Source organism: Mustela putorius, unplaced genomic scaffold, assembly GCF_011764305.1.
Source record: "Mustela putorius furo isolate JIRA1106 unplaced genomic scaffold, ASM1176430v1.1 tig00003937_pilon_pilon_pilon, whole genome shotgun sequence".
In the NCBI taxonomy this organism is placed as follows: Eukaryota; Metazoa; Chordata; class Mammalia; order Carnivora; family Mustelidae; genus Mustela; species Mustela putorius.
Genome location: NW_025422082.1, coordinates 2571971 through 2643753, shown reverse-complemented (window position 1 = coordinate 2643753; position 71783 = coordinate 2571971). Strand labels below are relative to the sequence as shown.

Sequence of the window (71783 nt, the reverse complement as noted above, 5' to 3'; positions counted from 1 at the left end):
TCTGTCCTTTCAAAATTCTGAATACAATTCTGGCACACTCTGACAACTGAAACTATTGTCTCTGTAACTTGCTGCAGCTTAACCATGCCATCTGTCTCAGCTTAAAAAAAAAAAAAATACTCACTTCACCTGAAGAACAAAGTTACTGTAAATTTTAGATGTCACCACATATGAAATAACAAAATGTGCAACTGAAAAAAATGTAGTGTGTGCAACATATCAATATTATATTTGGACAGTCCTAATATTTTCATTCACAAACTTATTACAGGAAACGACTACTGGTATTTTGCCATCTCTGACATCCTAAATTGATACATGTTTTCTGAGCTAACTTCTCAAAAGAAATAGGCAGTCCAAACGAATCTGATATCCTAAAAAAGACAAGTGACATGTGCTAAACAGGTCACTAATATGAGGAGGAACTCTCTAACAATAAGGGGGATGATACTGAACAATTTTTATTTAAATCTGTTGAGACTGGGTTGGGTTATCATCAATCACTCCTATCTTGATACTGTTGTGTCTCAACTAACTGTTGTGTCTCCATCACCTTTAAGGATTCTCATTGTTCAAACAGCACTGGGATCTTCTTTCATAGGCAACATACGAGTGACAGTTAACTGTATACTATATACTCATAATTAACATAAGATCTTAATGTAAGTTACAGTGCCATAAGTACCACAAATACTCTTCAAAAGTAGCTTCCCAAAAATAAAGGGTCTGAGAAAACATTAGCAGTAGGTGGAGACCAAAACAAAATAGTTGGTAAGACATCTATATGGCTCCTGGCTTCTCCAAGTATGATCAAATGCTGGAGGGCTGCATCAATATTTTAACTACAGACAGAATGGCAGACAAAAGACAAAACAGAGAATTTTAAAGTCAGGAAAGGAGAGTTTTAACTAGAGCTTTCATGGGCAGCTCTGCTTTACTCTATGTGACTCTGGAAGTTCCCCAACTTGACAACCTCTATTCTGTCACATAGAAGACAGGACTCATTCATTCAATGACAAATACTCGAGTGCCTACTATATGCCAAGCACCACTCTAAATGCTTGAGATACAGCAGTGAACAAAACAAAGACCTCTGCCCTCTTGGAAGTGACACTATAGTGAGGCAAGACAAATCATAATAAACACAGTACATTAACTTTAGGGTATGTTGGAAAGTGATAAATACTATGGAAACAAGGGAAGATAAAGAGAGTGTATGTAGGTGGGATGGAGGTAGGAGAGCTGCAGGTTATATTATTCTAGGGTAGTGAGTTACATAGTTCACCTTCATAGAGTCGTGAAAAAACGAGCCAAATGTTTAGAAAGTGAAGGAGTTAACCAAAGAGGGCACATCTACTTATGAGTCCTAACAAGGATTCCCTAGGAATTAAGACGACGCACATGAGGTCCTCAAAAGGCAAAGACTATCACATTCCTGGGTATCTACCAACTCTGTGTTAATCTCTGTGCTATACACTTATGTATGTCTCATTTCCTACCTAAATTTAAGACAGGGTATTAAAATCCTATTGGTAGTTATTCTGATTTTTTTTAAAAAGAAAAAGGCAAATAAAAGTTTACACGAGTTAATTTAAAGGTTACAAAAAAAAGGAATGTGCATATAAATATATATAAAATTCATCCAACCAATGCTGTTTTTTGAAATTAACAATGGCCTACTGCAAGATACTTCCAAAGAAAGTCCATGTAACATTGCAGGCTGGTAAAGATAAACTGAAATTGACAATCCAGCAGCTGGAATGAAAACAACAGTAATAATCCCGGAAACAGACATGATGTGACCTAAACCTTTTCACATAACCTCACCAACAAATCTCACTTATTTGATGGGGAGAATAATTTACTCTTCCTTTTAGGGGACAAAAATTAACTCCTGTAGTTTAGGAACATGAAATATTCCTTCAACGAATGGTACAGATGTTAATTAATCTTCATACAAGTGTTTCTTTGAAAATGTCAGTAAGAGCCTGTGAGATAAATGAGATTAAAGAAACTATTTCTAAGGAAATGAAATGACTTTAGATCCATTCATCCCAAACAGAAACAAATATTTTAGGATAGGGCTGTGAGTTAAGTAAAGGCAAACCCATCTAATGTGTAAGCTTTTTTTTTTTTCTTCCCCTTTTTTAATCCCAAACCAAACCAAACCAAACCAAACCCAGATCCCAGTAAGAATGACTGTAAAATTACCTTCTGCAACTTAAACCTGTACCTACTTTGGTAATTAGGTTTAAAGTAAAGTGTTCCTAACTCTACATTTTCAGAAAGTTAAAAAGACTTCCCAAACTGTAATGAAGGAACATTCTGTCTGCATTTACCCACCAAAAATAATCAACAGTGCTCAGTAAAGTTAAGGACTGAACAATGAATGAAGTGAGACTCAGACTGAGATGGACAGCTTTTTAAGAACCTTGCCCTGGGCATGAAGAAGCTTTACCTGACTCCTGGCAGAGTTAAGAGCAGTGGCTGAGAAAACTTAGTTGTCACATGGGGAAAGGAAGTCCTGAGGCACTTAGCCTCAGCTTAAAAAAAACCTTTTTTTACACCACACTGCTTTCTTCCTCCTCCCGCCAATCACATTGCTTTTAACAAATTAATTCTCAAGTGCTAAACCTGTCTGTAACTACTCTGGCACAAGGAGTGCACAAATACACTTCCATCTGAGCAGTGATGATGGCAGAAGTACTGCATACAGCAAGAATCTCAGTTGCTTGTCAGTTTCATGTTATTCAGTATGCAGGCTTTGGAGAAAGGCGGCTCTGCTAGCAATTGCCTCTGGACGGGCAATGCACTAAGGATGGCGTCTGTGTCAGCCTTTTATAGTTCCTGGAGCAAGAACTGAATCCCAAAGAACAAAAGTTGGTTAAGGCAGGGAGATTTGTGTTACACAGGGAAGAAAAGTCACTGAACTATAAATGTAGAAATTAAACTTCACAGTGTGAGAAAAAGAAACTCATTTTGTCTAGAATGTTAATATCTACAAACACTGTGCCAATGTATGAGATTTTCTGAAAAGTATAATTCAACAGTTCTTGGGACGCCTGCGTGGCTCAGTTGGTTGGACTACTGCCTTCGGCTCAGGTCATGATCCTGGAGTCCCAGGATCGAGTCTCACATCGGGCTCCCAGCTCCATGGGGAGTCTGCTTCTCCCTCTGACCTTCTCCTTGTTCATGCTTCTCTCACTGTCTCTCTCTCAAATAAATAAATAAAATCTTAAAAAAAAAAAAATTCAACAGTTCAATAGAAACCGGAGTTTTCTCGAGTTTTGAACACGGAGAAGTCCAAAACCTACAGAGAGCTACAAGCAGAGATGAGCAAAACTTCAGAAGATTATTTGGAGTTGTGGGAACTTTCAGGACCCTGTTCCTATCTCAGGACTCTTCATTTGCTAGTGTTGCCAGAAGTCCCCAGGCCCCGGGGCAGTGTTTCTTCTGGATGACTCAAACTGTGTATGAGACCACACATTCAGTATCAAAACTCTCTAGGGTACTGGCTCTTTAAGAATCCTTGGAGCAGTTAAGATGGTTTCCTTGAAATAATCCCACCATATCCTTCCAGTCTGAGAATATGTCATTACCAAAGCTGAAGACATCTTCTGAAGTATAAAACATTAAACAAATTCAAGAAGATTTTGGCATGGATGTTTTAATAGGATGTTGAATTCTGGCTTACTCACTTTTTTTCTGGAAGAAATGAATAAAAAAGAACAAAAACAAACCCAGTAAAAGTTCATTTCTTCACCTTGTATTAGCTTGAGCTATATAAAAATGCCAAATATCCAATCCAATTACTCTTGATCTATAAAAGTGGCCATTATATGTGGTTCAACCTAATATATAAAAATAACACTTTAAAATGCCTTCAAAAAAGGAAAAAAAGCCCTCAAAGTACTTTTAAATTTATGTTATTTATGTTCTGCTTCTAATTCAGGACTGGATTTCGATTTTAAAGAGCATTTTTTTTCTTAAGATTTTATTTTTAAGTAATCTCTACACCCAATGTGGGGCTTGAGCTCACAACCCTGAGATCAAAAGTTATATGCTCCACAGACTGAGTCACCCACGTGCCCCTTGGTTTCAATTTTAGATCAATATATTAGGGTGATTGCTATTTCAGATTTGGTAAGCAATCAGACTTGAAATCTATCCATTTTAAATCTACTTTCCACTCACAATACAAACCCTCTGGTCTCTTCAGTGTTCCAATCTATCATCCTCATCCTTCTGGGCTTACAGGGCCTGCTTACCACCCAGTTTTCTGATTCCTGTTTCTTTCTTTTCTTTTCTTTTCCTTGCTTTCTTTTTCTTTCAACATTTTGTTTTTAAGTAATTCCTACATCCAATGTAGGGCTCAAACTCATGACCCCAAGATCAAGAGCCCCATGCTCTACAGACTGAGCCAGCCAGGTGCCCTACTCTTGTTCATTTCTGCAGCTATTTCACGTGTGCTTAGGACATGTTTGTGTACGTCCATCAAATCCAAACTGCTAACCTGTGTTCCAATCTTCCGTAGCTTTATTCTTTTTGGCTCTGTGCTCTATCAATGACTCAGTGACTTTTTTTTTTTTACTATAATAACAGATTTCTAATTTTGCTCATTACTTTTATTAGTTTTTATTTTATATATTCCTTTTTAAAAAGATTTTATTTATTTGATAGAATGAGAGATCACAAGTAGGCAGAGAGGCAGGCAGGGAGAGAGCGGGAAGCAGGCTCCCCACTGATAGAGTGCCCAATGCAGGACTCGATCCCAGGACCCCGAGCCAAAGGCCGAGGCTTAACCCACTGAGCCACCTAGGGGCCCCTATTTTATATATTCTGAAGCTATTTCATGAGATGCATACAAGTACAGGCTAAGTCTTTTGTTATTAGTGACTTTTTGATCTCTAAAGGCTTTTTTAAAAAAAAGGTTACTATTACCAATCTCTCCTGCTACTTTGTAGATTATTTTTTTAACTGCTGATGGTGTCTTTGAGGAAGAGAAGTTCTTAATTTTAATAGTCCAATTTATCATTATTTTCCTTTATGATTAGTGTTTTGCTTGCCCTGTTTAACATACCATTTCCTATCCTAAGATCACAAGTCTATTCTTCTATATTATTATTTTTTTAAAGTTTTGTTTCTTTTACTTTCACCTTTAGATATTAAAGTCTCTGGAAGTGACCATGTTGCAGGGGTGGTGGTCAAACCTTACTTCTTTTATATTACTATTTTTATTACTATTTTTAGTCCACTCAGACAAATTGGATTTTAACTCTGAAATTACTTAGTACTTGTGATTTCTAATGTACCCTGGACTCTTTCTTCCTTCTTCCTTTCTGCTACATTTGTCACAGTTTTCTCTCTGCTTTTTCTTTCCATTTTCTGGATTTAAAATTTTTTTTGTTTGCTAGTGTTTGAATTCTATTTTTCTCGATACTAATTATCACACACTCTCAAAAAAGTCCAAAGTTAGGCAATATTTTATCCCTTCTCCTGAATGGCCTTAGAACATTAACTATGATCAGTTCTCTCCTGTGTTACATTTGTTGTGGTCTGTTATTTTGGTTTTATCTTTTGAGTCCTAAAAATTAGATATTACTATTATTTCATACATTTGTTTAGATTTGCTTATATTTACCAATTTCACCTTTATTTCTCATACAGCCAAACCCTTCAAGGATATTTTCCTTCTTAAGAATCCTTTATATAAGTTTTTAAAGATTTACTGATGGTACACTCAGTTTCTGTTTATCTAAAAATGACTGATAACGCCCTCATTCTTGAAAGATTCTTTTCTTGGTATATAATTCTAAGTTGACATTTATTTCTCTGTACTATCTTTTGGCTTCCAGATTACTGTTGAGAAGTTTTTCTTCCATGCTCTCCTTCCAGGCATGTTAAGATATTGTCTTCCATGTCCCTTAACCATTTATATTTTTCCCGTGCTTGTCTCCCTGCAATGTACTCTGAATAATAACTTCAGATCTTCCAGATCTCTCTTCCTTGCTATGTCAAGTATACTAACCTATTCACTGGGTTAAAAATTTCAATGGTTATATTTTAAACTTATATTCTACTTGATTTCTTAGTCAGATGTGTCTTGTTTTTGATGGTCAACACTCTGCTTGATTTTTCTTTTAAAAATTCATTACTCTGTTAAGCATTTCAAACATAGTTTAATTTGTTTTAATTCTCTAATGATTTGCAGTATCTGGGGTGGGGTAATTTAAAACTGCTGCTTCTTGTTTCTGCTAAAGCTCATATATGGGGGCCTTTTCTGTGTGGGATATTATAAACTCCTAATTGCTCCAAGTCTGTGGAAATCCTGAATACCTATATTTTCTTATTTCTGCTAGTGGCCACGAGAGCTAACAACTCTAGTTGTTTTCTAGGGTCCTCAGCGTTAGCCTCTTCACTTTGCAGGAGCAGGAACAAGTGCTTAGTTTTGGCATTTGACCCCAGAGAGATGTTCACTTTAACACTCACTCCCCATACTCCAGTTTGGATGGGTTCCTTGAAATTATTTAAGAGGGTTGGGGGACTTGGGGATTTCCTTATTTCTTGCAAGCTTGTCAAAGCTTGTCCAAATTCTAACAGATCTACTTAAATTATAGTGACAGGGTACTTCAGAAAAATCAGTTTGCCATACAAGAGGAAAGGGAACTCTTACCTTCCTACAAATTTTGCTCCAAAGGGACTTTCCTTACATTTTTGGTGTAAGGTTGACTATGTATTTAAAAGGCATTATTTTAATATTTTACTAAGCATTTTTGAGTGTCGTATAAAGAACTTAAGTACTCTGCCATTCTGCTAGAAATTTCTGAAGTCCTGTTTTTTTCTCTAAACATGTTGTTACACTAGATCTCTCCTATTTTATACCCATGTACTTGCAGGACATTGCATTTATTTGTGTAACATTTTATACCGTCATATTTGGAGAATTTTTCTAGTCAGTATATTGAGCTCTTTCTAGTTCCCACTGTCGAACAATCCACCCCTTTACCCTGTATATTGAGCAGCGTGCTATACTTATATTCCAGCAGTTTTTTATATGATCATTTCCTTTATTGCCCTTTGGGATTAAAAAAATAGGAAATGTCTTAATTACTTTTGATTTCTGAGCCCATCTTGGAGTATATAACTCACAGGGGTATTCAATAAACGCAATATTGAATGACTGTCCTTAAATAAGTTACTGCTAAAAATACTAAACCAGATAAGCCCATGGTCAGACCCCTGAGCCATAAGTGGGACTTGGTTCCCAGCTGTCAATGATCCATTAATAGCATTCTTTGTTATGGTCAATCAACTAGTTATTCAATTCAGTGATTCAACAAGTATCTAAGACTGAGAACAATATCTAAGAAATTTTATATTTCAGACAACTATCTAATGTCTATGACAATATTCTGAGAGATTTTATCAAATGCTTTGCTGAAATCCAGATATATTTTATCTACAGCATTTCTCTTTTCTACTAGCCTTAGTGACTCATCTTAAATCCTTCATGAAGCCTTTTTGAATATTCACATTAAACTGATCTCTTTAGCACAACGGTGCACACACATTTTTACACTTTAACTATAACACACATTTACACTTTACCAACACACATTTTTATACTTTAACTATATGCTACCTTACTGGTTTTTTTTTTTTTTTTTTTTTGCTTTACTGACTAGTGAGTTTATAAATTATCTTCCCGTGACATTTTTTTACCATTTAAAAACTAAGCTATCTTAAAAGAATTATATGCACATGATTAACAAATTCAGAGTAAAAAAAGATTTTTAAAAGAGTATCTTCCCTCCACCCTAATCCTTTGGTTCATCTTCCAGAGTCAACCACTGTAAAAGTTGCTTTTATCCTTACAGAAACTGTCCTTACATAACAAACATAACTGTGTGCGCCCACAGACACAAACATCTGTATTTCTACACAAAGAGAATCAATTTTCTTACACAAACAGGAACTTCTGTATTTAGCTCTAGACCTTGCATTCTTTTTTTTGTATAAATTATTTTAAATTTATTTATTTTCAGCATAACAGTATCATTATTTTTTCACCACACCCAGTGCTCCATGCAATCCGTGCCCTCTATAATACCCACCACCTGGTACCCCGACCTCCCACCCCCCTAGACCTTGCATTTTTAAATTAATAATACAAACCGGTGATTTGTTCCCATATCCACACACAGAAGCATATCTCACATCTGAATGGCCACCCAGAATACCTTTACTCTAGTGTGGTGATAAAGCACACGGACAGTGGTGCTGAGTGTTCCCTGCATTCCTTAAAAACCCATGGGTTTTAAAAAACCATGGGACCCATGACATTTAACACAGTGTTGAACAAACAGCAAACAATCAATAAATTACTGCTTTCCCACAGCGGAATGTCTTTTAAATGTATGATAACTGGGGAGAGAATGAGAAATCTCCTCTCTAGTCCCACTCTTGCTAGGGAAAATGGAAGGGAAGAAACAGGAAACAGAAATCTTATTTTGAATCTTCAAACAAAGTAGAGTAACAAACACCCATGAAAGAGATGTATTCAGTTACAGCAATCCAAAGAATAAAGGAGCCTATACATCTCTCAGGTGATATGACACAGTATTTTGAAACACACTGTTAATCACCATAGCATCCCAACACTACCGTCCTAAACACTTTTATGTGATGACGCCCAAAGCAATTTCGATAAACTATCAAGTTCTTAACTGTGACAAGCCTGAGAAAGCCGTATTGTATGCCAATTCCTTAAAAACACAAGAAGTTATTTCCTGTCTTTCTCAAAATATAACCAAGCTCAAGAAAACAGCTAGTGAGAAACCATGATGTTCTCTAGCTCAGGGGTACTTCAAGTACAGCCCTTGGACCCCTGGGAGTTAATGAGATTCTTTCAGGCTTATACGATCTAAGCTGCTACTTTCAAATTAATAATAAGATGTTATTTACCTTTTTCACTGTATTGACATTTGCACCAATGGTGTGCCAATGGAACAAAGGCACTGCTGGGTAAAATTATTGGTCTTGGCACAAACCAAGGCAGAGGCATTAGAGTGTACTAGCAATCATTGTATTCTTCATTGCACATTCTTAATAAATAAATAAACAAACAAATAAATAAGGCCAATTTTCACTTAAGAATGTCCTTGATGAAGCAGAAAAATTATTTTTTTACTTAATTCAACCTTGAGAACATATCTTTTTAATATTCTATGTGACAGATAGGAAGTGTGCATTAAAAACTTCTGCTGCATACCAATGGATTTTCATGTGAGAAGGACAGCTGAGAGAGATATGGTTTCGATTCCATACTGCAGCGAACCTTCACAAAACTACTCTTTGTCAAAGAAGTCTCGAAGGAATATATCCGTAATTATCTGAAAGGCTATTAAAATACTGCCCCCTTTGCAACTATGTATCTGTATGAGGCTGGATTTTGTCCATACACTTCAACCAAAACAATGTATGGTAATGGACTGAATGCAGAAGTAAATCCAGCTCTACTCTATTAAGCCAGATATTAAAGAGTTTTAAAAAATACAAAATAATGCTACTTTACTAAGTTTTTGTTTTGTCTTGGAACACTTCTTCATAAAAATGTTTATAATGGGGTTAATTTTAAATGAATGAAACACATTCTAAAAATTTTGTCTTAATTTCTAAAATAGTAAAATACTGTAGCTATAAATCACATTAATAAAAGTTCTTTGGGGTCCTCAATATTAAAGGATATAAAGGGGTACTGAGACCAAAAACTTTAATAAACTGCTGTAGTTAATGAAAAACACCACTTTGGTGAGCTCTGTTCCACTTTACACACAGCAGGACTTACAAACAACCTCATTTTCTTACTTAGCAAGAAATACTTCAGAATACTATTTGAGGGGCGCCTGTCTAGGTTAGTTAGTAGAGCATGTGACTCAGTATCAGGGCTGTGAGATCAAGCCCCAAGATGGGGGAACAATTTACTTAATAATAAAAAAAATAATAAAGATTACAATTTCCTACCTATGTATCTTCTCCAGTATTACAATGCAGGATCCTATAAATTATTATAAGGTGAACACCAGTCAAGTCCAGAAACAGAACTTTACCAACCACCCCAGAAGCCCTTTCTCTGTTGTCCCATCCCAATCGCAACACTTTTCCCCTCTTGCTTTAAGTAACCATTATCCTCACTTTTATATTAATCACTCCTTTGACATTTTCCTTTTTATGGTGTGCTTCCCTTGCCGATGCAGTTTTGTTTCTCCAATCTGAAAAAATTTTGGTGTCTTTTAGGTCTCCTTTAAGCCCTATAATTTATCTACTGAAGGACCTGGGCTGTTTATAAAGTTCCCCAGGTTTGGATTCTGTTGCCTGCACAGTCTTGGTGTACTTCAGCATGTTCCTGTGTTTGGTATAACCTAAAAACTGACAGATGAATCCAGAAATTGGATTACACTCAGGTTCTGTCCCCATTCGGCAGCAAGACTAGAGACATGCAATGCTCAATTTGTTTTTTTTTTTTGCTGTCTTGGGAGCCACTGATGCTCACTGCCTGTAATTTCTTTTTCATTTATTAATTAGAATACATTTATAAAGCAATTCTCTCTCTCAGCTACTATTTGGTTATCTATTGGTTCAGTTCACACAGAAAAGGCAGGGGAAATACTTGATTCTTTTCCTTTACAAGTTTTCAAAATAATGAATTGGTTTCTTATCATCCTCTGATGGTGACCAATCATTTTCATTATTACTTTTAAATATCATTAAGAATTAATGTTTTTAGGGGTGCCTGGGTGGCTCAGTGGGTTAAAGCCTCTGCCTTCAGCTCAGGTCATGATCCCAGGGTCCTGGGATCGAGCCCCGCATCAGGCTCTCTGCTCAGCTGGGAGCCTGCTTCCTCCTCTCTCTCTGCCTGCCTCTCTGTCTGCTTGTGATCTCTGTCTGTCAAATAAATAAATAAAATATTTAAATTAAAAAAGAATTAATGGATTTAAACATACTTAATTAATCTTCCTGACAAATTTTTCAAACAGCACATTTGGGCCACCAAAGGCTAGATTTAACTACATTATTAGATTTAGCTGTGTAAAGGTCAGCTTCGCACCTGAAAAGGTACCTCTCCATAAGCAAAGACATTTTAGTTACGGAAAAAGGCGGATAACTCATTAGTTCTTAAGTGAAAAAAAATCAGGGTAGATTAAAAAATGTGATTTTTTTTTTAAACACTTATGTGGAAATAATAAGTTCAGATAAAATTAAAAAGCCTGGGAAGTGTTTGCTAATTATATTTTTAAAAATTCTTTAATGACTTCCCCTTGATTTTCAGAATACAAAGAAATCTCAGTAGCTTAGCTCAAAGCACATCATCATTTGGTCTCTGGTCTCATCTCCCCACTAACCCTCTCATTGTTTTGGGTAGCATAAATTTAAAAAAAAAAAAAAAGTGGTCTGTTTTGGTGATGCTGTTTTTCTGATACAAAAATTATCCATACATCTAAACACGGGTCATACTACAATTATTTTGTAAGAATCTGACTCCATTAACTTTGGCATTAAAAACAAAAACATAAACCACTGCCACTCAATTGTTGGAAGTAGTTAAACTCTAGTAATCTCTGCACCCAACATAGGGCTCAAACTCACAACCCTGAGATTGAGTTGCATGTGAATGACTGAGCCAGTCAGGTGCTCCTGGAAGTAAGTACTCTAAAGTAATTTTAAAAATCCAAAAGTAAGTTATTGCTTGAAAATCCTGGGCACATTCTGTTTTTTTTTTTTTTTTTTTTTTTTTTTTAGTTATAAAGATATATAAGAACAAAATAAGAAAAAAAGAGCTAGAAATGAAGTTATTTTACTCTACTATCAATACTAAGTTTTCAAAAGAGAGAAGTGTCATGTTCCCAGTGGGGAAAAGAAATATGTAAAGAAAAAACTTTGTTTTTGTTAAAAGGAATAAGATTAGCCAAAAAGATATTTTTGGCTAAGTGGGTTAAGCCTCTGCCTTCAGCTCACGTCATGATCTCAGGTTCCTGGGATCGAGCCCCGCATGGGCTCTCTGTTCAGCAGGGAGCCTGCTTCCTCCTCTCTCTCTGCCTGCTTCTCTGCCTACTTGTGATCTCTGTCAAATATGTAAATAAAATCTTAAAAAAAAAAAAGATATTTTCCACACCGAGGGCAATTATTGTAAAAATTTTATAGAAGAGATTTAAAATGCCCATGCTCCTTATTCTCATTAAGTACACACAAGACCTGAACAACGTTTCTCAATCTGGGATCCTCAGAAACAGTCTTAGTGTTCATGCATTCTCCACAAGAATTTTATAATGGTATATTTCCATTTTTATGACTATTAAAAAAAATAACCATATTTTGGATCATCTGGCTGATCACCTTAATATCAAGTACTGTTACATGATTTTGGTGCTCACATAACTGCTTAGGGTTTACTAAAGTAGTTATACTTTAATAATTAAAGGCTAATAAAAAACTATAAATATAAATATAAACTACAAATATGTAATTTATAAATATAAATATATAATTTATAAATATAAATACAAACTAAATAAAAAAGTACTACTAAAGTAGTTATACTTTAATAACGGAGGGCGAATAAAAAAGGTGCAGAGCATGGAGCACTGGGCGTGGTGCATAAACAATGAATCTTGGAACACTGAAAAAAAAGAGGTGCAGAGGTAGGCTTAATATGTAAATGAGGTGGTTCTACAAAGTAAAGGTCAAGTTATAGTATAAATGAGAGCTTTCTAGGCCTTTGAATACAGAAAAGTGGTGGGAGAATTGGGTCCTCATATGGCACCCAGTAGTCCTGGCATGCTGAACTCCAAACAACTTACAGAAACTTCCTAATGGGTATGGGGCTCTTTTTGGGGTAAGGACAATGTTCTGGAGTTAGACAGTACTAATGATTGCACAACATTCTGAATACAGTGGATTATATATTTTAAAATGGTGAATTTTATCTCAACAAAAAAGAACTCAGAGCACAGCAGTAAGTATTACAGACATCACCTGGCACAATAAATGCATGTGGCCAACTGGAATATAATAGATCTTGTGGCTTATTTTAAATTTGTAATTGTTTACAGTGGCAGAAGAGGGACAGCCCTGTGGAATTTATGCTTAGTTTTATCTTTGTTAATATCTCTTGCATGGAAGCCAAAATAACTTAAATCAATGTTGGGGCTCTGTGATATACCATCTGCCCTTTTTATTTTTTTTTAAATTAATTTATCTGAGAGAGAAAGAGCACGAGGAGGGGGAAGGGCAGAGGGAGGAGGAGAAGCAGGCTCCCTGCTGAGTGGGGAACCCAATGCACGGCTCGATCCCAGGACCCCAGGATCATGACCTGAGCCGAAGGTGGGAGCTTAACTGAGCCACCCAGGCGCCCCACAATCTGCCCTTTTAAGAGGGACTATACAGGATGCCTGGGTGGCTCAGTGGGTTAAGCCTCTGCCTTCAGCTCAGGTCATGATCTCAGGGTCCTGGAATGAGTCCCGCACCAGGCTCTCTGCTCAGCAGGGGGCCTGCTTCTCCTCCATCTCTCTCTGCCTGCCTATCTGCCCACTTGTAATCTCTCTGTCAAATAAATAAATAAAATCTTTAAAAAAAAACAAAAAAAAATTTAAACAAGAGGGACTATACAGTAAGAAAGTTTGACAGAAACTGTTATGCAGGATTCATAAACATCATTCACATTCTACTTCTCTGAAGCTTCAGGAAATTAAAAAAAAAAACCAGTTTAACAAAAATGGGACTTAATACAAATTTTATCTCTTCTTTATAAACTACTCTAAGACCTCTGAAGATTTTCATTTACCCATGCAACACTTCTACTGGCAAAAACTGAATACCAATTTGAACAAAGCAGCTGCTCAACAAATATACAATGCTTTAAAAAAGAGGAACAAAGATACCAAGAATCAGGCACTGAGAAACAGAAATGCAGGTTTCCCCATTGGTCCAGGGTACTTCAGTTTCTGTTGACCCTCTACAATTAAACAAAGTTACTAGTCAATAACTTCTAGTGATTTTAATGAGCCCTTCAGTAATTTATAAACTCAAAAAAGGAATACCTTCCCTGCTTTGATAACTGGTAGACTGTTATAGATAGGGACACTGCAGTGATTAGAACAGTGATAGGAATAGGAAGGAAACAGCTAAGAGCTACTTCAGAATCCTAAACAACTACACAAGCACAGCTTGAAAAGCAAACTAAGCTCAGTTCCTATCTGTCAGCCAGCAAAACATGAGATACTAGTCTCTCCTATTATGTGAATACTAAGATTTAATCTTCTTGGTAGTAGAGAGATCAAAAGTGCTTCTGCCTAAAACATAACACACCAAGGGGCGCCTGGGTGGCTCAGTGGGTTAAGCCTCTGCCTTCGGCTCAGGTCATGGTCTCAGGGTCCTGGGATCGAGCCCCGCATTGGGCTCTCTGCTCGTCAGGGAGCCTGCATCTCCCTCTCTCTCTGCTTGCCTCTCTACTTGTGATCTCTGTCTGTCAAACAAATAAATAAAATCTTAAAAAAAAAAAAAAATAACACACCAAGATGTTTTAAAAGGCAAATAAAAAGTTTAATGACTGAACTCAAGTGTGTTTTGGAGATACATTTAATAAGCCCAAATAAGACTGACCAACTGATTCATTCAATCAAAATGAATCTGTGTGTGCTTTAGGGTGGTTAATTTATAATCTGCCAATAATTATGTAAATTATACAGTGTTGTAAACATCTCCTAGCCATGCTGAAAATTCCAGAAGATATGCAAATACAAAATTTTCTGAGCTGATACTGAGCTAGGTATTTTAAATATAATACAACTTTGGAAATCATAGATTTGATTAGTCAAAGTCTGAGTCTGTCTCGAGTGACAGGTTTCACAAATGGATGACAAGTTTTTTGTTTGGCTGAGCCTGGTATGTAGTAGCAAGGCACATCCATAGGTGGCGAGTAGCCTAGCTACGCAGCATCTACCTCTCAACTCTCACTTCATCCTCAGAACCACCCAATATGAAGCAGGTATTATTTCCTCTTTCTTTCTTTCTTTCTTTTTTTTTTTTTTAAGATTTTATTTATGTATTTGACAGAGAGAAATCACAAGTAGGCAGAGGCAGGCAGAGAGAGAGGAGGAAGCAGGCTCCCTGCTGAGCAGAGAGCCCGATGCCCCGATGCCGGGCTCGATGCCGGGCTCGATCCCAGGACCCTGGGATCATGACCTGAGCTGAAGGCAGGGCTTAACCCACTGAGCCACCCAGGCGCCCCTTATTTCCCCTTTCAAGTGAAAACAAAAACAAAAACACAACAGAAAATTCTGCCTACAGAGCATTGCATGTCTGACACCCAGCTACTAACAGAATTGCATGAATAAAAGAGCTTACACTTTGGGAGAGGCAAGTTAAACAAAGCAAAGAGCAGTTTTCACCTGAGGAATTTCTAAGGGTCCTTCAGTATGCTAATGTACACCATAAATTTCTGAGAGATACAATATGTAGTTTCCCAGCTTCTAAGACCACATAACCCTTTTGTGTGTAGAACAGGTGACAGACCAGTGAGTCAAGAAATACAGTACTTTGCAAATGCTGCAAAGTATATACATACCAGGGTACCGCAAAATTTGAAGTCTCATGAAAGTCTGGGGATTGATCTTTTGAGACTAATACAGAATATGTATGATTTAGTCATTACAACATCATTGGTTAGGAAAGACATCACACATAATCATCCTCAATAGAGAGGAAATCTAGTGACCCAGATGTGTGAAGGACTGCAGATTCAAACTGCTTCTGTGAAACAAGAGGGCAAAAATTGTTCTGCTGATTATATCTTCTAGATTAAAGAGAGGTCATGGTGTAAGAAATAATTACCAGTAACCCCTAAGTAACTGCTAATCAGAATCACCTGGGGGTGTTCTTTAAAAAAATCACACTGCCATAACCAAGATTCTGATTCAGCATGATGAGGTAGAGCCCAAAGTGATCCTCCTAGCGGTAGGGGTGGAGGAGAGAGGGAAGAGACCAGAGAGCCCGGTTTGCAAGAGAATAAAACAAAAGGGCCCATGCCTCCAAGTCCATCTCAGAAGGGAGTCAGGAAACAATAAATCATGGGCCATGACTACGAGAATTTGGTGTTGTTTAGTATATACTGCAGAACTGTAGGAAATAGCTCATTCGTGGGTTTGAATTTCTACTCCGTAACTTACTACCTAAGTGAAACAGGCAAGTTAGATAACCTATTTGTGCCTCAGTTTGCTCATCTATAAAATGAAAATAACAACAATAACCCGACTGTGTTGTCATGCAGCTTCTAGAGATACTGTATAAACACACTTTAAAAAGCACCTGCTATGTGAAGAGGGCTCAGCATACACTCTCTGTTGCTACTCCTCATCAGTCCCCTACTGGTGATCAGCAATGAAATCTATGAGGAAAGAAGAGGCCTAGGATGTTGTTTCAGGAGAAGACACTGCATAAAAACGTTTAGGGAAAGAAGGCCACAAGGGACAGAATAATAGTGGCAACTAAAAATAAAGAAAGCAGATTAAAGCCCTGGGATCTGCAGAAATTGAGCAAAGAAAGACTCCTCACAGGGACTCTGAATGGGCATGAGAGGGCCACAGAGTTAATTAGGAGGCAGTCCCAATACCTCACACAAAATTTCACAGACAAGAAAACTATAGCTCTGACAGTGAATTTGCCCAAGGTTATACTGCTATTAAAATTTAGATGTGGCTTCAAATCCAATACTCCCTCCACTAGACTAGACTGTATAACAAAATAAATTCCTCTTAAAATCCTATCTATGAGAAAGAAGCAAAAAGCCAAGCTATTTAGTAAAAATGAATATACATACCAACAAATATATCTATTTGTATTCAGTGGAAAAGAAGGAGTGTTGCCAAGAGACTTACACCTGGAGCTTAATACTCAAGTTGTAATCCCTTTCATTGACTGCGACTTTGGGCAACAAGCTTAATTTCCAACTAGTCTGTTTACCTGGAAGAAGCTTGCACCTTGATATAAAAATCAAAAGAAATCATGCATTTGAAGATACACTGCAAATTAGGTTTAGACTTCTGGCAAAACGGCAAACTAGTTAGCTTCCAACCTTCCTGATACAAACATGTAGAGCTGCTATTTAAATAAGACAAAAATCCTTTTATATGCATGGCTTTGTAACTAAAAAGCAGAAGAAACCAACTAGAGCCAAAAACTAAGAGAACTAAAAACCAGAGAAGCAAGCATGGCCTGTGACTGTCCTGGTGCAGATGGGGCATGTTGGCTTTTGGTCTTGGAAATGTAGGGGCTTAGGTTTTGATATCAGTGCAAGGACTAAAGACGCTCTGGGCCTGCACTGGCTGGGGAATGGGAACCAAGTCCCCAAGGATTCTGGATTCGTACTGGAGAATAAAATAGCTCAGAAAGAGGATGGACTAAAAATAATAATACTAAAATGTAAGTAAAATCTGCTCACCAAACTAGGAGATAATAAGAAAGCTTGTCTACTTCAATCTGAACTCAGTAAAGGAAAAAAACCGAAAAACAAAAAAACAAGAATGTGTAACCAAGGACTGGTGTGACACTCCAGTTTAGGAAACTGCAGGTCCTGATACTAACACCTCATTGCCTTTGGGCCAATGATGCTTTTGGGCTAAGTGGAATTAAATGCAAAATCTCTCTGAAGAGGTCACCTCCAACCCCGACCACAGAAGTTCCCACACACAAATCTCTACTCCAGTTTAGCTCATCATGTAAAACTGAAAACACATGAAGAAGGCCAGAATCAGCAGACCAACAGCAGAATTAAACCTCTAAGAAATTCACATGAGATAATATGACAGAGATGAGTACAGATGTTGAAGTAATCAAAACTTTAAAAGAACAAGACACTATGAAAAAAGGAACAGGCAGATTTGAATCAAGATGAAATGAAATTGTGAAAATAGAAAATATAAGTCAATTAAATCAAAAGCTTCAGCAAACGGGTTAAACACCTGAGTAATCACAGCTGAAGAATGAGTTAGTGAACTAAAAGAGAAATCTGCAGAAACTCTACATAATAAAGAGAACTAAAGACATGAAATAGGAGAGTAGTTAAGACATACAGGAGACAGAGCCGATCCTAGCATATGTCTGAAAAGGCCTCCAGAAGGGAAGATAGAGAAGGCAAAAGGTAATATTCAGAAAATTTTTTAGACCTGATAAAAACTATAAATCCCCAATTTCAGAAAATGCAACATATATCTAACAGTATCAGTTTAAAAAAATCAAGTCACCAATTTTGTAGTAAAACATGTAAAACAAAGAGGAAATCTTAGAGTGACCACATAATTTATTCTTTAAGCTGGGACACTTTTGTCCCAGGCAAATGTTAAACCACATGGGATTCCAGGACAAAAGGAGTAAAAAATTGAGACTGTTCCAGTCTGTATGTCCCAGCCAAAACATGGATTAGTTTTATTAAAGAAATAAGACTGACGGCAGAATTCCTGAGAGCAAAAGACATAAGACAATGAAATAACCTTTTCGATGGGTAAGAATGACAGTATTTCTCTCTTTTTTATTTCTATATCCAGCTACATGATCTTTCACAAGTGAGGACTAAATAAAAACCTTTCCAGACAAAAGTGGACTGAGTTTCTTGTTCAAATTGTTGAAACAAGGATGCATATACTAGAGAAGAAAATTCATTCTGGAAGGATAGCACAGGGATGGAAAAAAAAAAAGTTCTACCAACATTATCAATTAATTAGAAAATTCTGATAAAATGAAAAGCTAGAAAATACAACTCACTACAAATGACTCAAGAAAAGAAAACGTGAGTAGATCTACTGTCCTACCTCTAAAAACCATGCTAGATGGTTTTATGGTGAATAGTACCAATCATTTAAGTACTAATACCAATCTTTACTTAAATTGTTCCAGAAAAGTAAGGAAAGAAGAAAGGGAGGGGAGGAGAGAAAAGAAAAGTAGGAAAGCTCCTCACCTGAGGCTGAGGCTACTATAAGCTTGACACCAAAACCAGACAAAGGGAAAGCACAGTATGACAAAGGAAAATTACAGGCCAGTTTTCACTTATGAACAGTTACAAAAATCCAAAACAAAATATTAGCAACCCAAATCCAATCTGATAAATTTGGCAAAACTGATCCTAAAATTCATATGGAAGGAAAAAGGGCCAAGAATAATGGAGACCATTTTCAAGAAGTTCGGGAGCACTGCCTTACCAGAGACCAAAACTTAGACAGCTCCATCATTTAGGACAGTATGGGGGGTGCTTGGCCAGCTCAGTCGGAATAGTGAGTGACTCTTGGTCTCAGGGTTGTGAGTTTGAGCCACAATGGATGTAGAGGTTACTTAAATAAATAAAACTTAAAAAGAATTAGGACAGTATGATATGGGCACAGGAATAGAGAAACACACCAATGAGCAGAGCACTAGAAGGGAATTTGTACCACAAATGTGGCAATATAGATCAGTGCAGAAGGGCTGAGTGACCCATATAATAAATAAGGTTGAGAAAATCCATGTGGGAGAAAAAGTCAAATTATACCTTTATCCAAAAATGAACTTCAGTAGGTAAAACTGAAAGTATAGTAAAAATGTAAGTTTTTACTTTTTCCACATAAATACCAATATATCCAAAAAAGAATGATTTAACCAAGGGACATTATGTTTTCTTCAAGAAAACAGTTCAATTTTCTACGAATACGAGAATAAATGTTCCAGCCAGCTGAAACTAAATAATAACGTACATGCACACACATACATATATACATGATATACCAAAACACAACTTTAAATGTATATGCATACAACCAGTACACTCCTTAGGGATAACAAATTATCTTGGGGAAAGGGCTTTTTGTTTTTTTGGTAAGATTTTACTGGTTTTTTGTTTTTTGCTTTTTTTGGTAAGATTTTACTTATTCGAGGGGTGCCTGGGTAGCTCAGTGGGTTGAGCCTCTGCCTTCGGCCCAGATCATGATTTCAGGGTCCTGGGATAGAGCCCTGCATCTGGCTCTCTACCCAGCAGGGAGGTTGCTTCCCCCGCTCTCTCTCTCTGCCTACTTGTGATCTGTCTGTCAAATAAATAAATAAAATCTTTAAAAAAAAAAATAAAGATTTTACTTATTTGAGAGAGAGAGAGGGAAAGAGGGCATGCACATGACCTGGGGGAGGGGCAGAAGGAGAGGGAGAAGGAGAAGCAAGTTCCCCGCTGAATGGGGAGTGCCATGCGGGGCTCAATCATGGGACCCCAAGATCGTGATCTGAGCCAAACCAACTGAGCCACCCAGATGCCCAAGGGAAAGGGTATTTTATTCAAAAGACAGTCTCCATCAAAAGATAGTCATATCATTTTTCATGACTAATTCCAACAGCTAAACTGAAAACAATAAAGAAAAAAAAAAAATCACACAGATAATCACAATCTACTCTGTGCTATTACAACCTCTGCTTCTGCAACTGAAAACCAGAATCAAGATACTACAACCAAGATACTACACCAAGTTTCACTCCTTGCTTTTTCCATTTAGTTTATGGAATGAATATTTTAATAAATCACTCAAATCTCTGAGAAATCTGGTCTGAATGCCTGCATAGCAACCCCTCACATTCTAGCACTTGGTAATTTCTGTAGCCTTGTCTCCCTCTTTGGCATATAGTAAGCTTCAGGTAGGATGGTCTCTTCCAATCCTGAGAGGGGAAGTTTCCTCCGTAAGGGCCTTAAATATACCATTTCTTTTTGTCTGAAACACGGTCCTCTTTTTTCCCTTCATATCCTCACCCAACACTAAGAAATCAGGAGCTCCTGGGTGGCTTAGTGAGTTAAGCGTCTGCCTTCAGCTTGGGTCATGATCCCAGGGTCCTCAGATGGAGCCCTGAATTGGGCTCCCTGCTCAGCAGGTAGTCTGCTTCTCCTTCTCCCTCTTCCTGTCCCCTGGCTTGTGCTCTCATTCCCTCTCACTCAAATAAATAAATAAAATCCTTAAAAAAGATGAGAAATCAGTACTCCCAAAAGATTTCAGTATACCTTTTTTCAGTATACCTTTTTCTTTCTATCTCTTAACATAGTTTGTAAATATATATTTACTGGTACAATTTCTAGAATATCTATAAACAAGGACCACACCTATTTTGTTCTTTGCTTTATCTCTAGTATGTAGCACAGTGTCAGACCCACAGAAGCAAAATAGCAATTAAAGAAACCATTTTCCAAACCCATTTTTGTCTAAACCTTGTACTTTTTCTTTAATTGTGCTAATTGTATAAGAAAATTAAGATTGTTAAAGATTGTTACGGTTGGAAAAGTTTAAATTCTTACATTATCTCTAGAAAATAATAATATAAAGATAACTATCCTACAAAAAGAGGGCATACGATTTTTTTAATTGTGTCATCACACTCTGAGATTCCTCCTAATTTAAAAATTATGTAATTCTAATCCCATTTCATTAACCCGTTAATGGTATCATTCTGATTACCACGGACACGTAACACAACTACTGCAGTCATAAATGAAACATTCTCAATATTCAGTTGTGTGTAAACAAAAACAGTATATTTGGTGGAGAAATGTTAACTGGCTTTAAAATGCTTTCTTAATACACCCACATAAATAAAATATAATATTAAACAGAAAGCAAACCACTATAATACGTCATTAAAATAGCTGTCTGTGTATGTGATTGGAGAATCAACAATCTGAAGGCCTGAATTAGAGGAATTTTCAAACTGTAGCCATATCACCGGTTAAACAACAGTAACAATATTAACATAAAATCCAAGGGCTCCTGGGTGGCTTAGGGGGTTAAAGCCTCTGCCTTCAGCTCAGGTCATGATCTCAGGATCCTGGGATGTAGCTCTCTGCTCGGCGGGGAGCCTGCTTCCCCCTCTCTGTCTACTTGTGATCTCTCTCCCAGTCAAATAAATAAAATCTTAAACACACACACACACACACACACACACATTATAAAATCCAGAAAAATGAGGAAGACATTTCAATGATTTTCTCAAACCTCAGAATGTGCTGCACACCTATAATTTTGGCAGTGAAATACTACTGTATACCACAGGCCAAATAATACTTTCTTGCCCTATATCCTTGATTTTCTAAAAGAAATCAATACGTATATTAAGCAACATCAGAGCCAATTTTCCTTGAATGTTCCTCTTTTGTATGTTATTTCTTTATACCTGTATATGCTTGTACATCACAGGTATCAAGAATGAACAACCTGCAGTTTCTGAACCTAGCTGAGATTTAATATCCTGAGATATTAGGACAGCATTTCCTCTAATCTATTAAGACTTACAGTCTAACTATTGATCATAAACTTTTAGAAGTTTGCTAGTAAGGATGAAAGATTTCAGAAATAAACGTGTAAAGAGGACTGGACTTTTACTGACCTAAAAATTCAGAAGATAGCTTCTCAGTTCTCTTTTCCCAAGAGAAAACCCCAAACACTGCATGTACTCCTTTAGAAGCTAGAAGCTTCAACAAAAAGGAACATAGGAAACAAAACAGCGCAGTAAAGGAAAAAAGATAAAAGCAATCACAAATACTTAATCTTGGAACCCTGAACTTTGATTCAGAGAAGGAAAGAATTCAGAGTTCTGTACTTCCCCTTTGGGGAAAAAAAAAAAAACGTAAAAAATGAGTATTAAGTAAACATTTCTTAAGAAGTTTTGGCATACATACCCTATACATATTGGTTTTCTGATTCTCTGTAATTCTAAATACTTTTTCCCTTAACAGTTTTATAAAATATCAATTTGTCTTTCAAGTTTACACTATTATATGATCTATGAAAAATGCTTTCAAGGAACTTATCAAGTCAGCAAATGAGGAGGACCAGGCAAGTTGCAAAAGAGAAGATTTAAAAGAATCTAATTGAAGAAACATTTAAAAAAAAAAAAAAAAGATTTTATTTATTTATTTATTTATTTGACAGAGGGAGATCACAGGTAGGCAGAGAAGCAGGCAGAAAGAGAGAGGGGGAAGCAGGCTCCCCGCTGAGCAGAGAGCTCGATTTGGGGCTTGATCCCAGGACCCTGGGATCATGACCTGAGCCGAAAGCTGAGGCTTTAGTCCACTGAGCCACCCAGGTGCCCCAACAGTTTTTTTTTTTTAGAAGTTTTTTCTCTGTACCCCTCAAACACTAGTTATAATGAGGCGCATAAAGAAAAACTCATCTGTTTCCCAAAAGTTGAAAATGAGATGGGGAGACAAAACAGACCAAGGTCAGATTAAGTCTTAAATACCTTAACTAAAATAAAGAAACCTTTAAGCAGTATTGGTGGCCACATTGCCTTGCTAGCTCAGAGAATGAGACTCTGCAGAAGTATTAGTGGCCAGAGTAGTTTAACATCTTAAGGTTTACTGCAATTTCCAAGAATAGGAGCTCTTCTTTTTTTGCATTAAATGCATGCAATTTCGGGGCTATTTGTCAAATGTATTTTCAATCCTGCTGCTGGTAATTTGATGCTGTTTCAGAATACAAACTAGAATAAAACATCAATTTCACTCAAGTTTTGCAGTTTGCTATAAACTTACTAAGAATTCAGATAGGTGTGTATTATGAACACCTAATATTTTACCTGTATTTACAACATCTGAAGGCTATTGAAATGGGCTTTCACTATGATTATGTGAGTTCTAGCCCAAGTTGGTAACACGTAAACACTGCCTACTGGGTATCCTCACTCAAATGTAAACCAGCACCTCAAAATCTGTATATTCGAGACAGACCTTATTACTTCTTCAACATCTTGCTCATTCATTCACTGTCTGCTTAGCTGCCCAGAAACGTGGAAGCTGCCTTTTCATTTTACACATTTGACTGTCAAATCCCGCCAAATGTAACCTTCATAATATCAATCTCCTATTCCCCATCCTCAAAGCTATGACCTTAATACAAGTCCCAGCTACTTTGCATACAGTACTGCTTTATGTCCAACTTTGTCCACCTCCAGTTTTCTACACCATCAACACAGTGATGTGATTATTCCATTACTTCTACTTAAAAACCTTCAAATACACATCTACAGAACAACATGTTCTGGTTCTTTCTTGCCATTAAAGTCTCATCTCTCACACCTTGCTCCTCTTTAGTTTCTATACAGCAGCAATATTTGTTTTCAATTCCCTGGAATGTTCCATGAACAGATACAGCTTTCCTTACCTTAGTATCTCTCTGCTTAGTAGGCTTATTGACCTAGAGAACACTATGTCTTTTTAGATCTGGCTTAAGTACTCACCATTTTAGAACACTTTCCTGGCTTGGGGGTGCCTGGGTGGCACAGTTGGTTAAGCACAGGATTCTTGGTTTCTGATCAGGTTGTGAGATAGAGCCCTGTGAGCGTGGAGTCTGCTGACATTTTCTCTCCCTCTCCCCCTCCCACTTGTGTTCTCTCTCTCTCTAAAGTAAATAAACTAAAGAAAGAAAGAACTTTTCTGGCTCTCCAAGGGAAGACTGAGGTGTATCTCATTGTGCTCTATGCATGCATGTGTCCTACCTACATCTCTTTACTTCCCTCACTGGCACACATTTCTAGCCACTATGGTCCTTGCGTGTAGATGTTGTACCTTATTCGCCTTTATATAGCCACTACCTGGCACACAGCGCACAATAAAAAATTAGCAGTCAAATGAAGTAATGTTTACTCATCTGTGTATTTTAATTGTCATTTCTCCTGTCTTACCAATTCACCAAGAGGATGATACTATTCTAAACAACAATATTCTGTCAAAGAGCAAACAGGGGACACATTTAGGGTACTAGGAGACACATCAGGTCAAAAGAATCTGACAAGAACTATGTCTGAAACGACATAGGACAAACGCTGTTTAAAAATGTATCTTTCTGGAAGCCTCCAAAATACCCTGTGTTACATATTTCCTTAGGTCTACATACAAGAACATCAACAGAACACCCATATGCCACTTTCTCAGTGTGAGCTGGTACATTTAGATTCTTACTTCAGCAAAACATTTATTTCTAGGATAGATCATACTGACATGACCAATCACAAAAACCTATAAACATCCCTCTGTTATGAACAAGATAATTAGGGGCACCTGGGGGTCTCAGTGGGTTAAGTCTCTGCCTTCAGCTCAGGTCATGATTTCAAGGTCCTGGGATCGAGCCCTGCATCAGGCTCTCTGCTCAGCAGGGAGCCTGCTTCCCCTCTCTCTCTCTGCCTGCCTCTGCCTACTTGTGATCTTAAAATAAAAACAAGATAGTTCATCAGGTATAATAATTACATAATTTTCTTTCTTTCTTTCTTTCTTTCTTTTTTTGCCAAAGAAGAGGATAACCACTTGGTAATATATTTATTGACCTCCAGTTCACTATTCATAATCAGTTTTGCCTGCCCAGGAGCAGAATCACAAAGAACAGTTTTTAGTTTTTAGTTCTATCTTAAAATAAGCTATCTAAGCTCTCTCAACCATTTTAACTTAAAATATTTCCAGGTCCTTTCCTATTTATTTAAATATTTTATTTATTTATTTGACAGAGAGAGACACAGTGAGAGAGGGAACACAAGCAGGGGCAGCGGTAATGGGAGAGGGAGAAGGAGGTTTCCCGCAGAGCAGGGAAACCAATGTAGGGCTCGATCCCGGTATCCTGGGATCATGACGTGAGCCAAAGGCAGATGCTTAACGACTGAGCCACCCAGATACCCCTCTTTTCTTTTTAAAGATTTATTTGAGAGAGAGAGAATGCATATACAGGGGAAGGTGCAGAGGAGAGAGAGTTTCAAGCAGATTTTGCGACCTGAGACGACACCAAGAGTCGCAATCCTAACTAACTGTGCCACTGTTAAAGTCCTTAAGACACTATTTCCTACCAGTAAAATTCTGAATTTTTTTTATGAGTTGACTGCTTCCTCTCCTTATTTGACTAAGAGAACAGAACGTATCATAGGTTCATGGTATAAACAGTAAGTAATCTTAACTAAACACCTTAAAATAGGCATTTGCATTCGTCTATATACCTAGGAGAATGAAGATCTAGCTTACTTTTATAGGCACCCAGAAAAGTAATTCTATAGCCCATGTTCCACTTCTGCTTCCATTCCTCTGGCTCAGTTGGTGTAAGTTTTTAATTCCAGAGTAGCACTGTCCAATCAAGGTTTCTGTGATAAAAGAAGTATTTTACCTGCACTGTGCAATCTGGTAGTCACTAGCCATATGACCCTAATGGGTAATGGAAATGTGGTCAGTGTGACTAAAGAACTAAATTTTTAAGTTAATTAATTTTAAATAGCAACATGTGGTTAGCAGTTACCATTTTGGCCAGTGCAGTAGAGATCTGAGAATGCCACAGTCAACAAAAACGTATAGCCTGATTTGGTTCCTATCAAACAGGGTTTGGGTTAGAACCATGCTGGGCTGTTTCCTCCCCTACCCAAAAGTCAGGCAATAGATCTAAAGGGACAAATACCCCGAAAGTCTGCAAAACTTTTTGGTAAAGTGCCAGATAGTATTTTAGGATTTGTGGGCCAGTAAGCCAAAAGGTCTCTGTTGCAACTATTCAACTCTGACACTGCAGCATAAAAGTAGCCATGGCCAATTTGTTAAGGAACTTGTATGGCTGGCTATGTTCTGATGAAACTTTTATTTAAGAACACCGAAATTCAAATTTCATATAATTATTGTGTGCCATGAAATATTACTTTTAGGTTTTTTTTTTTTTTTTTTTTTTTAAGATTTTATTTATTTATTTGAGAGAGAGACAGTGAGAGAGCATGAGTGAGGAGAAGGTCAGAGGGAGAAGCAGACTCCCCATGGAGCTGGGAGCCCGATGCGGGACTCGATCCCAGGACTCCGGGATCATGACCTGAGCCAAAGGCAGTCGTCCAACCAACTGAGCCACCCAGGCGTCCCTCTTAGGTTTTTTTTTCAACCATCAAAAAAAAAGTTAAAAACTGTTCTTAGTTATCAGGCCATACCAAAACAGGCTGAGGGGCCAAACCTCCAGCCTGGTTTGCAAACCTCTAAAATACATGAAAAGTCAGTGAGCACATGAGGAGATACTCAACCCCATAGTCATAGAGGAAATGCTAGCTAAAACCATAGATCCCACTAGAATTGTAATATCAAAGGTTGATGAAGATATGTAATGTGGCATTCTTATACAGTACAGGTGAGAAAGTAAATGATACAGTTGCTTAAGAAAACTGACAGTTTCTTGGGGCGCCTGGGTGGCTCAGTGGGTTGAGTTTCTGCCTTCAGCTCAGGTCATGATCCCCGGGTCCTACAATTGATCAAGCCCCACATCAGGCTCTCTGCTCAGCAGGGAGCCTGCTTCCCCCACCCACCCCACCCCACCCCCACCTCTCTGCCTATTTGTGATCTCAGTCAAATAAATAAAATCTTAAAAAAAAGAAAAAGAAAAAGAAAACCTACAGTTTCTTTAAAAAAATGTTAAGTATACTGGGGTGCTGGGGTGGTTCAGTCACTTAAGTGTCCAATTCCTCTTTGTTTTTTTTTTTAAAGATTTTATTTATTTATTTGACAGATCACAAGTAGGCAGAGAAGGAGGCACAGAGAGAGGTGGAAGCAGGCTCCCCGATAAGCAGAGAGCCTGATGCACGGCTTGAACCCAAGACTCTGGGACCAGGACCTGAGCAGAAGGCAGAGTCTTTAACCCACTGAGCCACCCAGGCGCCCAAGTGTCCAATTCTTTTTTTTTTTTTTTAGATTTTATTTATTTATTTGACAAGAAAGATCACAAGTAGGCAGAGAGGCAGGCAGAGAGAGAAGAAGGGAAGCAGGCTCCCCGCTGAGCAGAGAGCCCGATGTGGGGCTCGATCCTAGGACACTGAGATCATGACCTGAGGCGAAGGCAGAGGCTTAACCCACTGAGCCACCCAGGCGCCCCCCAAGTGTCCAACTCTTGATTTCAGCTCAGGTCATGATATCAGGGTTGTGAGATCAAGCCCCACATTGGGCTTGGTGTTGGGTGCTTGATTTTCTCTCCCTGTGCCCCTCCCCAGCCCTCACTAAATAAACAAACAAACAAACAGTTAAATATACCATAAGACCCAGCCATTCTTTTCCTAGGTACCTAACTCAAGAAAAATGGAAATTTCTGTCTGCACAAAGACTTTCATTTGCATATTTACAGACCTTTTTCACAGTGACTTAAAACTGGAAACAACCCAAGTATCCCTCCAAGGTGTGATGCATATATAAAATGTGATACATGCATTCATACAATGGAATACTATTCAGTAATAAAAATAGCCAACTACTAATACTACCCTACAAAATGAATGAATCTCAAAATCACATGCTGAGTAAAAGAAAGAAAAAAACAAGAGTACACAGTAAGTCTACTGCATAAAATTCCAGGAAATGAAAACTAATTTATGGTAACAGAAAGCAGATCAGGTGCTGAGGGAAGGATAGATGGTCGAGTTAGAGGAACTATTTTTGTATTTCGTTCATGGTGATGGAGTCACAGGTATGTGTCTGTTCAATTGTACATCTTAAATGGATGCAATTTACTGTGCACATAAAGATGATTTAAAGGAAAATCTGATTCCAATGGCATCAGTATTACATGCAGCAATCTTTACGAATTGACATATTCACTTTTTTTAAAAAGCGCTATTTAAATTTGAGAAAGTGGGAAAGCAAGGGATAGATGCAAAGTTAGTTTGAAGTCTCACACTATCACTTCTTATTGGAAATGTGCTCCTGATACCTTGAGGATACCTAAATCAAAGAGCTCTGAGGAAAGGTTTTAGGAATTCTGTGAACTTACACACCTTTCCTTTTTATAACACTCTTATCTCCCTGTTTGGAACATGGATTTTAAATTAGACTACAATGTGGAATTCCAAGAATTAGTAAGCAATCCTTATATTACAATAGGTTTTCATTTGTAATGCCTTCGGGATAATGTCTTTATTTTAAATACAACCTGTTACTCAAGTTCAATTTATTTAAAAGCATTTCACTATAGATCTTTGGAAAGCTTGATAAAACTTGCTCATCTACGGCACAACATTATCAGTTCAAACTATTAATAAAGAAAACAAGGTCCCATTTCCCAGGAAGTTTTATCTATTCTTTCAAATTCTTAGGTATTCCTCAGACTAGTTTTTGACAAACCTTACAAGGAGTCCTCAGATGGGTCAATGACAAGCTGATGATTTCAACAACAACAACAACAACAACAACAAAATCACCTACTAACACAAAACAAATAATATTCTAAATAATTTGTGGCTATACCTTGGGTAAAATTTGGATGAATTTTTTTTCACCCAATTACAGGTACGTGAAATATACATATGGCTTCCCAGATTCTTCTCAGAGAAAACTGTGTTACAGCTTCGTATAGTCAAATTAATTTCATGCTTGACTTAGACAATGTCCTTTTGGAAGAGAGAAATAAAACACCAAAATCAGGAGTCAGTGGAGATGAATGAGGTTAAGAACCCAAGCCCTGAAATGGTTTTTGCCTTTTAAAATGATAAATGCTTTCAAAACTCCGCAAAGAATTCTAAAGAGAATTGAAAAATACACTTTAAAAAACACTGTTTTCCTTCTCTGGCCTTAAACACAACAATTTTAACTGTACAAGTGACTCAAGCTTTTTGGCAAATGTCTAGCATAACTCTCAATTTAGAGACTACATATTTCACATATCATACCTTACCATACAAAGTACCAAAGAGATCAGTATTTGTGTCCCACATAAGTTCATACACTTAAACATTAAAAAGACCACTATAGCTATAAGATTACAACTTCCTGAAGTCACACAAGGGATATTTCATTCATCTGTTTGCCAAGGTATTTGTAAGAAAGCATTCTAACTGTTTTTCATCTAACTAATCTGTCTCTAAGACAGGTTTAAATCCTGGGACTTCTTTTTCTTTTTTTAAAGTGGGCTCCATGCTGGGCCTCAATGTGGGGCTTGAACTCACTATCAAGACCTGAGCTGAGCTGAGATCAAGAGATGAATGCCTGGGGTGCCTGGGCAGCTCATTGGATTAAGCCTCTGCCTTTGGCTCAGGTCATGATCTCAGGGTCCTGGGATCGAGCCCCGCATCGAGCCCCCAATTGGACTCTCTGCTCAGCAGGGAGCCTGCTTCCCCCTTCTCTCTGCCTACTTGTGACCTCTGTCTGTTTATATATTCTGTATAACAGACCTCTATCTATTATATTTAAGAGAGATGAAATGGAAATATTAGTATAAGCACAAATGTTTTAGGAAAATTCAGGACAGTATTAAGTATGTATTAAGAACAGGGCAGTTTATTTGGGAGAGAATAGTAAGGGAGACAACTGGAAATTCCAGCCAGAATGCTCAAAGTGTAAAAGACTTAACAGATCACCTAATCCAAGCTTAAAGAGACTAGATGAGTTGCCCAATGAAATGGCATAAAAGGACTTAGCAGGATGCCTGGCTAACAGATGCTCAATAAAAGTTGGCATCTCCCTTTCCCCTCCCCCAACCAAGATCCCACACCAGTTAAGTTTGACAGTAACTACCATCACAATCATCACCTAAAGCTTCCAACAGTTCTCCAGTCTTCCAGAGACACCAGGTCCTTTCATCAGACTATATCAAGGAAAATTCACTGACTATGATCTCTTTAATATCTACCTTAGAGAGTTGCTGTGAGCATTAAATGAGACCATGTAAAGTGGCAAGCAGCTGAAAGTCCAATTAATGTTAGCATAAAGTTTCCATTTCTGCCTTCTCTCAATTTCCATTTATAGTAGTAAGAGTGTGAGTGTGTATGTCTTTATGTGAGTGCGCATGAATGTTTATGAAGAGGTAAGGGCCAGGGATGCAAATCTGACATACTTTAGGACCCAGTTTTTGACAATTCTCTTCCTTTCCCCAAGATCTGCGCCCCTCTTCCATCTCATTCCACTGAGAATTCCCTGCTATAGTGAGTCACTATAAATGTGAGGTATGAACTCACATGTACTGGAATGGCGGGGGGTGGGGAGCAATGGGAGTAATAGTTCCCTCATTCACTGACATGTTGAGAAAACCATGGTCTCATTATAAATTCACAACTCAATAACCCAGGCTTTTTATCTCCCCAATTAAAGTGCACGGCCCCCGAAAATAAGACATCACATATTGTACTTCCTTCCATGTGTTTCTACAGCACTAAGAAAGGGCATTAGCAGATGCTTAATGGTCTCTATTAATCAGTCTCAAGAATTCAACATTTAAAAACTCAATCTGCATGTAACTCTTCAGGAACACATATTATGATCCTGAACTACCCTTCCACGTGGGTGAAAAGGGAAACACAAATTAGTTTCTCAAAAAATGCGGTGAGCATTTTCATCTAGAAAGAAATGTTATCTTTAAATTTTAGTTCTAAAGTTCATGAATGACCTGAAACTGTAGGCAAATTTTTGTGCAGGTATGCTTTTCCTTCCTGGAGAGCATACAGCTTCCATCACATTCTAAGCACACACACACACACACACACACACACAACATCAAACTCCCCCCCAAAAACTGAAGAACCACTGCTCTAATACTGTCTTCCTTGGCTTTGAAGTTCAAGCTCTCATAGATAGGTCTTACTCAGCCTTACTTCTAAAAGTATACTCAAAAATGAAATGACAGCACAGTAGCTACCCTTAGGAGGAAGGATGGATGGGTAGTTATTGGGGAGGGGCATCAGAGGGACTTCTGAGGCACTGATTATATTATGGATTTGGATGCTAGCTACATAAGCACTTGCTTTGTGAAAACTCATCAAGCTGAACACATGGTTTTTGTACCTGTCTAAAGGTATATTTCACTAAAAGGTCTAAAAAAAAAAACAGTAACAAAGATGGGTCACTTATACAAAGCAGACATCATTATACAATGTAAAAAATAAATACTTCAAAATTATATACTAGGAGATCCCTGCGAAACCTCTCTGCGAAGGAGTCAACAAGGCACAGTGGCCCTCAGTCCAGCCACGTCCAAGTAACTTACTGGGACAGATTCACCATCCTCAGTCAAGCTGTGAGAGACTGTAGCCCCAGCTGCCAGCCTGACTGCATATGAAAGACCCTGAAGTGGAAAGACCCTAAACTAGAATGCATAGTCTAGGTAAGCCAGTTCCTGATTCTGACTCTGAGAAATTCTGTGGGATTCTGTATGTTTGGTGGTTAAGACAAAGATGATGCAATTTCTAAACACTACCTTCCTTATATATAATGAAGTAAGCAAAGAAAAAGAAAGCTCAGTAATTGTACCTGAGACATTAGCTTATTGGTTTAAATTGGCAATATTTCCTTCTTGAAAGGCCTTCAAAACTCAACCAAGAGGGGCACCTGGGTGGCTCAGCTGGTTAAGTGTATGCTTTCAGCTCTGACCCTGATTTGAGGGTCCTGGGATGGAGCTCCACCTCTCGCTCCCTGCTCAACAGGGAGTCCGCTTCTCCCTCTCCCTCTGCTCTCACCACTCACTGGTGCACACACACATTCTCATTTTCTCTCAAATAAATAAATAAAATCTTAAAACAAAAACAAAAATCTAGCCAAGAAAAAAGAAAATATAGCTGGAGATTATGAACACCAACTTCTGCATCAAATGGAATTTAGTTTCTCTGTAAGATACAGAATAGGGATCGTCTCAATGCTTCTTTCTCCTACCTCATCTAAATTAGAGATTCCATTATAACATGTTTTGTGTTTTACTGCGTAAGTGTTTGAATGATATCACATGTATACCTTCATTTTTCTGAAGGCTTTTCTCACAAGACAAAATGTACCAAAGTCAGAGTAGTAAGTAAATATAAATATGTTCTTCCAAAATATAGACATATCACTTATATAAACCCAGAGAAGAGGAAGATGGGGTGAATGAGGGAGTATAGCTATATCAGTATCATCCAACACAAATGTAGCATGTTTTGAAATCAATATATTAGTTCTTACATGTGCACTTTGGAAGCCTGCCCAAAGAGAGCAGCAGAAATTTAACATTTCAGCAGTCTGGCTCCTGTGTCTTTCTCAGCTCTGAATTCTTTACAGTGCACAGTACAGCAAATGGCCTTGTACACATTAAGCATTATGATATGACTGAAAAATAGTTGCAAAACTTACTGAGTTTTTCCACTTAAAATTCTCGAAAGTTGTACAGAACTCTCTTCTCAAAATGGACTACCCATAGCTCCAATCATTTCCTTACATATTTTTGAAAGCTGAAAATACAACTATCAGTTTTACCATAATCAGGCTAAACTTTTGCACTCTTAAATTTTAACCTGCCAATTGTAAAGATTCTTCTATGTGATTCCCTAAAGTTACATCAATGGTCAATATTTAATTACTGTACCTTATATTAAAATAAAATACGACTATTTGAAAACCGTATCTTCTGTTGTTACAGACATAATGCAGAGCACAGTTAATAATACTTAAAGATTCCGTGTAAGACCCAGCCTAAAAACATAATAAATCTTGACAAAACCCCAGAACTATCCTCCATGTATATTATTAACTTATAATAATTATATAGTTAGTACACTTATATACTTAAAAATTAAGTAACATATATTATTATATATAATATTATATGCTCTTTTCTTTTCCTTCAAGATTCTGAACACCAGTTAGCACTGAACACCAGCTAGCACTTTTAAAGCTAACATCTGATTCTTCTTAATTTTTTTCATTACCATTGTACACTAAGAATTGTCTTCTCTTTGCAGTAACTAGTCAGTAACTGAAGATACGGAATCCTCACTAACTTCATCTAACTTTACATATTAAAAAAAAAAAAAAAAAGGAAGGGGAGCAACTGAAGATAAATACAAAATGAGTTTGATTTTTTTTTTTAACAGTCAATGTTCTGTAATCACTGCCGGCATGGAGAGTGTTAGATAAGGTCATCTAGGAACAAGAGACCCACCACTGTAAGTTAAGTTGCATACAGCCACTCTTCTAAAGAGGCTTGACTATGACAATGACAGAGCTGAAAGAGCAAATGTTGTAATTCTCCCATTACTAACGCTTTGTAACATTTAAGTCTTCCATAAAACACATATCAGAAGAAATGCTCAGTACTTCAGACGGAGAATCATATGACACTCGCTTAGTGTCAGTAAAAAAAAAAACCAAAAAACAAAAAAAACAAAAAACAAAAACAAAAACAAAACTGCTCACCCTGGTGGTTCAGAAAAGTACTAGACACAAAAATGACTCAACTGTTTAGTAATACATATGAAACTTTCAAATAATCACTGTCTAGAATCTGTTCACAGACTCCTTTTTAAACTTCATGTTCAAGTAGTATTATGAGAAAAGTATCACCCCTCAACCAACTTCACATTTTTCTTTAATCCTTTTAATTACTCATTCCATACTGGGGAGAGAGCATTGTCTTGGGAAGCTTTTCTGTTACAGTGAAGCACCAGGGAAAAATCAGTAAGTTTCAAATACTAAAACTAATTTAGAGGTCTAACAAAGAAAAGCAACATGCCCCATTCTATCTAAAGAGAAAAAAATTCCCTCACGAATTTACTCTTTTGCAATAAAGGCTGCTAATTCAAAGAACACACTACAGCTCTTAAAAGTAAGATAAAACACTGGCTGACATACTCCTCTTTTTTCAAAAAGTTAGTAAATTCCTAACTTTGGTAGATTTTTACTCTTGGGTAGGTGGGAGAAAAATATCACCTTCTTAAAAATACAGTAGACCCTCCTTTGACCCCAAAGTGCTACGAAGATTAATTACTTTGATGAGGCTTGACTTTTCTCTTGTGAGAAATGACAGCCTTTTGGGTTCAAGGTATGGGAGAGACTACATTCAGAGACAGTCCTTACAGGACGCAGAACAAATGTATATTCGGAAAGGTAAACAACACATCCTTTGCTTTCCAAACCATCAGTCAGAAAGATTATCCATTCAAACCATAATTTGGAATGCTCAAGGATGCTATTTTTTCCCCAGTAGAAAAGACTAGACCCAGAGTCAAAATGCTTTTGGTCCCCTTAGCTTTATCTTCCGTAAATCTCGTATCATTTTGCGCTTTGGTTTGCCTTAGAGAAATAATTCTTATCTACTTACTCTTTGAGGATGGAAGAATTTTTTTCAAATCACATAAAATCATTCATGTTTCTTAGAAATGGCTGCTATAAAACTCAAGGTGCTACACTATTACTACTAGTATCACCTTGTATCAAGTTTTACTGCTATTTTTGAATTAGGTCATGATATTGGCTTTAAAACACAAATCATGGGGTGTTCCACCTGCAGTTAAATTTTTTATAATTCTGTCCTGATAACTTGTCCCTCATACTCCAAAGATATACTCCACTGATCTCTGGGCCTGAAAATTAGTGCCTTCTTTCCCAATTAAACAACTGAGAGAAGTCACAACACTCTAGCTTCTTGTACACATATCAGGAATAAGATCATTCTTTTTACTTGAGAAATGATACTATATAGTATGCAAAATAAGGTGACACTTCTTATGCTCTCTGTACTTCCCACAACACAAAATCTGTGCAGTTACCTAGAAAATCTGAAAGCTTCTGACAACAGATTAATATCACTAACTGTCATAAAAAGAATCCATCTAGAGCACAGGGAGGGAAAACTTTATCGAGTTTGCAAGAAATAACCCTGCACTCCTTCAGCTACTACTAGGTCTGGTGTGGGCTGTCCCTTCGCAGGGCCCGTGCCATGTCTTTGAAGAAAAGTGGCTTGGGCCCAAAGAACGCCTGGGGCAGCTCCTGCGTGGGATCAAGACCCTCCAGAGCGACGTCCGCACCCAACACTGAATCTCTCATTTCAGACACACCCCCCTCCACCCCGCGTTTCACAGGAGGTGTGGGCACTCAACTCCTTCACTGTGGATAGGGGGACAGGAGGGAGGGCGGGCCCAGGCCTGAGCACCCATTTTGGAGGACTGGGGAGCTCGGCCCCATAGGCTATGCGACTGGGAGTGTGGGAGTGAAGGGCGCATCCGTGGGAGGGGGAAGGAGGCTAGTTCGGGGGGGGGGGGGGTGTCCTCTTGTATTCGGGGGCGTGAAGAGGAAGGCGGCGGGAAATACTCGGGAGAGCGAGGTTTACCAGTGTGAGGTTTTCTTTTTGTTATTTGTGTAGAGCTGGAGGGTGTAATGGGGCAGACCCCTCAGGACAGAGCCGACAAGAGGGTCTCCCTCCCTTCCCCGTCTTGGGGGGCAAGAGGACTTGCGGAAGGCCTCCTTCCAGCGGAAAGACAGTGACTGATAAGCGATGTAAGCTGTGCGCGCCGGGGCACGGATTCCTGCACCTCCATCCCCGCGCGAGAGGCGTGGGACCGGGTGGGAGGGGATGGAGGAGGCCCCCGGCCCGGGAGGCGGGAAAGGCCCCGGAGCTCCGGGACGGGCGGCGGCTCCGGAGCCCCGAGTGGCGTTGGCGCGGGCCTGGCGAGCCCCGAGCCGGCTCGAGCCCTTTGGGCCGCGTGCTCCCCCCACTCCCCACTCTCCGCGGCCGCCGCCTCCCCCCCGCGGCTCCTCTCACCTGCACATGATCCGCCATTTTGCTCCATTCATGCTCCTCTCCGGCCCCCCCTCCCCCCCAGCGCGCACCTCGGCCGGGGCCGCTGCCGCCGCCGCCGCCGTCGCCGCTGCGCCTGCGCGCTGGGGGCTCGTCGCGCTACGCTCACGGCGTAGCGCTGCTCGGCTGCGCAGGCCCCGGCGGCTGGGGCCGCGGTTGGAGAATGCGCAGCGCCGTTGGGACGGCGTAAAGGCGCGGGCAACGTCAGCGGCCCGGAGACGCGGGGGGTGGGAAGAAGGAGCGGGCCGGGGGAGCGCGAAGGGAGGGGGAGCCGGGGGAACAAAGCTTTGTTTACATGGTTTTTAAAGGGGCCGCGCTGGCTCGGGCGGGCGGGCGGGCGCTGGAGCGGGAGTTGGGGCTGCTTGCTGCTTGTTGGCTTGGTGAGGGCTTCGGGAGGGGGGCCGGGACCTATGCCCGCCCAGAACCCAGCACCTGGTGGATTCCTCTCTTCCCGAGTGTCCTCTTTTCGACTTGCCCCTGGATGCCCGTCGCATCCCCACCGTGCAACTGCTGTTACATCACACCCCCGAGGGGTCTTCACGGCGCCAGCACCCGGTACCCCCCCACACACTTAGGATGTCTGCATTATTCTTTACTTTCCAGTGAACGGCCGTCGTCAACCGAATTTATTTTTGTCTTTCTAGCTTTCTGCTCCAGGGGATAAGGGCCATTGCTCTCTGATCCTGCGTTTTACCAGCAACCCGAATAGTGATCCTCCTGTTTTCATGTCTGTTCTCTTCTCCTCCAGAAACATTCATGGGAAGAGCCGCCAAATAGTGGTGACAATGGAAACACTCAGAAGGCACAGTTCCAATATTCACAAATAGATTATTATCTTAATAATCTAGATAATTAATATCTTAATAATAGACTGCCTCCTGAGAGGGGTCAGTTGCTGGGAAAAGTGGTGGGGGGGGTGAGATAAAGGGGCTTTAGGACCCCTGGGCTCAGTCTGACTGGTATAGTCAATCCCCTGGGTCAGATCAGGTCAGTCCCGACCGGCTGAGGCCAGTTCCCATCTTTTCCCTAGTAATTATCGGTATTGGATAATGTTGGTTTTTGTTTTCCATTGGATTTCACTCTTGCTTCCAGTCAAGGCCCCCAGATTAAATTTTTGCTGGATTCTGAGATTACTGGTTGTTTGAAGTTTATATTGACTGGGGGCTACCACCTGCAGTGGAAATGAAGGGGGTAGTGAATCATTTCCTGTTGTGGATAGAGCTGACTGGTGTTCAGCATTCCTTTCAATCTGGGTCCTCCTAGCGTTTCCTTCTGGTTTGCAGAGGTAGGACACCTAAAAACTACATTACCCACACTTCCTTGCAGCTAGGGTTCTGTACGAAATAACTTGATTGCCTCTGCCAGTCAGGTTTACGGGGAGGAGATTTTTGGAGGCAGAAGTGAAACAGAAGCTTTTGACTGTTGCTTCTGGCAAACCGAACCCTTGGAATGTTGTGTTGTGCGGTGTTTTGTTTTCCCAGCAACCTTCCAGTGTTCAATCATAAGCTCCCTGAATGTACTGAGCAGGGATGGTGAGTCAGGGGCTTCCTGACCTGGGCATAGCAGCTGCAGTGGTATGTTCTTGGAGTCACAATTGCAGTGGTAGTCTTCCAATTCCTTTTTTGCCTGATTGGGTGGGAGTAACAGCTCTCTGGTCCAGGCCCCCCGTCCACACCCCCACCAATCCTTCTCACACTTGGTTCTCCCTCCATCCTCCCTTTATCAGTAAATAGTACCTCCTTTTACCCAGTTGCTCAGCTAAAAATCCAAGAGTTATCTTGATTCTTAGCATCTCAGCAGTCCCTTATATGCAATCCACTTGCAAGTCCCATTTAATCTGTATTTAATACATACACGAATCTGGCCACTTCTCTTCATTTCTACTGCTAGTTCACACCCTGGTCAGGCTACATCACATTTGGGGGGGTGGGGATCTGGTAGTTTCCCTAACTAGTTTTCCTAGCTAGTTTCCCTGCTTCCTGTCTTGCCCTGTGATCATTTGTTTTCCATATAGCTGCAGAACATTTTAAAATCGTAAATTAGATTATTGCACCCCTCCTTAAAAATCCTTAAGTGGCCTTCGGGTGCATTTAGAATACATTCCAAATTCTTGCTGTGGCCCAAGAAGCCACAAAATCTGACCTTATCTTCTCCATGTTCCGTCTTGTTAACAATGGCCTGGTCATTCTGGCCTTCTTCCAACTCCTCACATTTGCAGTGTTTTTGTCTCAGGGTCTTTGCATTCGGTGTCACTTCTGCCTGATACATTTTTCCAGATCGTTAAGTAGCTAGTTCCCTGCGTCATTGGCTTCTTAGTTCAGTTGTTATCTTCTCAGAGGCTTTTCTCACCACTCTATGAGAGCGTTCTCTGACCCTATCCTCACAGTGCTTACAGCATGGATCACTGTCCAAAGCTATTTACTTGCATACTCTTTTTATTGTCAGGGTCTCCAATCAGAAAGTAACCACTTTCTGTCTTGTTTATGCTGTGTCTCTGGTACCCCTGTACTGAGTACATGCTCAATAAATAATTTCTGAGTTGGTTAACTTATTTATATCTCTGTCTCACTCTATGGCGTGTGTGTGGGTTCCTACGAGAACATTTGAAATGTTATGTCAATGTTAAGTAACATAATTATTACATTCTATTATAAGCCCTTCTCAGTGATTTTCCAGCTCTCCTTCCTTGTACTAAGAGAAGTGAAATAACTTAATGGAGAAAGGGTGAGACTAGGAGGAAAACTCAAGAGACTGCTGTGCTCCCTCCTCCACAGCCAGGAGCCACTGGGCTGGTGGGGGGAAGCAGGGGAGGATCTTTCATGACCCCAGGTCACGTATCTCTTTCCTCAGTTTCCTTCTCAGGTCCACACCAGCTCCAGGCCCATTATATACTTCTTTTCTGTTGTGTGCCAGAACTACCCCTGGGGTAGCTGCCCCCCAATCTGTCACTTGGAGGTCACCTAATCACCAGACCTGCCCAAGGAATCAGACACAGTCTCTGCTCCTTCCTTTGTGGCCCCCAAAGACAAGCTCACAAGCCCTTTTGTGTTAAGGATTTAGTTGCTAATCACTGGTGAGAATAACAACAAAAAGTTCCAAGGCTCTTGGAGCTGTGTTCTCTGAAGTGCATGGTCCTTAACTTCGGTTGAGAGAAATCAGTGTAAATGAGAGGACCCTCTGAAGCTGAAGCACAGGTGAGGTGTCACAGGTCCCTTCCTTTCCAATAAAAGCAAAGAGAAACCAAAGAGCTTTCCAAACCCCACTTGTGCCTCAGTATAAACCCACTGGGACTCTTCCCTTTAGGATGCGATACTTTTCTCTTCTCTTCATCAGTACATGGGTAACCCGAGGGCTTCTCACATTCTGCCCCTCTGCTGTGTCTTGGAGCTATGTCTTCTAGGTCTCTGATCACAGGGTTCACTTGTGGCCGGACAGAAGGTACTGGAGTTTGTACTTCCACTGCGGGGATCCCACGAGGTCAGCTAGGGAAAGTGGGCGGCCCTTAAAGTGTGTCGTTCATGGTACATGTTCCTGCTGTTCCATCTGTGGACAGCAGCCACAGAATTTGCCCAGCTACCAGAGGCAAGGGATAGCACGTGGTTGTCTGGAATACCTGGGGCCCAGGCCTCCGGGTAGATGTAGCTTTCAAGTAATCTGGTAAGCTTGGGTGCCCCCCTGTGGTTCCGAGTGGGATGTGTCCAATTTGTCTTAAGGAAAGGGGATAAGAGGAATGCATGGGGGCGGGTGGATATCTTCTATTTTTCTGCTTCTCCAGTGGAGGTCTGGCCCACCCGCCAGCACTCTCAGCCTCTCTGGTCTCACTCCAGACCTGCTGATTCCGAATCTGCACTTTTAACAAGAACTGCACATTAGTGTTGGAAAGGCACCATTCTGGTAGTCTCCGGGATGACCGTAAAGCTCTCTGTTTCTCACTCTATAAGGAGATGCTGATGGCCAAAGGACTAAAGAGACAGAGTAAACCCTGCCCCATTCCCATACTCCTAACCACTTCTCAGGGAGCTTTTTTTTTTTTTTAATTTATTTGACAGACAGAGATCACAAGTAGGCAGAAAGGCAGGCAGAAGGAGGTGGGGAGGGGGAAGCAGGCTCCCCGCTGAGCAGAGAGCCGATGTGGGCCTCTATCCCAGGACCCTGAGATCATGACCTGAGCTGAAGGCAGAGGTTTTAACCCACTGAGCACCCCAGGGGGCCCCCCAGGGAGCTTTTTACCCACCAGCATCCTTGGTTTTCCCTTGATCTCTGGATCAACCTGTTCAAATCCAGGCAGCAGAGCTGAGTGCCATGAGCTTTACGTGACTCAGCCCTCTCCTGCCAGAGCTCATAACATTCATCTTTTAAAGCTGTTTTGGTAAAGCACATGGCATCTACAGCAGCTGGCCTGAGCAGCATACTGCTCCGCTCTCCTTCCCAAGGCAAACAAACCCCTGTGGTAGAGGAAATGGCCCGGTTATATAAGCACCCATTATGGGGTTACCCCAAGAGTACTTGTCTAATTCTCTGGTTCCCCCACATTTCTGCACCATTCCTCCACCAGATTGCTTCTCTAAACCATCTGGCTCTAAGTTAAATATTTTCTGGGGACCTTAGATTTCCCCAAAGCAATGTATCTTCTTGCATGAAGTCTGGATTGTGCTCAGGGACCAGCAATAAAAAGACCATTGAGTTAAAAACCAGAAGCCCTGGTACTTTCTCCTGTCCCCACCAGCCCTGTGACCTCAGGAGGGTTGCAAACAGGTGGGTTCATATCGGTATTCCCGTCTTCCAGGGATAGATAGTCTGGCTGGTGATAGTGTGTGCTTAGAAGCTCTAGTAATAAAGGAGCACTTTTGGCAACTATGAAGTCTTTTTTGATTTTTTTTTTTTTTAAATATAAGAGGTTGCTATTGCAACTTAAAAAGATAATCCCCAATGAAATTCTAGTGCCTTTATAATGCTTGCAAAGCTGGAAAGAAGGTGAACTCCCTACTGTTTAGATGTGCACTAGGAATATAGCACATTTCAGTGTGGGGATGTCCATGTTTCTAGAATTCCAAGAAAGTGCTGTGCTTGTGTGCAGTTGTCTGGGGCAGAGAGTGCTCCTCTCGGAATGAACCAGAGTTGCACCTGTGTGTGAAAGTGGTGAGCTTTGTCTGATGTGTCCAGTATGCTGGGTATGTGTATGTATGGCTTAGCTCTTACTGAGCTGAGAGACCTGGTTTCGGTTTGGTGACCTTGAACATATCCCTCAGATCTTCCTGAGCCTGTCTACACATTTTTATTTTATTTTATTTTAAAAAACATTTATTTACTTATTTTAGGGAGAGAGAGGGCCAGTAGGCGGAGGGGTACAGGAAGAGGGACAAGCTCCCTGCTGAGTGTGGAGCCTGATGACCATGACCCTAGGGCTCCATCCAAAGACCCCGAGATCATGACCTGAGCCGAAATCAAGAGTCGGACCCTTAACTGACTGAGCCACTCAGGTGCTCCCAGTCTACTCATTGTTGAATTACCCAATCTCCCCAGTCTCCATTTTTGATTTGGGGACTTAGTCTGGTTGATTTCTAAGCTCTCTTCCCACTGGGTCATGCTGAGCATCCTGCTGGAGTATGAGGGTCTTTTGCTATTGGTTTTACTGTTGAATTTGGTTCTGGGTCTCTCTTTGGCTCTAGGTCAGTCATTCCTTGTTTGCCGAGTCCTCCACCAGCTTCTGTACCTGAGTTGTTGCTGGCTGAAAAACTGGAAAATTAGCTTTTTAGAAGTTTTCTTACTCAATGAAAATGCAGGAAGCTTGTGCATGAAACCCACTCATCAAACACACACACACACACACACACACACACACACACACAAAGCAAGAAACCACAGGGCCTATCGGTTTGTCGTCATCAAGCAGACGAGAACAGCGCAGAAAACTCTAGGCAGAGAGGAAATGAACTTAAGAGAAGGGGGAACACACGGCAGGGAGGGGAAAAAGAGGGCGGGAGTGGAGGGAGCGAGCTGAAGGGCTGGGGTGCCGGCATGGTGGGAGGATGGAAGAAGTAGCCGTGAAACAGGGCTTCCTGTACCTTCTACAGCAGCAGACTTTCGGAAAGGTAAGAGCAAGACGACACTGGGACAGGGCGGAGGAGTTGGGGGGCTGCTAGCAATTCCTGGGGAGAAGGAGGAGCCCCCGAACATTTCTAAACCCTCATGGGAAGGTAGGCACGGTGCCACCCACCATGTTAGACCAGAGCTCGAGCTTAGGGGGAGTCTCTCCTTAGCAGTCGCTTGCTTCCCCAGCCAGGTCCCAAACTGTGCTGGTTGCCGAAGGGTGTGGTGTTCGCCAGCGGGGAGGGGGTAAAGGAGGACTCGGACTCCATTTCTTGCCTCTTTGGTTCTGTAGTAACTTCTCACAGGGATGCTTGGGAAGGGAAGGGAAGGAAAGCAGCCGTGGAGGGGATAATTCGGGGTTAGAGTGGAGGTTCCTTCTCCCTTTCCTGCTCCAGTGGGGTGAGTTTGGCTGGTGGTAAGCTTGAGCTGGGGTCTCTGTGGCCAGCCTCCTTTTCCTTCTTTGGCCTCCTTAAATGAGGAAGTCCTCCTTCCCTCAGCTGACTCACACCAGGACTTCTCTGTCTCTCTCTCATGACCCAACCTGTCAAGGGATGAAGCAGGAAGGTTCAAGAGGGTGGACTGAAGTTCCTGGCCTGGGGCCTTCTACAGGTCCTCGCATAGAGCAAGAACCATGGTCTCTGGTCAGGGCCCTCCTGTTGCCCTCTTGTCCCTCCTCTGGACTTCAAGGACTCATAGGATTTTTGCCCTTCAACTTGGATCTTGGCTGGGCCCGCTTCCAGGGGCTCACTACTGTGTCCTTCTGCCTTTGGCATTCCACTGGCTGTCACTGCCTCTTCCTTTGTTGTGGGGGGCAGATCTCTAAAGATTTCTCCTGTTAATTCTCTCTGAGCCCTTAGGTTACCTGTGATCTTTGCCCCTCTCCCTGTCCCTGAATGCTGCCCCATGACCTCTCCCATGCCTCCTCCTTTCCCCTTTGGTCACCATCTCTCCGTTTCTGGATGGCTCCCTCTCGGTACCCCACCTGCCATGCACCTGGATTCAGAAATGGCGCCGGTTTGGGGCTGTGCTCTATGGAGAGTCGGACTGCGCCCTGGCCCGGCTGGAGCTCCAGGAGGGCCCAGAGAAGCCACGCCGGGGAGAGGCTGCCAGGAGGGTGATCCGCCTCAGTGACTGCCTACGTGTGGCTGAGGCCAGCGGGGAGGCCAGCAGCCCCCGGGACACCAGCGCCTTCTTCCTGGAGACCAAGGAGCGCCAGTACCAGCTGGCAGCCCCCGCCTCAGAGCGCAGTGACTGGATCCAGGCCATCTGCCTCTTGGCCTTCCCTGTGAGCCATCCATGGGTGCAGAAAGTGCAAGGGGGCATGGCATGTGTGTTAGGGGGCTCCCTTGGTACCTGCTGTGGGCAGATGTTAGAAGAGCCAAGGTCAGGATGCTGGGGGCGGTTCCTCGTGGGGGTGGGGGACCCCAGTCCAGAATGCGGAAAGGGTCAGCAGGCAGAGTGTGCTCTGGAGGAAGGCCTGGGCTGGAGGTGGGGCTGGGCATGGGTGCCAGCAGTGAGAGCCTGGCGTCTTCCTCAGGGCCAGAGGAAGGAGCTGCTGGGGCCCACGGGGAAGGGCAGCCGGCCCCGCATGGAGGAGAATGAACTGTACAGCAGCACGACCGCAGGTGAGGGCCTGTCTCCTCTCCAGCCTCCCCAGGGCTATGGTGGGGTGGGGCTGTGGCAGCTACATCTGAGTCTTCCTGCCCTGTGGTTGTCCCCAGCCCCGGCCAGCCCTGGCCAACCCCCTTATCAGCCTCTCTGCATCGCTTCCGGGAGAGGCCCGGGGTGGGGGAGCCTGGCCCGCCCTGAGCTCACTCCCTCTTGCCCGGGGCCCTGCTGCCGGGTGCTGCTCTTGGACTCTGTCTTCCACTGTCTGGGAAGAGAATGGTTTTGTTTCTGTGGATTTAAGGTGTCCTGTGGCAAGGGAGCTTTCTGCTGACAAGGCAGTCCCATTTTGTGATGTCTAGCCCTACTGGGTTGGGTATGTCAGGGGGAGCAGATGGACACAGGGTGACATTAGAGCCCTACCTTCCAGAGGGCGCTGGTTGGCATCAGCAATGGGCAGGCCAAGAGCTGGGAGGGTAGAGTTGGCTGCACCTGCAGCCGGTCCAGGAGGACTTGGGGAGGTGGCTGGGTCAGGCAGGAGATTAGAGGGAGAAGGAGAGGCTGTGGCTCTGGCAACAGGGGCAGGAAGGATGTGGGCATGAGGTCGGGGTGCATGTGGCTAGGGCCTGATGCCGACTAGGGTAGGGGGTGGAGGTATCTGACATTTTGGGGAGTATGACCTGTCCTAGGGCAGCTTAGCCTTCAAGATGTGGGGTGTGGGGTCATGGGCACATGGCTAACGCTTTTTCTGGAGACTTCTGGCACACTCATTCAAAGCAGGGCAGAGCTGAGGCAGGTCAGCTCTTTCCCATTAACCATCTTCTTCCCTCTCCTCCCCAGTAGCCCCCCGCAAGGAGTTTGTTGTGACCATGAGACCCACAGAAGCCAGTGAGAGGTGCCGGCTCAGAGGATCCTACACCCTCCGGGCTGGGGAGACAGCCCTGGAGCTGTGGGGTGGCCATGAGCTGGGCAGCAAGCTGTATGAGTGGCCCTACAGGTTTCTGAGGCGCTTTGGGCGGGACAAGGTGAGCAGGAGCTGCCACAGGGCAGGTTGAAAGAAAAGAGCTGTGAGAGAAGAGATTGATCATCAGGGAGAGCGCAGAGGCCCATCAAGGAGAATGGGAAGAGGAAGGAAAGACAGAGAGAAAAGCCAGCAGAAGAAAAACAGCAGGGGTGGGGGGGAGTGCAGGGTGGGAGAGAGGAGGGGTGTGGAAGGACTGGGCATCAGGAAGAGGTAGCAGTCAGAGGGGTCAAGGGTGGCTACCATTATTAAGGTTGAATGTATATGCCAAGCTCCGTACTTGGATGGACGGGGAGAAGAAGGAAGGGTAAGAGTGAGGGCTTTGCTTTTTTTTTTTTTTTTTTTTTTTTTTAGATTTTATTTATTTATTTGACACAGAGAGAGACAGAGAGAGGAAACACAAGCAAGGGGAGTGGGAGAGGGAGAAGCAGGCTTCCCACAGAGAAGGGAGCCTGATGTGGAGTTCAATCCCAGGACCGTGGGACCATGACCTGAATGACCTGAGCTGAAGGCTTAATGATTGAGCCACTCAGGCCCCTGAGGGCTTTGCTAATTAAGGAGAAAACCCTGAGGGAGGAGAACCAGCTTGGGGAGAAGCTCCCCCAGTTGCTGTGGAGGGAAGCTGGAGGTGATGGATCTGTGCCTGGGAGCTGGGTCCAGGGGAAGCGACCCCACCCTGTGGCCTGGCTAATAATCTTCCTTTTTCCACCACCCAGGTAACCTTTTCTTTCGAGGCAGGCCGGCGCTGCATCTCTGGAGAGGGCAACTTTGAGTTCGAAACCCGGCAAGGCAACGAGATCTTCTCGGCCCTGGAGGAAGCCATTTCTGCCCAGAAGAACAGCACACATCCTGGGCCGCCATCCCAGCCAGCCACAGTCCCTGCGGTGCTGCCCCGGCCAGAAAGCCCCTACTCCCGGCCCCACGACTCCCTGCCACCTCCCTCGCCCTCCACTCCAGTGCCCTCTGCCCGGCCGCGGGGCCCGGAGGGGGAATATGCTGTGCCCTTTGATGCAGTGGCCCGTAACCTTGGGAAGAGCTTGAGGGGCGTCCTGGCGGTCCCTCCCCACGTCCCTGCGGATCCCCTATATGACAGCATTGAGGAGCACCTCCCCCCACGACCCGACCACATATATGATGAGCCTGAGGGAGTGGCTGCCCTGTCCCTGTATGACAGCCCACAGGAGCCCCAGGGAGAGGCCTGGAGGAGGCAGGCCACAGCTGACAGGGACCGCGGCCTCCAGAGAGGGCAGGACCTCTCTGCCGCTGGCTGGCCACAGGGAACTGAGTATGACAACGTCATACTTAAGAAAGGCCCAAAGTGATGGGGGAGAAGGCACGGACTATCAAATACAGGTGCTGAAGCCTGTGGGTGCTGAAGACTACCCGTCCTTACTGGGGGTGGGGTCAGAGGCCGGTGAGAAGGAGGGGGAGGAGGCTGGTGGCAGGCCTCCCTTTTAGTTTCTGCTGGTTACTCCTCCTGGTCGCTGCATTCCAGGAACTTCCTTCTGTTCCTTCCGGAACCCTGGGCTTGGCCTGCCTTGGTCTGGTCTGAGGAATTGTCCCTCCCAGGGCCTGCTGCATGAGTCACCATCCCAGTGCAGGAAGAATGCCTAAAAGGGACGCACCCTCCGCCTACCCCTTTCCACTTCCTCTTCTTTCTTTCCCTGGCCTAAAGGAACCTTGGGCATTTAGGGCAGAGGACAAAAGGATGTCAGCAAATTGCCCTGGTTCCTTGGCTTGTGCAAGCCTCCTGCCTGCTGGGGATAGCCCTGGCTCCAGGCACTCTGGAGGACGGCTTGTAGCTTTCTGTAGGTTTTGGACTTCTCTGTGGCATTAAACATTTCTGGAATATTTTTGTGTGGCATCAGTGCTGAGGGGTGGGGATGAGACAGCCACAGCCCTCCTGGGGAAGGCCACCATTGTTACCTCCTGTCCCAGCGGCAAAATCTTCTCTGAGCCTAGACTGGGTCCCAAGCATTTGTCCGCAGAGTAGCAGGTCTGTGAAAGTCAGGGCACCTTGGAAAAGCATCTCTAACCCTTTGCTAGCTTGGGGTCAATGCCAGGAAAATAGTGGGGAAGCAGGGCATATATTCGAAGAGCTGTCTTGGGGGATAGTACAGAGTTGGCACTTCCTGAGGCCCTTATGCGCTAGAAGTGGGACTATGGAGCTGTGTGGTCCTGATGGGTCTCTTGCCTTCCTAAGACTTACCTTCTTTGTCTACCATGTAGGTTCTGAGAACCCTTCCTGCTTTGTCATTCTCTATAGACTCCCCATGTTCTGCTTCCCTACAGGTCAGCCGCTAGGCCCCGCACCCTCCCCTCTTATCAAAGCCTGCTTTAGGTCAATGTCAATGCTATACCATGCCATGTCAGTACACTTCTGCTACCAGCCAATTCGGCCAATATTATGGAGCATTTTCAGGCTCTAGAGTGCCCTGGCCTCAAGATGCCGACAGCCCAGGGGGGAGGGGACAAGGACACAGGTGCCCAATACAAGAGGGGGTCATTAGTGCCACAAGGTGGGAGTCAGGATCCTGGGGCCAGAGGAGACAGCTGTTCACCAAAAGACCTATGCAGAAAGACTTCACCAGGAAGGTGGATCTCCTAGTGTGGGAAGGAATTTGATGAAGATTAAAGGAATGTGTGAAGAGAGTATTCTGTGCCGAAAAGTGAGCATGAGTGGAGGTATGGATGTGCTCCAGAAAGAGTTCCACTTTCAGAGTGGGGGGGAACATGCAGCCATCTAGTTGGGAAGGCAGGTTCCAAACATGTTGTGGAAGGAGGGATTAAAGGGGAAGGAGGAATGATGAAGCTTTTGAGCAGAGAGTCCCAGAAGGCCTGCACATTAGGGCAATAACCCCACCAGCCCCATGGAAACTGGGAATGGGGTTAGGAATGGTTTGAGGCTGCAATGGAAGGAGAAATTCAGAAAATAATGGACTCCAAAGATGTTGAGATAGGGCCTGCAGATCTTGGAGTCATATTGGGTAGGGAACACCGAGAAATGGAATTTCTGGAAAGATCCAGGTTTGGGGAAGAAGGTGAGCTTGGTTTTTGACATGTAGAAGTTAAGATGGCTTTATTGTATCCAGCTAGAAGAGTCCTGAATACAGCTGGAAAGGGGTTCTAGAGCTCAGGAGGGAAATGAGACAGAGCCTCTCCCGTGTGTTGTGATGGACATTTTATCTCAAACCATGTCTTTGCCCCTTGTTACAGGAAGTTGAAGCAGGTGGGTGAGCAGGCTAGAGACAGAGCCCCTGCCCCTTTTGTCTGTGCCAAGGGCTGTCCCTGTTGCCACCGTCCAGTTCCAGCCTCAGAATACACTGGGGGCAGGGAGGCCAAGGCCTCTATGGGCTTCAGTTATTCCCCTCCCCAGCCCCGGCTGGAGTTGAGGACTCCTCAGCAAGAATGCCCCATTTCGGATTTTCTCGAGCACTTGAGGTGGCCGTTCCAGCTGGTCCCGGCAGGTGGCAGTGTTCGCCTGTGGAAAAGGCCACTGGGGGCTCAGCTGCTGCCAGGTGGGGGCTTGGTCCTGAAGGAGGGAACTTACGCCTTTGCCAAAAGAATGGAGGCTAACCTGAAGACTTGGCATGTCCGAGCTTGCCTCTTCCGATGCTCAAATCCCACCCGGAGCCCTGCGGACCCTGCCTCCCAGTAGTGTGGGATCCTAAGCTGAAAACTGCCCCCTTCTCCCCGCTTTCCCCTCTGCAGAGATCCAGGGACTTCTGAGTTCTTCTGTTCTTTGCTCTAAAGGGAAGTGGTAGATGGGGCCCTAGGGAAAGGTGGTGTGCTGGCGGAGGGCAGGGGAAGTGGAGCATTTGGGGAAGTTGGGAGGGGTAATGAAAGTCCTTGGGGCAGCTGCTAAGGACAATGATGGTGCCATCAGTGTCCCTCTCAGAAGACATGACCAGGTGGGTGGGTCATCCTACAGAGAACGCCTGTGCCAGCCACAACCGCGGTGTTGCCTAGGATGAGTGCCCGTTAGTCCATGCCACATCCCGGCCCCACCAAGAGCTGGGTAGCTGCGGGAGCAACATGGACCCATCCCCTGTCCTCATGGAGCCCACATGCAGAGGGGCTATGCAGGAGACATTGACTGAATGGATTAGTGACTGGGTGAACCTTAGGGATCCATCTTAAACAGAAACACAGGGGGAAAGCCTCCCTTGAAGTGTTTCTGTGCCAGCCCTGATGAAGTCCCAGAACCTAAGTCAGGTTTGGTGGGGTGAGGAGGTTCGGAGCCGACGACTAAAGAAAGAATTCTTAAGACGTCATTGGTGCAAAATGGTGGTTTATTAAAGCACAGGGACAGGACCCGTGGGCAGGAAGAGCTGCTGCCCCGGGTTGTGAAGGTGGGCATGTTATATACCCCACGGTTGGGGGGAGGTGGTGAAGGAACGGGAGATTTCAACAGAATTCTCACATGTTAGGGAGGGCCTACAAGGTGCCCGGGGAGGGGGCAGTCCTTGCCCTATGGCTTGATCAATGTTGTCTTTAGGTCAGGCACTAACATCAAGATAATTGGGAGATTCTTGGTGGGGCATTATGATCCTGCTATCATTTACATTCCCTTCTACTCCAGTCTCCTCCAGTTTATGGTGGGAGGGGGACATTAGGGCTTCAGGAACCAAGAGTTATTTGCCTCTGGAAATTTGTGCTATTGATAAGGTAACCTCCCTGTTTAGGTCTCTAGGACATCTTGTAGAGCAAGGGAGATTCCTGTTCTGCAGGATTGCGATCCCTGCAAGTTAACTATTTATCGTTTTATGGCGATTAGGGGTGCCTGAGGAATGCTACACATATGGAGGGGAGCGGGTGAAGAGGGGGTGCAAGGCGCCAGCTTTTGCTTTGTCCTCAGCCAGCCTCCTGCTCCCTCATCAGCCCTGCTGTCAGAGGCAAATTCATAGGGAAGGGAAAAGACTGGTCTGGAGGGGACAGGGCAATGTAAGACGAAGTGGCAGTGCTACTGGAAAGCTCCTTGGGGCTCCAGGTCTGCTACCTGGCAGCTGTTGATACCACGAGATGCTCTGTTGTGACTGGGACCCTTAGAAACTTTTATTGGCTAATCATTATGCAGAGGTGACATCAGGGCAGGGAAGAATGGTACCACGAGCGGTGCCCAGCATAGAGATGTGTACACAGAGTCACCTAAGAGCACGGGTGTGCCCACAAGCACACTATATCATTCTTCCTGTTTCTCTTCTCACTCTTGCCCTCCTTTGGATTTTCTTTTTTCAAGAGCATGAGTGGGGTGTGTGTGTGTGTGTGTGTTTTGGCCTGTGGTCTACCCTGTAAGTCGACTCTGGGCTCCCAGTGGGGGCATCCAGGGCTCGCTGGTGAGTTCCCAACTCAGGATTGCCTGGGCCTCTCTGCTCACTTAGACTCCTTCCTAATGGCTGTACTCAAGCTGTTGCTGCCACCACCTTTCAGCCATGATGCTAACCAGCCTCCTGCCTCCTGCCTCCTAGGCACTGATTCAATTAGCCAAGGTGCCCACCTCCTGCAAGGGCCATTTATAAAATCAGCTGGGGCAGCTGGAGACCTCAGGGAGGGCGGGGCTGGGAAGCAAGCAGGGATGTCAGTGAGTGACAGAGGGAGGTAGCGGGATGGGAGGGGGTTCTGGGCAGCAGCATCTGATCTGATTAGGCATCAGTCTGGCTTCCCCTGGAAAATAGCCGCACGTCACTGCCCTGCTCCTATCCTCAGCTCCTGGGCCAGTCCAATGCCGACCAGCCAGCAAGGAGCAGGCCCCATCCATCTTTTGGCCCTGGCCAGGCTTGCCCCTCTCTTCCTGACCTCTTTCTCATGTTACAGTCCTCTTTTTGACACCAGCTCCTGGATGTCTAGGCCAGAGGTAGCTGGTGAGTTCAGGAAGGGCTGTGGGTTCCAGGTTCCAGGGGATCTGGTGTGGCACAGGAGTCCCAGAGCTGGGATTAAGTAATTCTAAGCCCTGCACCCTGGCAGCCTTCTGCTTTCAGATGGAGCAGGGGAGGGGGAGGGTGGCATGAAGGTGCGCCTGAAGAGACTACAGTAGTTGGGATGACAATACTGTTCTTGAGTCTGTACAGCCTTTCCGTATTTATAAGCGGCTTCAAGGGTGTTTGAGGCAGTCGACAAGGCACACAAACTGTGGCCTGATGACCTGAGTTCCAGTTCTGCTTCTGCTACTTGCTCTCTGCGTGTCTTTGCGTACCTGCTCCAAGTATCTGTGTGCATATCTGTAAAATGGGGATACTAATGATATGTGTCTCAGAGGTTTGCTGTGAAGACTAAGGGAGGGAATAACCACGGGGCACTAGAGCAGTGCCGGGCCCATCCAGAACTGCCGTCTTACCCACAGTCTCGCTGTCCTTCCAACCAAGCTGAGGCAGACAGGGTGAGATGTCCCCATTTCATGAGCAAAGGAACAGAAGCAGAGAGAAGCAGAGCCCCCTACCTTTGGGAGCTGAACTTGGGCTTTGTGGAAGCGGGAGGGCCTGGTTGGAAAGGATAGATAGGACTTTGAGAGGAAAGAAGAATATAGTCAAGGAGAGGGGAGGAGAGCCACATCAAAGCCTTTTGGAGCTGGCTATATAGCTTCTTCTGAGGGGACTCTGCCCAGCTGGGCAGAGTAGCACTGTCTGGCCCTTTTATGCCCAGAAATGGGAGAGCTTAGAAGTAGGCTGTTTCATGGACTAGAAGGCCCCGGGCTTGAGGCAGAGCCAGAGAGCAGAAGCCACAGGGGAGGTCTCCCCCTGTCATCCGACCCTCTGCACCCACTCATGGCCTGGCAGCTGGGACCCCAGGGCAGGCACAGGCTCCTTGCTGGAAAGGGTCACCCAGCGGTCTGGTCCGGCTGGTGAGCGGTGCCCACTGGTAGGATCAAAACACAGCGGTGGAGCCCCTGCCCTGCAGCCAGCCGAGGGTTGGTGGGAAGAGAAGGCTGAGGAGAAGGGGGTTGAAGGGACGCAGAGACCTCTGCGGGAACTGGCTACCTCTCCCTCTGGATTGCAGACAGAGTCCAGTGGGGGAAACTCCTGGGGTCCCCCGATGTGTCATGGTCATGTGGAACCGCGACATGTGTCATGTGGAACCGCGAGCTCCCCATCCAGAAGCATTCCCCCAATCAACTCCAGGAATCCCTCCCTCTCCCAGCAGAGGCCTCTTTAAAAATGCAAAGTGAGAAGGCACCTGGGTGGCTCAGTGGGTTAAGCCACTGCCTTCGGCTCAGGTCATGATCTCAGGGTCCTGGGATCGAGTCCCGCATCGGGCTCTCTGCTCAGCAGGGAGCCTGCTTCCTCCTCTCTCTCTCTCTGCTTGCCTCTCTGTCTACTGTGATCTCTCTCTGTCAAATAAATAAATAAAATCTTTAAAAAAAAAATACAAAAAGTGAGGATGGGCGAGGGGAGGGGTGCTGACTGCGGGAAGGGAGGCGGGAGGGGGGAAGGGCCCCGACTGCGGTTTAGAGGGACGGGCTGGTGGGGTCTGTCCCCCACCACCCTTGCAGCCCTGAAACCCCGCAGCCAGGCGCAAGGGCGCAGAAGGTGCACACAACGCCGGGCTCTGCCTAGGATGTGGGCTGGCGGTCTTCACCTGTTGGAGCCCACCTGTCTTACTGTGCCCATCTGGGCGGCTCAGCCCTACTTCTCCACAACAGGGCTCTCAGGGTGCCCCGGGAGCTGGGAAACCCCTCTCCTGTGACCTTTCAGGGAGCAGAACATTGGAGCCAGAAGGCGCCTCTTGGCTACCATCTCGCCTGAGTGCTTATCTTCCACTTAAGGAAACTGAGGCCAGGGTAATTTTGAATCCCTTTCAGATGTACTTACATTTTATTAGAGATTGTTTACAGTTGTGCTTAATGCAAAGGAACACAAGGCTGATGGCGAGTCCTGTGATGCCCACAGGGAGACATTTTTAGTTTTTTAGGTGCCCAGGGGAGGGACCAAGGGGCAGGGATTCCTGAATGCTTTACTCTAGGATCTCTGAGCAAAGCTGTCTTCACTCCCCCAATGTCACCCCTGCAAGTCCCTGAGTAAATGCCCAGGGGTATGAGCCAGAAGCCCAGGTTAATTAAGGGCAGCTTAGACAGAGGCTGTTCATTTTCTGCTGGCTACCTCACTGATCCATACAGGAAGGAATGCTATGCAGTCCTATTCTCTTTCTATTTTCCTTCATAACTATGCCCCCTCTTCTTTGCCTTTGTTATCCTTGACCCTAATCCCCAGCAGCAGCTTTCCTCAGCAGGGTGGCAGCCGGTTCTGGGCTCCCAGGTTCCTGCTTCCTCCTGCGGAGAGGAACAACTTGCTCCATGAGCCATTATGGGGCAAGGGCAGCTGAAGGATTGGTGGGGAGGAGAGGGAGCAGGGAGAGGCAGATGGTTGGACCTGGCCGGACCGGAAGATGTGGACGGAAGAAGGAACAAACTGAGATGGCGACCAGGCAAGGGACTGGAGGTTCCAGCAGGATTGGGGGGGGGGGTGGGGGCTCCCTGGGGAACTCTGGGAGAGAGGTTGGGATAAGACCACGTTGCCCTGTCACAAAGGAAGGAGAAGCCTCAAGAAACTACAGTCTGTGGACAGCAGAGTGGTCATCCAAGCCTGGTTCCACTGCTGCCGGGTGCCTGGGGGGATGGTTAGTTCAAACCTGGGGTTATGCCAGAGGACCAGTGAGAAAAATCCTCAAGTACTGTTGGCTGAGACGGAGTGGGAAGCTGGCTGGGTCTGGGGAAGGGAGGTGGTGCTGGGGGAGGCTAGAAGCGGGGAGCATGACCCGCCAAGGTGGGCTGGCTGGGCATAGAACCTGGGGCACGGAGCACTCAGCAGGCTTTCGTGGACCTGGGAGGCTGGAGAGGAGCCTGAAGGAAGTAAGAGCTGGCATTCCGAGCCAGGCGTCCAGTGTCTGGGACCTGCAGTGCCAGCTGGGCAGAACGGAGCAGCCAAGCCCAGCCTGAATCTGAGGCAGAGACTGGGCCACCTACCTCCCTGCGGGCATTTGGACCTTCAGGCTTTGTCAGATCCTGATAGCCAACTTGTGATTTCCAGCTCCTGCTTTCTGGCTTGGCTGGCTCAGCACATGATCCTGCTTCCCAATAGACAAAGGGAGCTGCTTCCCTTTAAAAAAAAAAAAAAAAGTCTTTGATTCCCCAAAGGGGGCAGCAGTACAGAGTATAGAGGTGTCTGGGCTTGGGGCATCTCTGCTCTGTGCTGTTAACCTTGAATGTCCATGATGGCGACAGTATGGTATACCACACAGAGCACTGAACTAGGAGACTGGATCCCTGCTCTGCCACTAACTGGCTGTGGGATTCTAGGCAAGTCACTCCCCCTCTCTGAGCCCAGATTTTTTTTTTTTTATCTGCAAAGTGAGAGAGCTGGATTAGGAGACCTTTAATGTTCCCATGAGCTCTACAGTCCTTTGTTCTAAGGCAATTGCCAAGGACAGCAAGGCAGTGGGAATGACTTCAACAAGAGGGGAGTATTGGAAATATGAGCCACAAAATCTTAATTTAAATGTAGACTGGACCCACAGCCGGAGTTCAGACGTGTCTGGAGAACTGGTAGGGTGGATCCTCTCGCATGAGAGACAGAGGAGTTTCTTGGAAGAAACCTCACCATCAAGGAAGGAGACAGCATTGCAGCGTCTCTGTGGATGGTTGTACAGGTTGGGCAATGAACAATGCTAGCAGGCTCAGGTGAGCATGACAAGCTTGGTTGAGGAATAAAGCACAAGCTGTCAGAGAGATGGGGTGCTCTGAGGACTGTATAGTATCTACGTGGCTACCATACAGTACCACAGGCTGTGCACTGCATAAGGCCAGGGGTGCTGTTCTCACGGACCATGGTGGAGCTGTGCTTTGGTATCTATCTCTTGGTCCTGTCTCTCAGCATTCGTCCTTCACTTGGAGCACTGGCTGTACCTCTGGGCATTTCTTACAGTTGGGCTGGAGACAGAAAAGAGACAGTACCTTAGGAGTTTCTGGTGCCCGTGGACACAGAAGTGCAGGAGCAGAAGACATAGGCATGGTGGTCTCAGTGGAGGTGGCATCAGTACTAGAAGACAAGACAGCCAGTACCTGGGTTAACCATAAACGTCTGGGGGTACCTGGGTGGCTCAGTGGGTAAGCATCTGTCTTCGGCTCAAGTCATGGTCTCAGGGTGTTGGGATCGAGCCCCACGTTGGGCTCTCTGCTCAGAGGGGAGCCTGCTCCCCCCCCCCCCGCCTGCCTCTCTGCCTGCTTGTGATCTCTCTCTCTCTGTCAAATAAATAAATAAATAAATAAATGAATAAATAAAGTCTTTAAAAAAAAAACCCATAAACGTCTGAGGGGCACTTTTCATGGACTGGGGTCCTTTATTAGTAGGTTCCTGCAAAAGACTGTGCAATCTTGTGTCACCTTCCTTGGCAGGTAGCCTTAGAGGTCTCCCTCTGTATACCCGCCTTTCTTCCCTCCCGCGGTACCGGCTGGGCTCACTCTCTTTCAGCTCCCAGGAATGCCTGTCACCAAGTTTAAATCACCCCTGACCCGAAACCTTCTCTGTTCCATGTAGCTTTCTGCCATGCCTCTCCTCTCAGCCATATGCCTGGTCCTCTCCATTCTTTTCACAAAGGGAGTCATGAGGGAGAGACGGCAGCTTTGGGTTTGGAAGTCACGATCAGCCTTCGGGGCTGCTTTGTCACACTGTATCATATCATCACAGCACCTGGGTGCGAATGCTAGCTGCAGCTGTGGGGACGATGGCTTCCTAGAATCCAGAGCATTCCACATTCTCCTTGGTTCCTTTCAAAACATTGCATGTCATTGTATTTTACAGATGAGGACTCTGAAGACCAGACTGGAGACTTGATGACTTGCTCAAGGTCACAAGGCTCCTAAGTGGCCATGTGGGATTCAGCCACGCATGCACCCTGCCTGGTGGGTGCACCAGGCACCCTTTGTGATTTGAGAACTTCGAGAGGCAGTGTCGCAGAATGGGAAGAAAACTGGCTCTAGCACTTGCTTGTGCTACCTTGAACAAGTCGTTTCGCTTCTCTGAGCCACCGTTTTCCCATCTGTGAAGTAGGCTTAGTCATATCTGTCGACCTCCTGGGGTTGCCACGTGGCTCAAATAAGATGGTGGGAAGATGAGTGGAAATTGTGAGCCTCTGTTCCATCAGGAACACTTATCAGTTCATAGCTCAGGGACCACCTGAGCTTCTGAGAGGTGTGGGACTGAGAGCAGTGTGAATGCGACCTAAGGCGGCTCTATGGTGGGGACGTGGGGGCTCTGAACTCTAAAATCCACCTGTTCTTAGCGGGCCAGCTGGCTCCCTCTGAAGCTTGGCAGAGGCAGCACACACAGCCGGGCTTGGCATAAAGGTGTCAGGGCAGAGGGAGACTTTGGCACCTGTGGGAAGGCTGACCGTGAACCGAAGCTTGGGCCTGGCTCCTTTAAGTCGCTGCCCCTTCCTGCTGATCCAGACTGGAGGCGGGGGGGGGGGGGGGCAGATGAGGGATGGCCTGAAGAGGAGGGGAGGGAGCCACAAGAAAAAGTGGGATGGAGAACTGACCAGCTGGCGAAATCTCCAGGAGATCAATGGAGACCCTCTGGATGGAGGAGCTGCACTTAGGGAGACTGGCGGCCTGTGGTTGGGCTCCCCAGGGCCTGTCACACACTGCTCTGCTCCCAGAGAAGAGAGCAGTTCTGGCAGGAGGCCTAAAGTTCTTTCCTGGCCCCCTACTCCCACTCTAGGATAACCCAGAAGCCTTCTCTACTGCCCTCCCCACCCCACCCAGGCTATGCTCTGTTCAGGAACTGAGGGGGTAGGTGTGGTCTCCATCCTAGAGAGCATACTGGCTCTTTAAAGTGTGTCCCTGCGGCGCCTGGGGGGCCCAGTCTTTAAGCGTCTGTAGCACAGGGCTCAGGTCATAATCTCTGGGTCCTGGGATCTAGCCCCCGCATTGGGCTCCCTGGTCGGCAGGAAGCCTGCCTCTCCCTCTCTCCCATTCCCCCTGCTTGTGTTCCTTCTCTCACTGTCTCTCTCTCTGTCAAATAAATAAATAAAAATTTAAAAACAAAACAAAACAAAACAACTTAAGCATACCCTTGATAAAGCTGAGCAGGTGGGGTTGCCAGGGTGTCCTTCTATGGCCGCATCTGGATGCTGGCACATTCCGAATGTCCAATGCTGGACAGTCATTGCTGGCCAGTGTGGGCACCTTCATGTCACTGATGGCTTGGTCTTCAGGGCTACCTCTTGCCTCCAGAAGGTGAGGCTGCAGGAGGAACAGCCATATCACACCCTCAGCTCCTTCTCTGGGAGGTCTGGACTCCAGACCCCTCCCAGCAATTCATAGCACCCCTAAGGGGAGTGATAGAGTTGGTCCCTAAGTAGCCTGGGGTCCCCTGATGGGCAAGCTCAGACACCGCCCACATGGGTCGTCTTCCTAAGTGAAAGGATAATCTGAAGGACTCTTTCTGTTTTCAGGGGTCCTCCTGAGGCTAGGCTCTGGACTGGCTCCCCTGAAGAAGCCCTAGCCTGGCCTGATCAGAGCTGTTGGGGGTGCTAGGGAGTAGGAGGCAGTGATCTGGGGCCCAGGATATTCCTCTCCCTGGGGCCCAAGTGTGTGCTTTATGCACATAAGATGCTTGGTAAGCTGGCTTCAATGGGCTCACAAATCCCCTTGGCTCTGAGCATTCTCCTGCTTCATCCATAAACATTCTGGCCTTTACTGTGGGGTCTGCAGCCCAGAGTGCCAACATGCCAGGTCTTCTGGGCACCTGAGGTTTTGGACCTTGTAACACTGAACTAAAATGCCAGGGAATCTCCGAAGAGCTTTATACCAGGCCTGGCTGGGGGCCACTGCTCCAGTGAGCCAGAATCTGTGCAACTCACTCCTGGCCCTGGCTACCTAGACAAAGACACAATGAGGCCTTCTTGAGGGGCTTGGCTGGAGAAGAGGAGAGAGGTGGTCAGCTGATACACCTTCCTCAGGAGTCAGGGAGAGCTGAACTGACTTTAGAGGTGGGCCAGCAGTTGGCTGTGAAATTCGGGGGCCTGACTTCCCACTTTGTGCCTTGAGGCACTCTGAGCAGGGCAGGAGGGGGCCCCAAATATCTCCCCCATATAATCCACCATTATTCCTGGACTCCATTTGCTCATGAAAGATTTGATCATTTCTAAAGGTCTCCCTTATAAAATGCAAATACTTCTACAAAGCAATCATGCCCTAAGTTCATTCTTAGCCACCATCTCGGTTATTATCATTTGGTGGGATGTAGACAACAGCTAGAACCTTGGTCTGGATGGGGTGTTCGTGCACATGCCCCTGTGCTTGTGCATGTGTTCAGGTTGGAGGCAGGAGATATGTGTTTCCATTCATTCAACAAGTATTGATGGAGCATGGGGGAAGTGCCAAACAAGTGTTCTTGGTCCTGGTGGTACAGAGTGAACGTAAGAGATGGAAATCAGCCCTTGTGGGATTTCCATTCTTTGGGGAGAGGGGGATAATAAACAAATAAGAAACAAGTGAAATTGATGGGATATCAGTTTGTACTATGGGAAAGTACCAAGCAGGGAAGGGGCTAGGGTTATGGAGGGAGGAGGGGCAAACCTCCGGTGGTAGGGGCGGGCGGGGAGGGGGGGCTATGAGGAAGAGGTGGTGTTTGCCAGCATCGAGACCTGAGGCACTCACTCTCAGGTGTGCAAGTGCCGTGGGGCCTGCCATCTGTCCCTGCCCCCCTCCTCCTTCATTCAAAGCCCCAAGATCCACAGAGCTCTTGGGTCCCAGCAGAGAAGACTATAGGGAACCAGCCCCCTGGCGGACCAGCTGGAAATGTTCCCCAGGGTTGGCAGGGAGAGGGAGCTAGTAGAGCTTGCTAGGTCTGGACCAGCCCAAATAAGTGAGGAATGCAGTGCTTGCTCACCTCGCATGGCTCATTACCCAGCCCTTATCTGGGCGATTTCTCTCTCTCTCTCTTTATTTTTTATACCAAGATCTGTGGGGGGAGGGGAGCAGTGGAGCTACTGAAGTTACAGGGTTCACTCTGCAGCAGAAATTCAAGGTTTGGGATAGCACTGTGGGGGCAGTGGTGGGTGGGCGAGGGCTTGTTTCAGAAAACACCTGGTTTCCTTCCCACCCTCCTTCCCTCCCTCCCTCCCTCTGTCCATTTCTCCATTCACTTTTCCCTCCCTCCTTCATTTCAGCATTGAGGGTCTTCTCCGGCTAGGTAAGGGGGCAGAAAAAACAGGCAACAAATTCTTGACTCAAGGAGTCTAGTGGGGAGATGGGGAGAGACTCAAAGCGTGGTATGTTTGAGTGCTCAGGGGTCCACATACATAACACCAGTGTGTGGATGCCTGGCCCATGGAAGGAGGCCTGACTCTACTCGGGAATCAGGGAAGGCTTCCTGAGGGAGGTGATGCAGCAGCTGCACCCCCAGACTGGGAGGGGAGAAAAGGGTGCTGCTCCAGGCCGAGAGACTTATGAGTTTCATCACTGTGGGTAGAGGGCTGGCTCTGACCTTCAAGGACCCTTACTGTCAAGAAGGAAATCTGAAGAAGGGCTTACTGGGACCAGTGGTGCAGGGCAGGAAGGAGCAAGTCTGGAGGGTCATGCCTCAGAGAGCTGCGTTCCTCATGGGCAGACACAGTGGGATCATGACTGCTGGCCCTAGAGAAGTGGAGAGACGATCCAGTCCAATTTAGTCCTTTACAGATGTGGGGACAGGCCTCGAGGGGCCAGGGGAGCTGCCCAAGGTCCCAGAGCGACAGCCAGAGAGGCTTCCCGCCTGGGGCTGTCCTGAGCTTGCTTGCTCCTGCGAGGGCCCCGCGCTAACTGAGCCTTCGCTGGGCGGAGCGCCGCTGTTCTAAAGGCTTTCTGTGGATCAACTCCCGTGTCCTCACAAACCCCTTAGAGGTGGGTGGGCTGTCACTTCCGGATTTTTCAGAGGAGGAACCCGAGGCAGAGCAGGTAGAAGGTCCCACTGCTAGTATGAAGGAGCAGGGCTTTGAGTCCCGCAGTTTGCCCCAGGGGTCATCTTCGCCCCCCGCGGTGACGTGGAGAGGTGGCCTGGCGGTCCCTGCCTGAGCACCAGGGGGGTATTGGTGGGTGCGGCACAGTCCCAGAACCCTCCACACTCCCCCAAATCATCTCAACTCCCTAGTCTCCCTGTTGCTTATGATTTTTGCAGACTCTCCAGCGGAGAAGGGCTGGGAGATCTTGAATAACCGACGCTGGGGGTGGGAGATGGGGAGGCCATTATTTCCAGCATTTGCTGTTTTCTTTGGTGTCAATATTCCGTATATGACCATTTCTCAGCCATCAGGTTGACGTCAGTTGGCCTGCAAAACTCCCGAAAATCCTGCCATCAGCTCTCAACATGGAGCAGCAGCAACAGGTCCCACTTCCTTCCCTACCATGCCCGAAGCCCCCCTTTCTCCCATCACCTGCCTCTGCACATACAGCCTCTGATTAGACTGGGTTCACGTAAACGGGTATGATTTGAAAGTTCTCATCTTGGGAGGTTTGAAAATGGTTTTATTTCCTCCGCTCAAAAAGAAATAATAATAAAAGATTCATGGAGTGCTTCCCACTATAATCATTTCCTGGAAGGGACCTTAGTGATTTAGTTCAAATCTTGGTTTTATAGATATGGAAAGTCGGCCCCGAGAGGAGTGACTGGCCCAAAGGCACACAGCCTGTGACTCCCCAGCTGCGGTGAGAAGCCAGGTCAGCCTCCTGGTCCCCTGGCTCTTTCTCCTGTCATGTCACAGAACTGCTCTGGGTTCAGAGGGGAGTGATTCATGGCCAACAGAAGGAAAATGCAGGATGAATTTTGGCTTTGCCCCATACCAGCCTATGGCTTTGAGCCAGCATCTTAAATGCTTTGAGTCTTAGCTTTATCATTTTAAAATGCCGATCTTATTAATACTTGCCTTCTGTTTCTCACAGGGGTGTTGTGAAGACCAAAAGAGATAAATGGGTAGCAAAGTACATCTAGAGGAAGGAAATACAAATGCTTCTTAAATGTATACAACGATGTTTAATCTCATTCAGAAAGTAGAAATACAAATTAAAATTATACTGATAAATAATTTTTGCTCCTATCAGATTGGCAAGAGTCCAGAAATTTGATAACACATTCTAATAGTGAAATTGTGAGGAAACAGCCACTCTCATATTTCTCAAGGGAAGATAAATGTGTGTGACCTCTATGGAGGGCAATTTGGCCATAGCTATCAACATTATAAATACACAGATCTTCTGACCCAGCAATGCCACTTCTGGGAATTTATTCTGCAAATATATTTGTGTAAAGTGCAAAGGACCTATCTTTATGGCTATTTGTTGCAGCCTTGTTTGCAATGGGAAAAGACTGGAAACAAAGTAACTGTCCATCAAGAGGTGTCTTTTTGGGAGACTCTGGTTCACCCATGTGAGGAATACTATGTAGCCATAAAAAGGAAATAAAAAGAAAGTTTTGTATGATGCATAAGACACACTGTCAGGGGCAGAAAAAAGCAAGGTGGAGAGCAGTCTGTACAGTATGCTGCATTTTGTGTTTTAAAAAGGGAGAGTAAGGGAATATTTGCTTGTGCCTACATAATGAAACTCTGGAAGGATCTCTGAGGAGCTAATAACAGGTGGCCACTTGTGGGGGATGAGGTTGGGATCTGGAAAGATGAGAGATGGGAATGTCAGGGAGAGTCCTCACTGTTTGCCTTTTAATATGTATTTTTAATTTTCCCAATCTTGTAAGTGCATTAGCAATTCAAACATGTGAATAAAACATGGCTTTGTAAACTGGAAAGCACCTTGCTGAGGCTAGTTACTTGGGCCGTCGTTAATATAAAAATGAGCTAAATGGCATGACTAGCACCAGAGTCTGTGGGAAGGCAAAAGCAGAATGCTTGGGGGTGGAAGAAGGCAGGGGCAGTAGCAGTGGGGGGTTGGGGTGTGGGGTCCCGAAGGAAAAGCGTTCTGTGTTGTATGGGAAGTGGTCGGTCAGGGTGATGCAGTGGGCCCCGGGTCGTGAGGAGGGATGCAGCTCCCACCCAGGTTGGTCAGACTGGTCGTTGTCTGTCACAGCTAAGCTGTGCATAACATCCAGTTTGTTGAGGGTATTGGCACCAATCCTCCCTGGTTTGTTTAGGAGCTCTGGCTTCAACGCTCTGGGTCATGAGTGCAAGTGTTCTACTTGTATCGGGCTGCGTAAACCTCTCCTAATGCTTCGAGGTGGGCCCTGGGATGATCTCCATTTTATAGATGATGAAACTGAGGCACAGAGAGGCCAAGCACTTTATCTGAGAGTGGGAATGGAGCTGGGATTCTGATTACAGGCAGTCTGGTTCTGGCACAGTCCTCCCAATCTCTACGGGACACAGCCTCTTGGGGTAAGCCCCATGGCTTCCTTGACTGCTCGGTGCCATCTCTGCAGCTCTTGGTCCTTTTTCCCGCTGTGTCTGGGTTAGAACATCCCTGCTGGGTCAGAAAAGAGACCTTTGATGTCTGTGAGGTGAGGAGAGCCATCACTAGTCTGGAGGGCCCCTTTGTTCCTACTGCATTTTTAGGCACCGTTTTGGGTCTGCTGAGCCCTGTGTCCTAGAGCTTCTGCCTTTCCTCTCAGGAGGGAATTGGGGCAAGGATGGGAGGTATTAGAGCACCCCCTCCCCTTTACATCTCTGATATCCCAGAAACAAATCCTAGCAGACAGAGGCCTCTTGCCAATTAGACCAAGGCAAGGGCCTTGCTATCTGTGGTGGGATCTGGGGGGGACGCAGGGCTGCCCGGCAAAGTGAGAGCATCATGTCTCCAATTAAAGTTGTGAGGATTCATCTTCTAACTCAGCCCCCCTCAGAAATTGACATTTATTAGGTTGTCAAAGTTGAATTTTCTTCCTGGCCCTTTCCGGCCCCCAACTCTGAGGGTGTGTGTGTGTGTGTGTGTGTGTGTGTGTGTGTGAACATGCTTGTAAAAAAATACCTATATTCTGCTTTTCAAAAACTAAAAATGTGGTATTTATCCCTATCAGAGATTTGGCTACTTGATTCCTGAGAGAGTGGAAGGCAGCTCCCCTGGGGGGCATGAGCCATCATAGAGAGGCAAAGGGTCTGAGATGATGTTAGTCTTATCATCCGGGGTGAAGCCAGCCCCATGTAGAGATGGAGGTTGTCCACAGCGTGATTTTAGAGGCGCCTGACACATCACCCTGAAGAAGTCTCTCTTGCATGTGCCACCGGACCTGGGAATTCCTCCCCTGGGATATCATTCCTATGAATTTATTCATCCCTTTCCTGGCGTCTCTTTCGAAGTGGAATATTAGTCTCTAAGAGGGGAATGCATTAAGTCACTAACATCCCAGAAGCAAAGAATCCAGAGCTGGAAGAGATTCTGAAGATGGTCTTATGCTTTCTTGAAGAGAGGAAGCTGGGATCTGCCCACGGCACTGAGGATGTCAGGGACCGTGGTGGGGCCATTGCCCAGATCCTCTGACACCAAGCTCAGTGGGACCTGGTTTATCAGATTAGTCTTCTTTGGGGACGAGAGAGGGCCTGGTCATATGTAGGCCCGACCCCCATGTGAGGGGAGGCCGATGAGGCGGGAGTGATAGGGAAAGGGTATAGGAAGGCTGGACTGATGTGAAGACAATTTTGTTGTTATTTCCTCTAATCGGATATGCTGTCAGTCTCATTTTCTTTATTTTACATGGTGACAAGGGCCTCAAAGGCAGCGACATGGTGGCTAGCTGGCCTTGGCCTTCCTGGAGAGGGTATGTGCCAGAATTCGATTACCGTCCCCACCTTCGCCAGCTTTGCCATATTTTTGTGCCATATCTGTTAATATGACAATATTTTTCTTTAAATGAACTCATTTTAAACTTAATCTATTGAAAACAAAACTTTGTTTTACTATTATACTAGGAAAACCAGTTCTCATTTGCCAGAAATAGATGGTAATAACACAAATAAAAATAAGGAGATCAAAACAAGGTTATTAAAATTTAGTTAGGTGCCTTTCCTGCCAAAAGCTCCTAGCCTGAGGACTGTTTTTGCTTTGTAAAAAGGAAAATTAGCAAGTGTTGGAAAGGCATTAAAAACCTTCTAGCCCCCAATGAGAGCTTCTGGAGGTAACCAGGATCTGTGTGAACTTCCTCAGGCTGTCCCAAACAGGGCTGCTGAAAGCAACAGCAACTTGTCTTCCAGTGTCCTACCGTCTAGAATCGTGATGTCAGCAGGGCCATGTTCTCTGAGAACAGTAGGGGAGAGTCCTTCTTTGCTAAATTGAGCTTCTGGTGGTCGGCTGGCCGACCTTGCTGTTCTCGGTTAGTGGCCATATGTGTCATTCCAGTCTCTGCCTTCTGGTCACATGACCTCTCCCCGTGTCCATCTCACAAGACCCTTCTGGTAAGAACAACAGCCATGTTGGGTCGGGGGTCCACGCTACTCCAGTGTGACCTCATCTTAACTAATTATACGTGCAACAAACTTATTTCCAAATAAGACCACATCCAGAGGCACTGAGGGTTAGGACTTCCACATATCTTCTTTTGGGGGGGCGGAGGGAGGGGAAAGGTACAATTTGCTCCACAATGTTGTCTTTGAGAGAGAACTGAAAAAGGAGGACTTTTTCATTGTGTGGTCAATTATATCGGAAGCCTGTCCAAGGGCCAGCATCGAGACCCAAGGGGGTCCTGAGAGTGTGAGAAGGCTTTGAGTGCCCCCTGCCAACTGGGCTGAGGAATATGGTGATCTGCCAAGCTCTCAGGAGTAGATGGTGTTCTTGAGGCCTGAACGTGTGTTCTGCTATGTCAGCCCGGGGCCAGTAGGTGCCCCCGCGGTTAGGATGAGTGTCCTCAGTGAGTCACAAAATCAGCATCGCAGATTTTGTAAGCCGCCAACACTTACTGAGAATCTCTTGGGTGCAAAACACTGCATTTCCCTGGATGTTGGTGTGGAGTGTCTGGTCCCATGGGCCCACTATGGGGCAAAAGAACAAGTGGAAAGGGCCAGAGAGGTGGGCGAGGTGGGTGGGGGTGGGGAGGTGTAGCAGATGCTGTGGTTCTAGAACAGAGAGGCAGCTGCCGCTCCAGGGGGGGTTTCTCAGGGACAAGTAGGAGGACTTTACTGAGCACTGCCAGGAAGGGAAATAGAGAAAGTCTCTGCTTCCCTGAAGCTCTGTTGGGGTTGGGGGAGGGGGAGATAGACAGCAAATACACCAGGTGGCCATAGTGCTGAGGAGAAAAATGAAGCAGCCCAAGAGGACAGGGAGGAATATTCCTGGCAGAGGAACAGCAAGCATGAAGGTGGGAGTGGAACAGCAGAGGCCAGTGGGGTTGGAGCAGAGTGAGTGGGAAGGAAGGTAGAGAGGTGGTGGGTGGCTAGGTTTCGGTGGGGTGGTTTGGGGGGGCTGGTAATTCCACGTGGGTAAGGATGATGTATTTTAGCTTAAGTGTCAATGCAGGATTTTGAGCAGAGAAGTCAGTAATTTGACCTAATTTTAAAGGGGTCCCCCTACTGCTCTGCTGAGAACAGTTTCTGTGAGGCAGGAGTGGAAGCAGAGAGGGGCTCTTAGAGCAATCCAGACAAGCTGAGGGAGGCCTAGCCTGGGGGACAGCAGGAAGGTAGTGAGTGGGGAGAAGTGACTGGGTTCTGGGTGTTCTTTGAAAATAGATCCAATGAGGTTTACTGGTTGGATCAGTTGTGAGAGACAGGAGTCAAGGCTGACTCCCAGATTTTGGGCCTGAGCAGCTAGAAGGATGGAGTTACCATTCTCTGAGACGGGGAAGGCTGCAGCATGTGCAGGTCTGGAGGGCAAATAGAAGGTTCTGAGTAGGGTAGTTAAAGGTAGATGTGACTTTCCGGGGAAGGTGGTGGGCGGGCAGTTGCATACCTGGAACTCAGCAGGGAGTCTGGACCAGAGATGTGCATTTATGAGTTATTTATTAGAGTTGAGATGGCATTTTAAAGCCCTGAGAAAGCGAGTGTTTATAAAAAAGATAAGCCAAGGATTGATCCTCGGGACACGGCAATCAGTAAGGCTAGAGGCCAGATCAGCAAAGACACTAGGGAGGGGCAGCTGGGGACCTGAGAGAAGAACCAGGAGAGAAAAAGAGTAGCTGCCCTGGAAGCCGTGGGAAAAACGGGTTTTGAGGAGGAGGTGGTGTTCAGCCGTTAATTAAATGCTGTGGGTGGGTCACTGTTGCAGGAAGGAAAGAATAGAGAGGCAGGAGAACAGATCCCGTGGTGAGAGTCTCAGTGTTCTGGTTGCTTCTCTCTTCTCAGGAGCATGAGAAACACAGACTGGGGACGAAGGGTAGGGATGAGGGCATCGGAAGTTTGAAGGGAGCAGACAAGAGACAAAGAGGGCTCAGGAAATGTGGGATTGCTGAGTGGCTCTAAGAGCCCACGTGACCAGTGGAACTCCAGAATTTCTGTATTTGAAGGAGGGACGAAGATCTTGTCAGAAGTGGAGCTTGACGGTGAACCTGGGAAACACCCACAGAAGGCTGAAAAGTCTCCTTGGTCCACATCAAAGAGAAGAGGAGCCGAAGGGGTCAAAAAATAAAGCGCACCCCTTAAAACCCCCCTCAGTGGAGGTTTTACGGACGGACAGGACAATAAGCCTCCTAGGTGGGGTGACTCCTAAGGCAGAGAACCGCGCAGTCCCTCTGTCGCAAGCTATGTGCAGGCACAGAAGTGAAGTAAGGGGAGGAGAAGGAAGGAACAGGATGAGATGGGAGGACACCAGGTGACACGGCAGCCACCCCACCTCATCTGGCAGAGAAAGAAACTCCTGTGACACCTCCTTCTTACTCTCCTCTCTCAAAGTATCAGGCCAGACATTTAGGCAGATTTTTCTAAGGGCATAGCTTGCATCTCTGGAGTACCTTGGCTAATCACACACACACACACACACACACACACACACACACAAGTTCAAACATCAAAGTAGTCATCTTGGGCCGTGAACTTATTGCAAAGATGTTGCCATGGCAGAAAATACTGCTGGAAGTGCTTTTTGGTAAATCCAGCTGAGCATGTGACACACTCTCCGACTGTTCTCTGTGGGGGTCAGTCTTGGCGTTCCAAGGGCAGATTTGATTTCCGGAACAGCCTAAAGTCATTTAGAGCCAAGTGTGATGACTAAAATTGGGGATTAGATTTTTTGTGTCCACTGATGAGGTCTGATACAGACAGAAAAAAACTGGCCTTGTCTTGGGGACAATACTTCTTTTAAGGGATTTAAGAAGCTATAATGTGTGAAGTGCCTGGTATGGTTTTTGATCCGTGGTGTGCCGTTCATAATTGGTAATTATTAATATTCCTAAAACAGTGATCCTGAAATGAATAGAAGCATCATTGAAGTAAATGATTTGTCCCCTAAGGTGCTGGCTTTGAAGAGACAGACTTTATCTAAAATGATAAATTTTGCTAAGTCTGTTAAAAAAGCAGATTTATAACTTCATAATCATATCTGTTAATCTTTATCAACCTTGCAAGTCAGAGGATAAAGAGCTTTATATCAGAGAGAAGAGCAGCTGGAGAGGACCAAGGGGAAGAGAATAATGCCAGCCCCTCTGGCAGCCCTCAGGACCACCCATGTCCACTGGTGATACCTGGTTATCCAGCACTCAGCGAAGTGGGTCACCAGGTATCAAAGGGACCAGATGTGTTGTCTCCCTTCCCCACTGCTGCCCTCGATGCTTTTCTGCTGGTTGGCTGACACCAGGGAAAAGCTCTAGGATGAGAAATTCTTGTCTTTGGTTTAAACCTTCAATCCTTCAGTACAAGAACAAATAATCAGGAAGAAGATAGCATGGGGATAATTTACAGGTCTGTGTGAAGAAGGTTACTAACGCTTTTCTTGAGACCAGGTTTTGATAATACAAGAGTAGAGACAGCAGAAAGGCCATGGGTGTTTCTGCCAGAGGGGTAGGGAAGGAGGAGACATCACTGGGAAGTTAGAGACACCAAAGTTTCCCTTTGTGCAGAGCCAGGCTCGCTCTGTGCGTCCCTCCCCAACGGGCTCAGGAGGGGGCTTCTCAGCCCACAGCTGTAAATGGTGAAGGCTGCCAGTGCCACCTGCTGCCATGGGGAGCAACAGAAAGACCTGGTCCTCATTGGGACTCTCGTGAGTTGGGTCAGCAGCTGTGGTTGCTCCCTCTCTGGGTCTCAGTTTCCCATGAAAGGAAACAGTGGCTTGGGGCTCTATCAGTATTTCCTAGACAGCAAACTTTGATCTGCAGGAAGAAATACATTTTACATTGAGATCCAGTATATGCATTCATTATTTATATGCATACATACATAATACAAACGTATATATGTACATTTTATATATTTATGCATTTTGTATATCATTTTACACATTATATGTGCACATATATGTATATACAATGTATCAGCTTGACTGGTCATGGTTTGCCAGTCAAGGTACATCTGTGGGCTTGTTTCTAGATGTGTCTGTGAGGGTATTTGTGGATGAGATTAGCATTTCAATCAGTGCACTCAGTAAAATAAATTGCTCTCCCCAATGTGGATTGATACCATCCAATCCATTAAGGGGCCAAATAGAACAGAAGGCAGAGGAAAGAGGAATTCACCCCTTTTTCCTCCTTACTGCTTGCGCTGCGTCATCTCCTCTTCTGACCTCAGACTGGTATTTACACCATTGGCTCCCTAGTTCTGAGGTCTTTGGGCTATGACTGAATTGCGCCATCAGCTGTCCTGGGACTCTAGCATGCAGATCTTGGGACTGCTCAGCCTTCTTTACTGTGTGAGCTAATTCTCCATCGTAAAGATTTCTCTCTCTCTCTCTTTCTTTCTCTCACACCCTCCCCCCACCTCCAAACATATAGGTATGTATGTCCTATTGTTCTGTTTCCCCAGAGAGCCCTAACACACACATGTTTGTGTATATATATTTGTGTGCACATTTCTCTGTCATCTATCATCTTTTCATTTCTCTATGCATATCATCTATTATCTATCTACCTAGCTGGACAAAGGTTGCAAGACTTGCAGCTTAAAATACCTGAGAGTAGGTGATTGATCATGTCCTTTCTTGTTCTATTTTTTTAAAAATATTTATTTATTTATTTATTTGAGAGAAAGAGAGAGTGAGAGAGCACAACCTGGGGAGAGGGAGAAGCAGGCTCCCCACTGAGCAGGGAGCCTGATGTGGGGCTCCATCCCAGGACCCTGGAATCATTACCGGAGCCCAAGGTAGACCTTTAGCCTACTGAGCCACTGAGGCACCCCTGTAATTCTGCTATTTTAAGCTTTTCCTTTTTTTTCCCCTTTAATGATTTTACTTATTTAATTGACAGACAGTGCTCACAAGCAGGCAGAGAGCTAGGCAGAGAGAAAGGGGGAAGCAGGCTCCCTGCTGAGCAGAGAGCTCAATGCGGGGCTTGATCCCAGGACCCTGAGATCATGACCTGAGCCAAAGGCAGAGGCTTAACCCACTGAGCCACCCAGGCACCCCTTAAGCTTTTCCTAAAGGCTGCTTTGGGTGACTGGCTGAATATGCAGTTAACGTCTCCATGTCCATGTAGAGCTCCTCGCACAGGGTTTGGCTTACAGAAAGGGTCTGTGACTGTGACAGAGTCTGTGACTCTCACCACCTGGGTTGGCCTCAGCACCTTGGAACCTGTGTCACTTCTCCCCCTTTGGCTTTTCCCTACAGGTACTCGTTTCCTGCAGTGGCCTGCAATTTTCTTTGTTTTATTTGAGTCTAGTTAATAAACAATGTTAGTTAGTGTCAGGTGTATGACATTATGATTCAACAAGTCTCTAGCATATGCAGTGCTCCCCACAGGTGTGGCTCCCATCTGTCATGATACAACACTGTGACAATACCATCAACTAGATTCCCTGTGCTGTACCTTTTACCCCCATGGCCTATTCATTCCATAACTGGAAGCCTATGTTTCCCCATTTTCTTCAACCATTTGCCCATTTCCCACCCAGTCCCGCCCCTGGCAGCCATCAGTTTGTTCTCTATAGTTACAGGTCTGATTCTGCTTGCCTTTTTTTTGTGTGTGTGTGATAAAACATTTAAAAAAATTTATTATTTTTTATTATTTTCTTTTTCTTTTTTAATTTTTTAATAAACATAAAATGTATTATTAGCCCCAGGGGTACAGGTCTGTGAATTGCCAGGTTTACACACTTCACAGCACTTACCATAGCACATACCCTCCCCAATGTCCATAACCCCATCACCCCCCACCCCCCTGCCCCGGCAACCCTCAGTTTATTTTGTGACATTAAAAGTCTCTTATGGTTTGTCTCCCTCCTGATCCCATCTTGTTTCATTTATTCTTCTACCCCCCAAACCCCCCATGTTGCATCTCCACTTCCTCATATCAGAGAGATCATATGATAATTATCTTTCTCTGATTGACTTATTTCACTAAGCATAATACCCTCTAGTTCCATCCACGTTGTCGCAAACTGATGCTGCTTTTTATTTGTTTGTTTTGTGGTTTAGATTCCACAGGTAAGTGAAACCATATGGTACTTATCTTTTTCTGTCTAACTTGTTTCGCTTAGCGTTATATCCTCTAGTTCCATCCATGTTGTCGAAAATGGCAAGATCTCGTTCTTTTTATGGCCAAGTAGTACTCCATTGCATATATAGACCATTTCTTCTCTATCCATTCATCTATCAGTGGACACTTAGGTTACTTCCATATCTTGGCTGTTGTAAATAGTGCTGCAGTAAACATAGGGGTGAACCTTTTTGAATTAGTATTTTTATTTCCTTTGGGTGAATAATTACTGGATCATATGGAGATTCTATTTTTAATTTTTTGAAGAACCTCCATACTGTTTTCTATAGTGGATGCACCAATTCATATTCCCATCCACAGGATGCAAGGGTTCCCTTTTCTCCTCATCCTTCCCAATACTTGATATTTCTTGTCTTTTTGGTTTTAGCTATTCTGACAGATGTAAAGTGATATCTCATTGTGGTTTTGATTTCCACTTCCCTGATGGTTAGTGATATTCGCTGATCATTACCCCCTACCAGCTTCACTGAAGTATAATTTACAAATAAACTTCTGATATACTTAAAGTATACATTGTGATGATCTGATATATGCATGTATTACAAAATGATTTCAAGTGAATTAACCCATTCATCATTTCATATACTAATTCTTTCTTCTGTGAGGATGCTGAAGATCTTTTCTCTTAGCAAATTTCAAGTATATGATAATTAACTATAATCACTGTGCTATATATTAGATCCTGAGAACTCACTATCTTATGACTTTTACCAGTCTCTCCCATTCCTCATTTCCCTACTCCCCAGTTCCTGGCAACCATCATTGTACTCTGTTTCTGTGAGTTCAACTATTTTTTTTTTTTTTAAGAAATCCCATGTAGAAGTGATATAATACAGTATTTGTCTTTCTCTCTCTGACATATTTCATTTAGCATGATGTCCTCCAGAATCATCCATTTTGTTTTAAACGGCAAAATTTCCTTACTTTTTAAAGGCTGAATAATATTCCATTTTATATTCATACCACATTTTC

The 71783-nt window shown here is 44.4% G+C and overlaps 1 protein-coding gene across 2 annotated transcripts; it reads left to right on the top strand.

The window, feature by feature from the left end:
* Window positions 1–42460: 42460 nt before the first annotated feature.
* Window positions 42461–47127, top strand: DOK2 (docking protein 2). Of its 2 annotated transcripts, none has more exons than XM_004763326.3 (5): window positions 42461–42652; window positions 43654–43935; window positions 44188–44275; window positions 45099–45280; window positions 45993–47127. In XM_004763326.3, the coding sequence occupies exons 1-5, from the start codon at window positions 42590–42592 to the stop codon at window positions 46596–46598; spliced, it is 1221 nt and encodes a 406-aa protein (XP_004763383.1). In that variant the 5' UTR covers window positions 42461–42589; the 3' UTR covers window positions 46599–47127. The 2 variants fall into 2 exon arrangements, with proteins under 2 accessions (XP_004763383.1, XP_004763382.1); XM_004763325.3 differs by having other exon boundaries at window positions 42462–42652; window positions 45096–45280.
* Window positions 47128–71783: the final 24656 nt, after the last annotated feature.

What these genes read in the sequence shown, in the direction of transcription:
- DOK2 (XM_004763325.3), top strand. Translation starts at nt 42,590, where the DNA reads ATGGAAGAAGTAGCCGTGAAACAGGGCTTCCTGTACCTTCTACAGCAG. An exon ending in GTACAGCAGCACGACCGCAG is followed by an intron (nt 44,276 to 45,095) that starts GTGAGGGCCTGT and finishes TCTCCTCCCCAG; the next exon opens with TAGCCCCCCGCAAGGAGTTT. An exon ending in GGCGCTTTGGGCGGGACAAG is followed by an intron (nt 45,281 to 45,992) that starts GTGAGCAGGAGC and finishes TCCACCACCCAG; the next exon opens with GTAACCTTTTCTTTCGAGGC.